At 42.4% G+C, this 72,089-nt stretch overlaps 2 protein-coding genes across 2 annotated transcripts in view; both read right to left on the bottom strand.

Annotated features, from left to right (window-relative positions):
* LOC138208348 (steroidogenic factor 1-like) overlaps nucleotides 1-9,327 on the bottom strand; it is a 16,448-nt gene extending 7,121 nt beyond the window's left edge. Inside the window, exons 1-4 of the mRNA XM_069166176.1 lie at nucleotides 9,278-9,327; nucleotides 7,450-7,568; nucleotides 6,891-7,032; nucleotides 5,598-6,259 (exon numbers count right to left, since the gene is read on the bottom strand). Coding sequence (XP_069022277.1) covers nucleotides 5,598-6,259; nucleotides 6,891-7,032; nucleotides 7,450-7,568; nucleotides 9,278-9,299 — 945 coding nt within the window. The 5' untranslated portion in view covers nucleotides 9,300-9,327. The remainder of the gene's footprint in view (nucleotides 1-5,597; nucleotides 6,260-6,890; nucleotides 7,033-7,449; nucleotides 7,569-9,277) is intronic.
* Nucleotides 9,328-32,597: 23,270 nt separating this feature from the next.
* Nucleotides 32,598-51,806, bottom strand: nr6a1a (nuclear receptor subfamily 6, group A, member 1a). The gene is given in 10 exon segments (XM_069166254.1): nucleotides 32,598-33,564; nucleotides 33,567-33,658; nucleotides 35,143-35,295; nucleotides 35,415-35,536; nucleotides 36,650-36,904; nucleotides 38,301-38,528; nucleotides 39,255-39,415; nucleotides 40,208-40,263; nucleotides 41,280-41,510; nucleotides 51,640-51,806. Coding segments are annotated over 10 exon segments (1,353 nt in total). The 5' UTR covers nucleotides 51,656-51,806; the 3' UTR covers nucleotides 32,598-33,525.
* Nucleotides 51,807-72,089: the final 20,283 nt, after the last annotated feature.

Here is a 72,089-nt window from a genome sequence, read left to right as displayed (position 1 = left end):
GGATTTGATGAGAGAAGTTGAATGGGAGTCTATGGAGCCGGAGGCTTTTTGGAGCCGACCTCTAGTGGCACTCGCTGGTATTGCAGTTCATGGCAACAAAGCTACGTCTACATACTTTTTACGTGTGCGCATTGTGGCTCCACCCGACATCTCCGATCAGCTGTTACATTGTGAACTGCTGAGATTCACGTTAGAACCGTTTTCTCATCGACCAAACAGTCCGTTGACGTCAAAAACGCGAGATACGACATGCAACAAAAAAAAAACATCCAGCAGCTCCGCAGCTTATCTGCTCGAATAATATCGAATAAATAACATGTAATATTCAGGCCGATTAAAGACGTCACACGGCGTTTCTGTAATTTGTAACCAAGAATAAATATGTTACAACTGTTTTAGACTCTCGTCGGACGCGTTGCTCGTCTCCATCACAGCAACTGTTCACGACGTTCAATATCTTCCACGCAGCAACAGGTTGAATGGAAGGTCAAGATGCGACAAAAGCCACCTCTGGGGGGGAGAGGTGTGAGGAGGGGGGGGGGCGACCACTCGCAATCAATAGCTTCAATTCTGCCAACAACTTAATAACAATGTCGACGAGCGGCGAGCTGCGGCGGAGAGCCGACATTCCCCCGTTATCGTCTGCGTGGAATGTAATTATCCGGCTCAGGGAAACCGCTCTTTCAGCCCGGGGAGGCTTTCTTAGGATAAAAAAAAAAAGAAAGAAAGAAATATGCACAGCTTTTGTTCTTACTGCCCATGTCGGCTGTCCGCCGGACAGAAAAAAAAAAGCAAAAAGAAATAAAACGGTCCGGCTGTCAACAGAAATGCATCAGACGTGTCTGAAAGAGCTCCGAGGAGGCAGAACGAGGCTCGGAGAGGAAACCTCACAAAACACAAACTGCTTTTCACATTTCGGTCCGCCGCCTACAAACGATGCTTAAAAAGAAACGGAAAATCCCTGCAGGAAAAAACTAAATGAAATTTGGTTTATAGAGATTTTAATTGTGCAACGAATGCAAAGAAATCGCTCGGTTACTATGACAACTGAAACGGCAATTTTAAATGTTATATTGTTGACTGGATCGATAGTTTAGTCCTCGAATTTACTAGAAATGACGTTACGTACAGTTATAAGACGACAGGATGGATTCTTGTCACGTTCAAAAGATTAAAAAAAACAAAAGATACCTTTTTCTTAAATCGTGGAGCCACGATAGTGTTTTTTTTTTCTTTATATTATTCTGAACCCACTCGCATCAAAATGTGTAAGAAGCTGATTAAGAAACTGTGAAATCTTTAAACCAATCAGCATCGAGCCCCTCCCCCGACGTGAGCAGCGTTCGACGCTCGGCTTCAAATTCCTCGATATTTGCTAGTGTCGCCGCAACATCCGGCTCGACCAATCAAAACACACGCACGACTTCGACTTCACTGCAAGTTAGCCACGCCCACAAGTCACCGATTGGCCCGCCCCCTTCAGAGCGGCTGAACAAACCAGTTTGCGTCAGTCAGAAAAGCAAAAATCAACGATGATTTATCCAAAGTAATGTTAAAAAAAAAAAAAAAATAGGTCAACTAAGGTCACGTGTTCAAGTTTCGTACGTAAAACTTACCGAGGATTAACAACATATCACAAATCACTACTTTAAATATTCAGCGTATTAATCATAACGTGTTATTAAAATGTGTGTCGGTTGATAATGAAAACAGCCTGCGTGCTTCTCTCCCACGTTTCAGCCAAGTAAAGATACCTTGTTGTGTTGGTGTGAGACGATGCGACGAATTTCACCGTCATCACAAAGAGATCTTTGTTTCTGAGAAAAGTACAAAAGTAACAAAACAAAACAAAAAAAACACAAAAAACACACAAAAAAAAAGAAGCAACACTGATTTTGAATATTATAAAAAAATCAGCTGCAAGTTCATTTTATTCAACAAACCGTGACGGCAGAATTCATCCATGTTTATTACAACATGTTATATATCAGAGCTAAATTTGTTTAAGTTTTTTGGTGATTGATTCAATTTTAATGCTAAAAAAAATTTTTGTGCAGCTATTTATAAATATCTGTGACGCAACAGGTGGAGTTTATGTAATTTTTTTGTGTTAAAAGTTTTTGGAATTGGCAAAAAATTGTGAGAACTTTTTTTTTTGAAGCACTAAGAGTCACAATAATATTAAACATGCTGCATATCACAGAAATGGCTGGAAATATTTCAGTTTTCATACATTTATTTTAAAATTCTATTTACACGAACATTTCTGAGTGATAGAAGTGAAATTCGCTTTTAGAAAACTGGGAATGGATTTTTATTACAACATTTTATGTTTCATAACTAAGTTTATTTAATTTTTTTTTTGTGATTGTTGCGATTTGAACGGAATTTTATTTAGCAGCTATTTATAAATGTCTGTGATGCAATTGGTGGAGTTTTATGTAATTTATTTGCGCACAAATTTTGGGGAATTGCAAAAAAAAAATGTAACTACTAGTTAATGAAGATAAGAGTCACATGCAACCAACTTCCTGTGATAATAAATATGCTGCATGTCACAAAAATGGCTGGAAATATTTCAGTTTTCATAAATGTCTTCAGCCTGATGCTCGTTGTAAATCCACATTTCTCATAAACTCCCTCACTTCCTGTTCCGTCCGTTTCTTTCCCATCAAATGACAAGCGGTTTGTTTTGATGATGAGACGTAGGAGAGATTTATATTTGTTGATGAATCAAAAGTTTTATTCAGAAAGGTTCTCTTTTGCACTTTCAGAACAGTTTTAGTTGAGCGAATTGATTGAGGACAAAATTGTGGGAATTTTGGCAAATTTTGCAGACTGGTTGAGTTTTCATTAATTCTACCAATAACATTCATAATGTGAGTTATCCAGAGAAACACCAGGGTGTGTGTGTTGTCTTAGTTGCATGTCATTAAAATGAGCATTGAACTCCTGAAACGTTGGTCAAGCAAGGTTGTTGTTTTTGTTGTTGTTTGTTTTTGTTGTTGTTTTGTTCTTTTTTTTTGTTTGTTTGTTTGGTGAACAAACCAAAAGAGGCTGAAAGTTTCTCCGAATCTGTTTCACTCTGTTGCACCTTTTCTTTTTCTTTTTTCTTTTCTTTTTTTTGGGGAATCCAAACATCAAGAAATCCAACGAAAGCTTCAGACGAGCAGGAATCTGAAACATCGACATGTCGTCCGGCTCTGACTAAATATGGGTCGAAGCTGATTCGGAGTAACTGTTGCAGCTCCCAGACCGACCGGGCCTGCATGCAGCGGTCCGGGATCGGGGGGGAGGACGAGGAAGGGAGGGGAGGGGGGGGGGGGGGGGGGTGATTTAGTGCGAGGCAGGAAAAAGGAGCCGCGCTGCTCCGACTGTATCGGAGGAAATAAAAGAACTTATTTGACGAGATGACACCGAGACAATCTCACCGAATCCAAACCGGTCCGGTCAGGTCCGACCGCGGCTCGCTGACACGCGCTTAGTTTGTCGGCCCAGATGGATCATATCAGGACTAGTTGAAAGAGGAAGAGGAGGAGGAGGAAGAGGAGGAGGAGGAAGATATCTCCCTGCTTGCTGCTTGTCGTCGTTTTTGATTTGTCAGGAGAGAATTACAATCCTCCATTTTCACGTGTTCGGCCATATTGTCAGCAGCACAGTTAAATCGCGACGAGTGTATTGATTTCAATTTGACTTTGTGTGTGTGTGTGTGTGTGTGTGTGTGTGTGTGTGTGTGTGTGTGTGTGTGTGTGTGTGTGTGTGTGCGTGCGTGCGCGCGCGTCTAACAGATCACAAAGACAATCACAGTGCCGGTGATGATTGATCGAGACACTGATGTATGTCCAATCATTATTCTTACAGTGTGTGTGTGTGTGTGTGTGTGTGTGTGTGTGTGTGTGTGTGTGTGTGTGTGTGTGTGTGTGTGTTCTTGTATTTCTATCCTGGTGGGGACTTTAGACCTGAACGCACACCACTGATGGGACTCCTGTCACCTTACAAAGTGAGGTCCCTGTAGGTCACTTCCTTGCCAGGTGTCCCCACGAGGTAGCAAAAACATGTGTGTGTGTGTGTGTGTGTGTGTGTGTGTGTGTGTGTGTGTGTGTGTGTGTGTGTGTGTGTGTGCTTGTATTTCTATCCTGGTGGGGACTTTAGACCTGAACGCCTTCGGAGCAATGGGAAATCGTGTCACCGCAGAAGGTGACCTCCTAGTCAGGTGTCCCCACGAGACAGCAAAAACATGTATGCGCGTGCGCGTGCGTGCGTGCGGTCTGATCAGCCCACACTCAGCTCAGAGGAAAGAATTCCCCTTACAAGGCTTTCAAATGTCACCACTGAAAGACTTCGTTTCCTCGTTCAGTTCCTGCGACTTTATTTATTTATTTTTTTCGATCCGTGACATTAAAGTTTCGGTCACAGTAAAAGATTATCGAGACCAGAAACAAGGCAGGAAGTACAAACATGTCTGCAGGAGTGTGTGTGTGTGTGTGTGTGTGTGTGTGTGTGTGTGTGTGTGTGTGTGTGTGTGTGTGTGTGTGTGCGTGAAATAGTTACGATGCAGCAGACTATGAAACAGTAATATTAATATAAGTATGGCTGTTTTTTACTCGAGAAAAATCACAATAAGTAGACCTTATCTCCCCCCCCCCCCCCCCCCCTTCACACACACACACACACACACACACACACACACACACAGTTATTACCATGATGTGTTGGATTAATCCATTATTTAAACACTTGATGAATATAAAATCATATTAATCATCGATATTAAGTGGCTGGAGTAGTTTCCAGCTGTGGTTGGAGCTCCTGATGTGGGCTGAAGTGAGTCATCACATCTGATTGCATTCATCTACTTCAAACTTTCAACAAAAAAAACAAAAAAATGTCACCTCATCATCAGAACAACTTCTTGTTCCTTTTTTCAACAAAAACCCATCTTACCTAACCAGCTTCTCGTTATTTTTATCTTTCTTAGGGGAAAAAAAAGTACAAAAGCACCTGTCCTTGTAAGAAGCTTTCAGCTATTAACGTTTTATTTCTTTTTTTATAAAATATTAGCTGCAGTCGATGACACATAACTTTTTTTTTTTTTAATAAAACAAGTCAACTTTTTAAAAAGTAGAGTGAAGTATGTTTGATTTGTACTTTTCTGAAAAGGAAAATAAAAAGGAGGAATTCAAGGAATAAATCGTGCTTTTAAATGATAAAAGATTGTTGTATAATCAGTGCGGAGGCACAGTCAGTGTTTTCTTAATAACGGCTGTTAATAATTCTTGTTTTTTTTCTTGGATGTGCAGCTCTGTGTGCAAGAACTTTGTTTTAATGCCACAACATCGTCCTGAAAAAGAGTCCGAAGTTTGTCAAGAGACTTTTTATAAACCAGAGGAAGAATATGTTTTCTTCATAACGGTTATCAATTATTGTTTTGGGTTTTATTTAGTGGATGTGCGGCTTTAGTTCACAAAAAGAGAATTTTTTTTTTTTTTTTGGTCCTAAAAACGTGCGAAATACTCCGAACACGTTTAGAAGTTGTTGTTGTTGTTGTTTGGAGCTCGTGCTCGTGCTCGTGTCGGGATGAAGGGTCGCCTACTCACCCTCAGCTCCTTGAAGAAGATGCAGCTCCGAGCCCACTCCACGATGGAGAACAGCGTCTGGTCGGCCATGCGGCACATGAGGCTGAAGGTGGTGCCGGGCTTATCGAGCCGCCCGCGGCCGCTCTGCTCCTGCTGCAGGTGGGCCACGATCTTGTTCTGCACCGCCAGCTCGTCCGGGTCGCAGCGCAGCAGCTCCAGCACCAGCGGCGGCAGGCTGGGCGGCTGCGGCGAGGCCGACGGGTACATGTCTGCGTATCGGGGGTATCCGCTCAGCGACTCCGGGGAGCTGGTGTAGTCGGGACACTCGGCCTTGATGGCCCGGCCGGGGAAGGCCGTGTACTGGTACTGGGCGGGGAGGGGCACGTGGGACTGCACGGCCATGCCCAGGGACGGGGGGCCGTACAGGTTGGCCTCGTAGTCCGTGGGGGTGATGGAGCTCGGCGTGGAGGGGAGCAGGCTTTTGGAGATGGCGGGCAGCGTGTGCAGCGTGCCGGTGAAGCCGTAGTCGCTCTGCAGCGGGGAGGTCGGCGGGGGGGCGGCGCTCTCCAGCTTGAAGCCGTTGGATCGTATCAAAGCCTTCTTCTGCTGCTTCAGGGCCCGGTCCCGCTTGTACATGGGGCCGAACTTGTTCCTCCCCCCACGCATGCGGTCCGCTCGCACCGCTGGTGAGACAAGAGAGGTGGAGAACAGATTTAACACCGTATATCACTCGTTTCTCTTCTAACGGGACACGTTGGAGCTTCTCTTTTTCTTTTCTTATTTTTTTTTTCCTCGGGGCTGAGAGGAGTCTTCTCTTCCTTCCCTCGGGAGGCTCCGGGGGTTTTATCAGCAAGTCAAGAATGTGTCCTCTCTACGGAAGCAGGTGCTTTCCTTTTTGCATTGCTGTCTGGGAATTAATCCCAACCCGAGTGTGTGTGTGTGTGTGTGTGTGTGTGTGTGTGTGTGTGTGTGTGTGTGTGTGTAAGGAAAACCACATGACAGCAGAGCAACAAATCAAAAGATATCTAAAGGGGCTTTTTAACTGAACATAATTATATATAAGGGAAATTCAAAAAGAAAACAAACTGGCAATTATAAAAAAAAAAAAAAATGATTGCTGGAACTTTAATATCATAAATAAACAAAAACAAATGGCAAAAAAAAAAATACAAATTTGTTTTGGTCTACTTCGAAAATAATGGCACAGAAAGTGAGAGTAATATTATTCTTGTTAATATTATCATTATCACTAATAATAGTTATAGAGAGTATGAACGGCTGCAGAGAGCGCGTGCGCGTGCGCGTGGACTGTACCTTCTAGCCGCATCCCGACGTTGAGGCACTTCTGGAAGCGGCAGAAGGGACACCTCTTCCTCTGCGTCTTGTCTATTTTGCACTCCTGGTTCTCCGCGCACGTGTACCTCTTGTTGTTCTGCACCGTCCTCTTGAAGAAGCCCTGAACACGCGCACGCGCGCGCACACACACACACACACACACAAACACACACAAACACGCACAAACACACACGGGACACCTTGTCGAGTCAGCGGAGAGGTCAAGATAAAAAAAAAATACAAAATAAAACCGTTTCAACACGCAAAGATGCGCCAATAACAATTAAATGTTGTGCATGCAGAATATTGCGCGAGATCAAATATAGTTAGAATAGAGGTAAATTTATGTTTAAATCAAACTTAAGTTTTATACTTAATTTTAAACAATTTGATGAGATAATTAATTATATCACAAATCAGTTTCCAGTGTTTGGAAAATCACTTGATTGACACTTGGATCAGTTTAAAGGTTCATTAACAGCAGCAGCGTGTGTGTGTGTGTGTGTGTGTGTGTGTGTGAGATGAGGTGTGACGTCACCTTGCAGCTCTCGCAGGTGAGCAGACCGTAGTGGTATCCGGACACTTTGTCTCCGCACACAGGACACAGCTCTTCCAGGTCATCGTCATACGTGTATTCCATAACCTTCAGAGTCACACCTGGCGCGCGCGCACACACACACACACACACACACGCACACACGCACACACACACGCACACGCACCCACCAGTAATGGCGCATTCAGTGCCTGAATATCGACTTGCAGAATTATTTTTGTCGTTATTGATGAAGAGGAAAATATATAAGAAAAAAAAAAAAAGCTGCCCATATTTGCAACGAAACGATGGAAATGTTCTTCTATTATAATAATAATAATAATAATATCACGTCGTTTTGTTTCTTAAAGTATAATTCTCTTTCATTTTAAAGCCCTTTAAAAAAACGATTTTTTTTTTTTTTTTTCAATTTGTTTTTTGTTTTGTTCGAGTTTCACATTTAATAATGAATAAAGAAAATAATACATTCGTTTAAAACTTCCACTTATAGCCTATTTATTTTAATATAGCTACCCATAGACCTTTCAGTAATAAAACATACTAGTTCATTTATCTACTTATTTGATCGAAATTATATCTTCTTTATTATTTATAGACTGTCATATATTTAATTGCATTATATGTATTGTGTAGCTATTTAAAATTAAAGGAATGCATTTTGCACAATTTAAAAGCCTGTTTCATAAAATAATAATGATAATAATATTGCGTGGCTCTAAATATTGTCTGAAATGGGCTTTATTCATCTGAATTGATAATACAGGTTATTATTATGTACACTGATGTGAAATATATATATTTTTTTCATATAACTTTTGAATTATTTGCACAGACCGTTAAAAAAACATGAAGCTGATACAGACATAAAGAATGTTATAGACATCTATAAAATAAAATAAAAAGGCAGCTGATATCGACAGGAATGTTGTTTTTTTCTGTCTTTTAACACTATGTAATGAAGAACCAACTGTTTCCCACCGTGAAATACATCCCATAATGTTCACTCATTCAACCTGACACGCTGACACGTGAATTACAACGAATGAATTACGACTCGGTGGATAAATCAGCCAGCGGCGCGTTTAGCAGATAGCGATTAAATATGATTTAAAAGCAGCTCCTTATTGTGTAGTTGAGTTCGGCTCGGCTCGGCTCGACTCGGCTCGACTCGTTTTAGTGTTTCGGTCCACGGAGATGAGAAATATTTTCAGTGCAGATATTCAATATTATCATGCAACACGTCATAATAAAAAATAAAAAGATTTCTTCTTCTTCTTCTTCTTCTTCTTCTTCTTCTTCTTATTATTATTATTATTATTATTATTATTATCTTAAATTGCCTTATTAACCTATTTATTTACTGCAATTCTTAGTTTTCAGGACATTCTGTTGCTACTATATAATTTTTTTTATCTTTTTTATTATTTTAGCCTATTTTTAATTTTCATCCCTAAAAATTCACCACTTTATAGCACGATAAGTTTTACATTTTATTTTATAAAAAAAAAAAAACTAGACCTGATTTTCTGAGTTTAAGTTTTGGATCATTTCATTCTAATTCGTTTTGCTCTTAAACATTTCTGTCATTTCTTTTTGGCCAATAATTGAATTTAAATAATACAAACCAACATGTGAAGGATCTCTGGGAGTGTTGTGCATGCAGTTTCTGCAGTTTCCATATTTTTCCTGGATGTATTGGGTTGAATTTGGTTTCTCGACTCGACAATAATTCATATCTACGAAGATCACGCGGGCTTGTGGAAAAGCCCACGAGCCGGTGTAAGAAAAAAAAAAGTGTCCGTGTCCTTACCGTGAGCTTTGTCTCCCAACATCTGAGCAGCAGCCAGCCGCCGGTCACCGATGATCGTCCAGAGAAGTCAAACCTGAGTGCAGGTGAGTGTTTGCAGCCGTTCATGGGCTGCCGAGGAGAACCGAATCAAAACGGGGGAGTAAAAAAAAAAAAAAAAAAAAAAAAAAAAAAAAAAAAAAAAAAAAAGAAGAAGAAAGGAAGAAGAGGGGTGCCCGATAGAAATCCGGAAGTATGCAATACAACACGGCTGCTTTTTTTTTTTTTTTTTTTTTTTTTTTTTTTTTTTTTTTTTTTTAAGGAGCCTGGATGGGGGGCCGCTGGTTCGGGACGTGTGTGCTGATGACCGTCAGAGAGCTCGGAGTGAAACTCCCGCAGCGCCGCTCCGCCCTTTACTGCGCTCCGCTTATCCACAGAAGTTAGGGCTGCCTCGCGGGGCCATTGGCCGGCGCGGAGTCACGTGACGTCGCTGCTCATCTTCGCTGCCTCCTCCCCGGGTGAGAGAGAAACGGATCGTGAAACGTGCACGGAAAACCGTGAAGGCGTCGTTCACCGACACCTCACACCGGCGAGGTCTCAGAGAGGAGGAAAAATGTGCTTTTTAATGAACTTTTACTTATTTATTCTAATGTTTTTATTTATTTATACTGTATGGTGAACATAGTTTTCTGTTTCGTTTTACTTGTCATGTCTCTGTCTTTATTTATAGCTAAAAAAAATAATTTTAAAAACCTTTTTACGACTGAATCCGGCTCCTCTAAAAGGATCAATAAAATATTTCTAAGTCTGATTCTGATTAATTCCGGAATAAAAGGCCGTGAAATCACCGGAAACACGGTCATAAAAACGGTCTCATCAGGAAGTTCTGTCAAATCAGCTGTACAATAATAATGATTATACAGTACATGTGCAATGCCAACACAAAAACAACAAATAATAATAAACATAACAACAATTATATATTTTGATTATTTAAACTAAATAATAATTATTTTTGACCTAGTTATCATTAATAATAACTAATAATAATACATTTTATTTATATTCTCAGGACACTCAGAGACGCTTTACAAGTAAAAATTGTTTTTTTATCAAAACAACATAATAAAAGTATAAATCACATGACAGTAGCCACACGTGTCAGTTGTTGTTTTTGTTGTTGTGTTGCTCGACATTAGATAAAACTGTATTTTTGAGCAGAATTATGAACCAAAGCTCATCAGTTCATTTCAGGAACAATGTGTGTTATTCATTCTGTATATTTTTCTATATTTATCCAGCTCCCACAGCTTCAGCAGAATGAAAATCCACCTGCATTAATAATCATCGCCTGTGACAGGGGCGGGTTATTTCTCTTTATTATTTTTTTGCTTGGTAAGCGCGATGAGGAGTCCGACCGCCTATTGTTAGCAGAGACAGGAAGCAGTGGGCGGCTGCTGAGGGTCGCCGAACAAAGCTGAGGGGGAGAGGTGGTGGTGGTGGTGGAGGAGGTGGTGGAGAGGAGGTGGTGGAGGGGAGGGAGGGGGGGTCCCCCCGTTTTCTGGCCCGTTCAGGTTCTCCTCTTCCTCGTCGGGATCACCTCCTGCGAACATTTCCCAGACCTCTGGCTGTCCTTGAGGAGGAACGGGGGTCTCCTGGAGATGTTCATTTCGTGTCCCTGTAGTTCAGGACAGACGGAGGACTGCTGCGATTTATTTCTTTTTAAAGCCACAAAACAAACCTTATTGGATAAATACAACTTCCTGAAATGCCTCCAGTGACGCGCTGAATAAAACCTCAGGTAGAAGCCCGTTTAATAAATCTGTAATTTAACAGACCGAAGCAGAAAGAAATTTCCCCACAAATTCATCACACTAAAAAGATCATCTGGAATTTCCAGCCTGACTTTTCAGTGAAGTTCAGGATGTGACACTGAAGGAAAACTTCATGTACTTCCTGTCCTGTTGTCGGCTTTTCATCAAATCTTCGGTCTGAATTGATTTATTTATTGTTTTTAGATTTTATTTTTTTTAAAGCCACTAAACAAACCTTATTGGATAAATACAACTTCCTGAAATGCCTCGTGACGCGCTGAATAAGACCTCAGGTTGAGGATCGGCCCGTTTTCAGTCAGACCTTCTAAGTTCAGGATGTGACACCGAAGGAAAAAAACCTACTTCCTGTCGTGTTCACGTGATGAAAGGTTTTACAAGTTGTTGTTGTTTTTACTTCCTGTCAATTCTCCATATTTGGTCTCTGGACAGGCTTCTGCATCATTTCATCAATCAAGAAACTAAATTGATTCAAACTTACTTTATGACATGTTTGTGAGGATGAAGATGTGAGGATGAAGATGTGATGAAGATGTGATGTAGCTGTGAGGATGAAGATGTGAGGATGAAGATGTGAGGATGAAGATGTGATGTAGCGGTGAGGATGAAGATGTGAGGATGATGATGTGAGGATGAAGATGTGATGAAGATGTGATGTAGCTGTGAGGATGAAGATGTGAGGATGAAGATGTGAGGATGAAGATGTGATGTAGCGGTGAGGATGAAGATGTGAGGATGATGATGTGAGGATGAAGATGTGATGAAGATGTGAGGATGAAAATGTGAGGATGAGGATGTGAGGATGAAGATGTGAGGATGAAAATGTGAGGATGATGATGTGAGGATGAAGATGTGATGAAGATGTGAGGATGAAGATGTGAGGATGATGATGTGAGGATGAAGATGTGATGTAGCAGTGAGGATGAAGATGTGATGAAGATGTGAGGATGAAAATGTGAGGATGAGGATGTGAGGATGAAGATGTGAGGATGAAAATGTGAGGATGATGATGTGAGGATGAAGATGTGATGAAGATGTGAGGATGAAAATGTGAGGATGAAGATGTGATGAAGATGTGAGGATGAAGATGTGAGGATGACGATGTCCTCTTTGGTGTTTTCTGACAACAAGCAGTAGAGCAACATGTTGCCTTTACGTTTGATATTAAAAGCAAAAAATTAAAATAATCTCTGGATGATATTTTAAAGCAACACTGTAGAGCTGTAAAGTGTCTGGACTTGGCGCCCCCTAGTGGTGACCTGAGGACACGGAGGAGAGATATTCTACACTTTAAACAGATAAATATTCAGTTTTATTGACTCATTTGAATATTAGTAGTTTCCAGGTTAGACCCCAAAATAATTGTATTTTTATTTTCTACAATCTTTCTCTGTAACTGCTCACGAAGACCTTCAGGTGTCGTTGTCATTTTTAATTCATCATAACTTTTGTTTTTCTTGCTTTGATTTTAACAGCCATAATTTATTCTAATGAAGTTTTGCAGCACTTTGGTCAACGTGCATGTGCTCTATAAATAAATACATGCGATTGACTTGACTTGATATATGTTTAAAAAAAAAAAATCAATAAATCCAAATTATTTTCTATTAATTTTCTGCAACAAATATCTTTAGCTGCATTCTTACTAATAATGATGTTTCAGCAAAAAAACAAGTAACAGCAGTTAAATTAATCTTTAAGAAAATATAAATAAGACACGACATTATCCTCTCAGTCATCAAACTTTTCCCGCCAGTTCATAATATTTTAATTGTAATTGATAGTATGTGAACTTTATAAGAGTTTAACATCATTAAGACTGAGACTTGCTTGACTCAGCAGAAGGTGCAAACACACACACACACACACACACATCTATCAGTGTGTTTGACCTCTGACCTCTCAGAGTCACTGCAAGGGGGGAGGGAGGAGAGGGGGGTAGAAATATGGCCTATCTGGTGTTTTTGTTTAGCGAGCGTGCTGTGGCTACAGGTCGGCTCCATCTCTGTCTCCCAGAGATATTTGTACAATAAATAAAGGGGAGGAGCTTCGGCTGCTGTTTTGACTTCATCATTTATATTTTGTTCATTTTAATACCTCCCCTCTCCCCCCTTTAACTGATAGTGCAGTGTAGACAGGAAGTCCTAAAGGAAGACAGGCCTTTGCTAATATTCTCAGTGGTATAAGGCGATTTGTACAGAAGCCTGTTAGTGTCATGCGTTTTTTAAGACGTAAAAATAAGCACTTAATCAGTTCAGTCGTGATTCGAGGGACGTATCTGGATTTCTGCGAGCTTTTTTTCGACATGTTTTACAGAAAACACTTTTAACAGTGATCGAAATAAAACATTTGTGAGAATGTGAACTATTCAATTATTTTTGTCTGAACAGAAATGTCATCTGACTGCTTCATAAAACATTTTTCGCAAATTTTACGGGCCACACGGACAAATCCTGAAACTGAAAAAATATCTCCATCGCCTCCTGGTGGCCGGTTGCCTTATAGGTCATTAAACCCCCTGAAAGAGGGATGAGGACGACTCTGTTTGTGTTCAGAACTGATGATAATTTGTAAGATTTCAGATTGGAAGCTTTTTTTTGCCTTTATTTTGATAGTGCAGTGTAGACAGGAAGTCCTAACCAGTCACCGCTTTCAGATTCTTCTCTTCTGTGCAGAATTCAGAAGCATTCAGGAGTTGGTGTGAAAGTAAAAAAATTAAAAAATTGAAAACGTTTAACAATCTCAGCCTCGTGAATATTACACTTTACCCAGAATCATTTCTTCCCAAAAAAAAAAAAAAAAAAATTAAAAGTGAAATGAGTTCAGTTCATAAAAAAATGTCTCAAAGCCCGGGACGTATTCTCGTGTTACTTTGTCATCATAAATGTGACTTTTTTTTCCCGACTGATATGACGGCCTTGTGTGATGTAGGGAAAAAAAAGGTTTCTTCTGCGGCTCTGTGGAGCCTTTCAGCCTCTTTTAGCTCGCTGCTTTCGGCTCTCCTTCCATCTTCATTGATTCCAGTCAAACATATTCTGGTGAATCCTGTGATCGTTACGGTTTCGGGTCTTCTTCTGTCCACAAAGTGTCTTTTTTTTTGGTTTGAAACATGACAGATGATAAATCATACAGTTCAGAAAAAGGAAGAGTTCTTCCATGTTTTCAAGTGCAGGTCTCTAACAGAGGTCTGTATGGAAGTCGTTTTTTTTATTTATTTTTTAACGTGAGTATAAAAGTCCGTTTTGAAATCAAATTTCTCGCACATCAAACAAAACAGTTCCAAGAATTAAATTAATAGGATTTCAAATAAATTGTCCTTTACTCTTTTTGTTGGTTTTGCTCACAGACTTCCGAATCACGAAACCAGCTTCTTTATTGTGTCACAAATAGTTTTGATTGACCTTAAATTTGACTTTTGAATGTAGTGAGAGATTTTCTTTTGAAAAAAAATTCTTTTTATACTTCCATAAAACAAGACATGGAAATTTCACCAAATCTATATTTGGGAAAAGTTTATTTGATGTTGATATTGTAGTTTAGCTCATGACCTTTAACATAAAGTTGGGGGCGGGGGGGCAGGCTTAATGACCAATACAGCAACCAGCCACCGGGGGGCGATGGAGATAATTTTGCAGTTATCCTTGTGGCCCGTTAAATTTGCAAAAAATGTTTTATGAAGCAGTCAGATGACATTTCTTTCTCAAACTACGACTTAAAAAAAAAAAATTGAATAGTTCGCATTCTCACAAATGTTTTATTTCGATCACTGTTAAAAGTGTTTCTGTAAAACATGTCGAACAAAGCACGCAGAAATCCAGATGCGTCCCTCGAATCGCGACCGAACTGAATAAGTGCTTATTTTTACGTCTCAAAATTTATGACACTAACAGTGTAACAGCCTTCCGTACAAATCGCCTGACACCACTGAGAATATTAGCAAATACCGCTGATCCCGTCGTTGGCATTAAAGATTGGTAAAAAAAGGCCACGTCTTCCTGCACAGTTGCAATCTTTACATTTAACTAATTGGTTAATCCATCCTGGAGATGAGCGCTGTGTGAGCAGGTGAGAGCGTCACGGCTTCCAGCTCCACGGCGACAAAAGGGAGATAGTGAGATTTTTTTTTTTGTGTTTTTTTTTTTGTTTCGCTAAACAGCCACACATTCAATGTCCTCATGTTTGTCCTTGACCAAGCCGGGGGCACAACCACAACAAACCACTTAGAAAAGGGAAATTAAATAGAATGACTACAATAGCGGGGTAGAGAAAGCAAACTTGGCAGGGTTTTTCCTGAGTGTCGTCCTGCAAGGTCAGAACAAAAAACAAAACAAAAAACCCAGATGTATCTCTCTGATCCCGATAACACAACGGCTTCTAAGAAACCGGCTCAACGCTGACCTGCATTAGCATCGCGCTGAATGGTGGATTTGTTGAAGTGGAGAATAAATCACTGCTATTAACTCGCCTGATTGACTCCTGCCTCCCTGTTGGTGTATTTATTTTAAAAAAAATCAGGCAATGTACATGTTTGCAAACCAAGGACGGGCACATTTAAAAAAATGTATTCACTTAATTGTCCGACTGAGACCTGGATGTCACATAATGAACAGCAATACCACACAATGGAAACACGGACTCACACTGGAACTGCAAAACCGTCTGAACATTATCACGACAGATGTGTATGTTTGATGCCTGAAATTAAAATCCACTTTGACAAAATAAGTGTCCTCATGTAACATTTATTGACGTAGCTGTGCTCCACCCAAACCAGCTGAATCAGCTTCTTTTATGAGAACAATAATTAATAGATACTCAACACGCACATTTGTGTCTGTATATACAATTAAACAGAAATGAAATGAGATTTATCCAAATAAATTGTTCTAATATTAGATTTAATTGATTGAATCCAGTGTTTGAAAGAAACATATGTCTAAGTATAAACTGAGTATACTGTATGACTGGACCCTGTGTGGGCTTTTAATTTGAAAAGTCTTCTGTGCAACTTCAAACTTTCACTCCATCAGTGACCGACTCTCTTTATAGCTCCGCCCCCTGCTGTTTACAGTCCAGCTGATAAACATTGTATTCATGTTACCGACCTAATTTCTGAGCACCGTCGGCCTCGCGGCAGGTCTCTGCTGTGTTTCTGTCCTCTGATCTCTGTGTGTCTCACTGTGGGCGGAGCCTGAACCTCTGCTGCAGACACAGGTGGTGACGATGCTCCTCAGCTGTCTATAAGGTAAATCTACGGACGTTTAGGGATCGTTCGAGTCCACCTTACATACGTGATGAGTGTGTCAAAGCCGTGAGATTCCTTATAGCTCCAAAGGAAGCTTCAGGATTAAATGTTGGACTTTATTTATTCATCTATCTGTCCGTCCGTCCATCTATCTATCTATCAACAATCATTTCCAACTAAAGTGCACAAAGCTTCCATTCGCATAGATTATTTCCAATTTACTGCAACAAGATGTTTTTTCTTTCTTTTATGTGGCCATTTAATCAGACTTTGTTTTGCATTTCTTTTATTTTTTTTGAGTGTTTTCTTTTCAACAGTGTTTCTAATTGCTCCTGCAGATGATAAAAACGCTGGCGTGTTTTTCAATCGAGCAAAGCGATCTTTCAGATCATTCAAACTGCTATTAGAGAGCGATTTTTTTAAATGTGAAAGGAGAAACCTGTGAAGATTTGTTCAGAAATGGAAAAATAAACCAAGCCCCTCTGAAAGAACCGTGAATACCGCCGAAGGCCGCTAGAGCTCGGCTGCAATAAAAAAAAAATCACTGGCTCTAATTGCCTTCCATTCAAAAAGCACTAACTTCTCTCTCGAAATGCAAAAGTACAAAGTCATTAATTTCTTCCAGTAGGTCATTTTGATCTCAGTCTCTAAATTATCCCTTTTAATAAGTGTGCCGGCGTTCATTTAGCCTAAAAAGGCTCACAGAGGGCTGTGATGTCTGCAGTTAGATAACTGATTGACAGCCGTGATTAAACCAAGCGGTAACCAACGGCGATGTCATCTGTCGGTGTGTGAATGTCACCATCTTTGCTAGTTGCACCACAGGCCTGTCAATCAAACAGACACGCCCCCAAAAACAGGTCTTCTTGAATCTTCTTTTCTAATGAATGAGGGATTATTTTCAGATGGACCTCCAGAAAACTAGTAAGAAGGAGTGACTTTAGCTAACAACACCGAGATAACTGATGGACACATTTTATTCACTTTGGATTTGATGAGAGAAGTTGAATGGGAGTCTATGGAGCCGGAGGCTTCTAACAGTTTTATATATAGCCAATGGATGGAACTCATCTTGTCAGCGGGTTATGGAGCCTCTTTTTAAGGAATAAACCACGATTTTTTTTTACTGTGGGAGTTTGTGGTTTCGGAGAAACACTAACAAGACCCTCAGAAGACACCTGACCTGTTAGCATAATGGAGCTAAAGTCGCTAACATCAGCAAATCATGTGGACGAGACAAAAAGCTCTGGTCCATGAAACGGTAAACTGGCGCTTGAAATTTAAATTAGATCAGCAGATCGGTAGATACATAAGTATAATGATATGTTCAAAAAAAATTATAATTTTAAAACATGTTTATTAAGGAAAGACATTAATGCCGTGACATTCTACCAGTGGCAAAGATTTCACTCTAATTTGAATGTGATGTTTTTACAGAGATGATTGTGAACCTAAAAATGTCCTTTTTTTTTTTTAAAGATAAAGATATTTTCCAGTATTTTGGTGATAAATCGTTATCAGGACACTGAATCTCACCCGTTCATCTCAACCATCATCTTCAGCAGCGAACAAAGTGGGGTTCTTGTAAGAGCTGTGCAGCAGTGGATGCAGATGGTGAAGGGATAGCACTGTGTGTTTGTGTGTTTGTGTGTTTGTGTGTTTGTGTTTGGTTGTGGGGTATACACAATAAATCACCGCTACCTCTTGCCCTTGACAAAGTTCCAGATTTTGAACAGCTCCTATTCTTGACACTGCTACTTTGAGAACTTGGCTTTTGTGTTCAGTTAACAATAGGAAAACGCTGTTAGTTAAGGCTGAACTTAATTGTAACCTTGCTCGCTCTTAAATTTATCTCTCTGACAGTAATTCATCACGGTTGGGAAGCAGCTCTTGAATGAACCACTTGGTTTGCATGAATTCACATGTGAAACAGTAAAATCAGTGCTCAGAAAATATATCGACTGAGCCAACTAATGAATGAATGTTAAACTCACACAGACACTGTAAGACAAGTCTTCGGTTATATTCTGCTCAGAAACAACTAAAATCTATAATGTTTGAGTATCTTGGTATTTTTCCGACTTCCAGACTTTGTCTTTGGCTCCCAGTCGGTTTATTTCCATTGACATCTATTGACTTTGATACTGATTCTGTCAGTTTCTGAGTTTTATGCACTGTTTTTATAAAAAAAAAAAAAATATATATATATATATATATATGTATATTTATATATATGTACATATGTGTATATATATGTATATATATGTGTGTGTGTGTATGCAAGCCATAAAATAATTTCTAATTTGTTTTTGGAGCCGACCTCTAGTGGCACTCGCTGGTATTGCATCTTAAGACACTTCTGCATCGCTAGGAACACTTTTATATTCAGTCTACGGCTTCAACGAGGATTAACATATATCAGACTTTGATAAACAACCACGAAACATTAGATTCATTGACCGTAAGAAGAAAATGATCAAACTCGTCTTTTGAACAGAATAAATCATCTCAATCAGAGAGGGTGTCATTGAGTAAGTTACACAGCTGTACGACTGGAGTGAACACACGCTATCTTCTACACACACTTCTTTCAGCACCTCGCTATAAAAATGTTTACAGTCTGTAAAAAAAACTGCAAGTTTGCAGACATCTCACAGAGCAAATATTGCTATAAACTATGCCAAACACTATCCAAACCTCCTTCAAATAATCCTTGACCCCCACTCCCCTTTGACTGCTTGGAGAGAGATCTTAAAAGCTTTTGCATATATTTCATAACAACTGAAAATTGGACTCCTTTTGATTTCTTCAAATCTCTTCTCCTCACCAGATAATTGCCAGTCTTATCAAGTCGAACATGATTTTTTATTTTATTATTATTTATTTTTTTATTGCTTTATGAGTGTGCTGAGAATTTTTTTTATTTTTTTATTATCTGGACACCAGATGTTCAAGTGCAGATTTATGCCAGAATCACATTCATTTCCAAGGCCGCTGCGGGCTGGTTGGTAATTAGCTGTCATGAAAGAGGCCTTTACAAAACCGTGGACATCAGGCCGAAGAACGAGCAAAACACTGAGGAGAGAGAAAGGCCATTCTGAATGCATTCACTCACAAAACACAGTGACAAAATATGAACTCAATTAAAATCAATTGAGTCTCTTTCCTCATATTTTCCAATCAAGATTTACTTGTCGGACTATGCAAATAAACCTCGGTGCAGTCCAGGGGCACGCGTCGGTCCAGTCCCCCCCCCCCCCACCTCCCCTCCCTTTAAACGGCTTTTAAAGGATCGGTGTACAGTAAAGTACGGCAAAGCGTGAAATAGACACGCCCTGTCCACGACAGCGAAATGAGATATAGGCAATACTACGTTTTCCTTACGAATTACTGAATTGTGTGGACTTTCACTTTTTATACTTTAAGTAAATTTTGCTGGTAATACAGACTTTTACTTTTTAAAATGTATTAAGTGCTAATCTAGTTTTTATTTTAATCTTTTTGAATAAGTAAAGGTATATTTAAATTCACAATCCAGACTCCATTCCAGTCGGTGGCGGTGATGCATTGCAAGTTTTCCAAATGCCATTAAAAGAAGAAGAAGAAGAAGAAGAAGAAGAAGAAAGGCTTCCTGTATAGGTCACGTGGGTGGAGCCACAGGAAGCAGCAGGACCAGGTGAGGGAATTAAAGAATGAGAGGAGATCTTTCTACAAATTGTCTGAATTCCAGTTAAGGAGAAAGTCAACCCAGAAATAAGTGACGCACTCAGCGAGGAACATAAAAAAAAAAACCGGTGTGTGAAAACAGGAAGTCAAAAGAAGATTCAGCCACGAACCACAACAGCAGAAGCATGTTCCTGCTCTGAGAGACCGGACCTCCATCGGTGAGTCGAGGACGACACCCTTCCTTCCTTTTACTTCCGTTTGTGTGGAAGTTACTGCCACAGTTTACCTGGTTGATAAAGTCAACAGTCACCTGTGTGTACGTGGAGCCTCCGGCTGCAGCGAAGCGACTTCTGTTTGTGTATAATGACAACATGAACATGTTTGCTGTTTTCTCGGCCCTGCTGGTATCGTCTTAAATGTCTAAGATACTTTTATAGTAAAAAAAAAAAAAAAAAACAAGAAGAAGCTGCAGCCAACTTCAGTGTCAAATCTGAAGCCGACTTCAGCGTCGTCCTGAACTGGGCAGCAGAGGGATTTTGTCGAAGCCTTAACTTCTGTTTCTAATTTGTGAAACCTTTAGTCTGCTTGTGAAAATGCAAATGTCTGACTAACTTCCCACATTGGTTGCACTGGTGCGCTTTCCTTTTTCATTCAGGTGGATCAACACGTCATTCAGGTGCAGTAAAGCATTTTCCATCTACGTCTTTTGGCTCTGCAATAATAACCATTACCTTTTTTTCATTTTTTTTTTTTCATCAGTTTCCACACACATTTGTAATTTCTGTCTGTCTCTCCATAGCAACGGCGTCCCCAAAGGCTCATGGGTAGTGCAGCGTTTTGCAGTAGTGGTATTGTCCAAGAGATATTCCAGTGTTTTCTGTGTTTGGTAACAGTAAAGTCATTATAGAAAATTAAAATTAAAAAAAATGAAGTGTGAAAGCGGTTGAAGTCAAGAATACCGGACCGGAGTTAATAAGGAAGCCATGTGTTGAAGAAGATGGGAATATTTTTCAAGAAACTTGTTTGTGGCATTTTAGGCACCGTATCATGCAGATGAGATCAACACTGTGAACGCAAGAACCATCATCTGATTTTATGATGCAGATACTATGTTTTAATCAGGTGTTTTGTGGGTACTTTGTATAAGATAAGTATATTTGTTTTCTCTCCCTCGTCTCGAGTGGATGAAATTGATAATGCCACTCCTCGTTCCCCTTCATACATTTGAGTGCTGTTCTGTTCCTAAACTTAACACCCATCTTCAGGGTTTTTTTTTTTCTTTCTAAACAGGTTAGCCTCGTACCTCCTTATAATTGTGCACCAAGGGGGAAAAAAAGGTAAATAGCAGGTTTTTTTTATGAGCTGCTTCCCTGTTGTGTGATATGAACTGGTCCTGATAGAAAAAAAAAAAGAAGAAAGAAAAGGAGACATTTATTTGTACAGCTTTGTCATGAACTGGTCATTTAAAAAAAAACGAGACAAAAAAGGGGCTTGAAGGGAGAAGAGAGCGCTTTCAGGAGCGTGGAGCGGAGTCATCGCAGAAATGTGAGGGAACAAGGTTACCCCCCCCCTTTCTCTCTCCCCCCTAACTCCCCCCCCCCCCCCCCTGGAAGCGTGTCAGTTGGCGAGGGGTTTGAGGAATGGCGGAGCTGTTGAGAACCGTTATCGGAGTCTAGGTCGCGGCGAGTCAGGGTCAAGGGGAACGAGATGAGAGGGACAGGGGAAGGGGGGTGGGGGGTGATGAGGAGGAGGATGATGATGAGGAGGAGGAGGAGGAGGAGGAGGAGGAGGAAGAGGAGGAGGAGGAGGAGGAGGACCACACCTGGTGAAGGCACGCTTCAGGAGCGTGGTGGAGCGTGTGCACGGTCCGCTAAACTCCAGCCAGCAGAAGCCAAATGAAGGGAGAGTTTATGGCAGAGCTGCACAGCCAGTTCCGGCCTTGACAATGTGTCCTGACTGACGTAAATACAGTAGGCCCAAAACCAAACGGAGGTGTGTGGGGGGGGGGGGCTGTAGCAAGGAACGTTGTGAGATGAAGTTTTCAAACAGTTTTAATACAACATTTGATTGAATTTGATTAAGTTGGGGAAACGTTTGATTGCTGTGAGTGGTGGAAAATAAAATGAGGAACTACTGAAGATGTTCAATATCCTGTTATTCACCGCCTCAACGTAACGCGAGCTGCGATCAAAACGTTGAGAGACTGCTCCTGTCCTTTTCTGCAAATGTTTAGTACACTCCTCTTACGCGGGTTTCTATTTACTTTCTTTAAAAAGATTTAAGATGAGACTGATAAAACTTTTTCGGAGAATCCGCTGTTGTTGTTCGGATTAAACGATCTGAAGCACAAAAAAAATGTGTAACATCAGCTCAAGACCGTAAACTATCTGAAATATACGCGCAAGTCACAAAATCAATATAAAAGTGTTCGTAGCTTCTGGATCTGAAAAACGGTTCTGATCCAGAAGTGTCTTCAGCAGCAATACCAGCGAGTGCCACTAGAGGTCGGCTCCAAAAAGCCTCCGGCTCCATAGACTCCCATTCAACTTCTCTCATCAAATCCAAAGTGAATAAAATGTGTCCATCAGTTCTCTCGGTGTTGTTAGCTAAAGTCACTCCTTCTTATTAGTTTTCTGGAGGTCCATCTGAAAATAATCCCTCATTCATTAGAAAAGAAGATTCAAGAAGACCTGTTTTTGGGGGCGTGTCTGTTTGATTGACAGGCCTGTGGTGCAGTCAGGTTACAGTTATCGGTGGGCGGGACGTAGTATCGTCAGGTTTCCGATCAGATCGGTCAGATCCACCGCTGGCTCCTCCCCCAGCTCGTCCAAATATGGTCACTTCCTGCTCCAAACCGCTCCGAACTAGCAAAGATGGTGACGGACAGAATCTGAACTGGAGGATTCATAACGTTCATGAACCGACGGGGGATGTCACCGTTGGATCAAGTCATGTTTTATGAATTTTGCAGAATGATGATATACTTTTAAAACTGGAGATAGAAAAAATAAAAACGACAGCTTCATTGAGTGCTTATTCCATTATTGCTAAATTAATGTTCAATGAAAAGCCTCAGGAATGATTATGTTGGATTTTGAATGTGCAGACCTTCAACATCACGCACCAATTAAACCAAACATAAAGGCCGGGCCTCTTCCACGGCTTAATGTCAGTCATTCAAAAAGAACGCTGGCGTATTTTTATCACTCGATGCAAAATATTTAAGAAAAAGAAACAAATCCGCCGGGATGAGTCAGCTCTTTATGTTTATAGACAAGTCACAGATTTGATGTCAGAGCTGTTCTGTTAGTGGGACGCAAGCGACGCAATTCACTTCAAGGTTATTCTTATTTATTGAAATAGCAAGCGTCGGTAATGGCACCGAGGTTCTGAGAGGACACGAACGAACACAAAACATGATGCTTTCAGCAGCACGCGCTCACGTTCTGCTTCTCAGATACGCTGCAGCCGCGCCGTCTGCCATATTTAGAAATGGCTGCACGGTGTCAGCCACGTATGAACAATCTGACACGTGTCCTCCCAGTCATGTGGAAATGTGAAAATGTTCCTCGGTGGAGCGTTCAATGTACATTTGTTCATTTCTGGCTTTGAAACATATTTCTATCTGAAGCCGACCTTGAAATCTTCTCATTTGTTATTGATATATATATATATTTTTTTGTTGTTGTTTTTTTTCATATTTTGAGTGTTAACCAGTCAGTTGTTTTCTTTTCACAGAAGAATACGGAGGACACGAACTCAGCGTGACAAACACTCTCAGCTCAGCTCAGGTTGAAATCTGATCCGTCGCACATTTAAAAGAAAGTCAGCTGCAACACTGCTGCCAAGTTTCATCCTGTCTCTGTTTAATATGTCAGAACAGCTCCGTTACCAAAGCAGTCCCTCCAGATTTATGCTGCAATTTTTTTGGGTGATTCCTGCGATCAAAATTCTTTTATTTTGTGGTCAATTTTTGCAAAAATGTAATTTGTGGAGTTTTAAGGGTGTTATTTTTTTTTTTTTTTTTAAATTTTTGCAGTAAAATTGCAAGTCGATCTGACAAAGAGTCAAATATAATCACTTCCTATGATAATAAGCATCAATAAATACTTTAGTTTTCATCTTTTTTTATGTATTTATTGAACCGTAGGAATCAAAAGTTACAAAATGTTTCTAAAAGTGACGTTGGCGACATCTGATGTCACAATAAGAGCTTTTAAATCATTTCTAAATCAATAAATAATTTAACAGTTGGGCCTAATGTATGCACAAAACAAAGTTCAGTCTGTTACAGCTGGAAGTTTGTATAAAACTAATTCAACATATTCCTCATCCCCATCATAAAACCACATTTCACAAAAAACGGTCACTTCCAGTTTTTCCGGTCAGCGAGCAGCAGTTTGTTTTGATGGTGAGAGGAGAGGGGGCGGAGCCTCGCTGGTTGGAAACGACCAGTTATTTTTGGTTTATAAAGCGCGTTTTATTTGGAAAAGCTACTTCGCGCCGTCAGTTGTGTCGTGGCGGCAAAATAACCGCGAGCTTAGCTGGACCGTTTGGTGAAGAGTTAAATAAATAATCTGCACGTTTTGATATTTTACTTTAGATTTATTACTACAAATGAACATTTCCTCAGTTTGATTGTAGAATACAGAATCCCTGAAAGTTTTTTTTATTTTACTACTGCTAATCAGTTGTTAGTTGGACGTTTCACCTTTTAAAAAGCATTCGTGTCCACTAACCGTCGCAGCTTTAGACGAACCGAGCCGGTCGCCGTGTTACTCGGATGTTTGTGTCTCTCGGCTTTAACGACTCGGCGTCCCGACTTGAGCCGACGCCGTAAGACCTCCGTAAATCAGGCGGCCTTGAACGCAGCCGGTCCTTCGGCGTGAATCCGTTTGTCCCGGCCGCATTATTACACAACAATAATGCAGCGTTGACAACAAAGCGAGATGGATCACGCGTCGCGGGCGACGTACGTCCGTCTGCCGGCTGATTGTCACGGCGAGCCGAGATGATCTGAACCCGCCGACGCTCCAGATCGCGGTGAAATCAGACACCGCAGATTTGCAGTAATTGTTTGCATTTTGGAATGATGAGAGCCAAGAGAGTCAATCATAACTACGGTGTGGGAATTTTACCAAAAGTTTGCGATCCCGGTATCGATACTGGTTCCTGAGCAGTTTTGACAAAATTTAAAAAAAAAAGTCTAAATTAAGTTTAAGTCTAAAATCCATCTTAAGAAAAATTTATTTACATTACGGTAAAAAATCTTTAGTTTTCATGCAGTTTAGAGGGGGAGAGCGTAAATCGAGTTATTTAACCGATGTTCCCCAAACACCTCACGTGGCAGCTCTCACTGATGTCCTAAACACGCCTCACATGCTATCTGTAGATGCTAACTAGCCGAACAGCACAACTTCAACATGTTTTTTGCCAAATATTAGTTTTGAAACCGTGAAATGAGGCGTCCTGCTGTGAGATTCACCTCAGTTGAACCCAGGTGATTTTATTTAAGCGTGCAGGCCACCAAGCATTTGAAACGTGTTCATGTGGATGTAGCCGAGCTAACAAAATTTGGAACCAAATAAAAAGGAATTTTTAGGTACTAAATAAAATGAGATAAAACTTTATGAATTCTGCGGTGTGAAGATTTGGACGTCACAGCAGCTTAAGAAAAAAAAAGGAGGAAGGACAGAAAAAAAAATTGCAAATGCTCATTAAATAAAAATACAATTGAATAAAAAATGAAGACAAGGTAAAAAAAAAAAAAGTAAAGTAGAAAGTGAAAAGTAAATTTGTCGGGACCATAAAAATATAAGTTTATCATTTAAAACAGTAAAATTGTTAACTTTAAAAACCACAATAATGAAGTGAAAGATGCTAATAGTTTTCTACATTTTCTGTTGATCCTTTATAAATATGAATATTGAACAGTGCAGCTCTGAATGAGAAGAGAAGGTGTCTGATCAAAGTCTGGGTTCTGCTGAGTTTTGAGGTCCCGGCCAGGAATCTTATCGCTGTGTAAAACATCTCCAGTTTTTTTTTTATCAAAGAGAAAAAAAAGAGGATGTTGGACTTTTTGGTACAGATAACACAATCGCGGTGGTTTTGGCATTTGTGAAGGGCAGCGTGTAATGCCGCGTGCCAAGGTGAGACCGCAAACACCAACACGTCGGACAAACAAGCCCGCACACACCGACATCATGTTCGGTGAGATGGTTATCTCCGTGGCAGATAGTGAAGCTCGGGTCCGGCACTCCTTATATAATCCCCCCCCCCCTCCGGGGCCAGTGTTGTTGTGCCCAGGGGGATCAGCAGCCTTGACTGGCGATCTGATTAGAGGCCTCGTATGGGAGGGGGGGGAGAGGGGGGGGTGTTAGGACGGCCTGTCAAAAGCCACTCAGTCCAGCCTTGAGGAGATAAAGCGATGCCTCCTGGACCTCCGGCCTGCTCGCGCACTTGTGATGCAATCAGCAGCCCTGCCGACAAACCATCATTCACCCGGCTGATAACCTGTGAGCCGGAGGTGTGCGTGGTCCGTCCGGCCGTCCATCCGGCCGGGGGAGGAGGGAGGTGGAGGGGGGGGGGGGGGGTTCGGTATTTGAGCGATTCGGACACACACGGTGAGTGATACCGGCGTTTTATACGTCTGAGGATGCAGTCCAACGTTTATGTACTCTTCATATAGCACTCTCACTGCAGCCGTGGGCGGAACCACGGCCTCTTATGGAGGGTTGTTGTCCCCCAATACTGAGAAAATACCCCCCCCCCCTCTGCCCCCCACCACCACCAATATGGACCACATTTCTATGACATTTTGGATACCATAGATAATATACATGTTCATAATATTTTGGAAAACATACTATACTGACTTTTTATTTATATTTTGGACGACATGCTGCAGAAGGACTTTTGTCATGTTTTGGATTACAAATTATAGTATGAAGTTTTTTTCATATTTCAGATGACATTTTATAATATGACTTTTTTATGAAATTTTAGACGACATGTATAGTTTAGTGTGACTTTTTTTTTTATATTTCAGATGACATGATAGTGTGACTTTTTTTTTTAATCACATTTCGGACTAAATGTTCTGGGTTCCGTAGGGGTCTGGACCTTAGTGTGGAGGATTGCATGTTCTTGCTCGTAGTGTGACTTTTATGGACAACATATTTTACTTTTAGGTTATTACTTATGCAGGAACATGTAAATTCCACATAGAAAGTCCCAGGCGGGAATCAAACCCGGGACCTTTAGACTGAGCTGACAACTGCACCACTGTGCTGGCTTCCATAACATGAAGGAAAGTCATATTTATAGCATGTCGTCAAAAATATTTTAAAAAAAAAGTCATATTCACGAGACAAGTTGCCCAATTTCTTTTGATGATTTGAAATAATTTTACTTCCGTCCCCATCACGAGCACAAGTACTTTTCTATTTAAACAAGGTGGGCGCTGGACGTAAAAATGACAAAACTGAAAGTAGTGAAGACATTTTCCACGCGCTTTGCGCCGCTTTACAACACGTAACGTGTTCGTCTTTGAGGATGGACAAACTTCCTTCTTTATAAAACACTTGCAAAGCTCCTTTTCCCTTTAATGTTTGACTCTAACCTTGTTTACAGAGGAGGTAATCTTCTTCCTGCCTTTACTGGCGCATTTCTGGCAGCATGACCACCACCTGTTGAATGCTGGATGTCTGTTCTCGATGGTGTATTGTGGTGTATCACTCAGAAAAACTGCCTGCTAGAGGTGAAAATAAACTCAAACCTGTGAAAACTGCTCACAAATATAGATTCATTTTTTTTATATATTTTTTTTTAAAGTAATAATAATCAAGTAATTTCCAAAACCAGCTAGAATTTATCCAATGTTATCCAAACAGGAAGAAATCGCACTTCTCATCAAGGACTATTTTCAGCAGCGGATTAATCCACATTTGTGGCAGCAGGATGGTTAAAAGTGGGATCTTTATCTTTATTGGTGTTCAATAATAGTGATCAAAATTAAAAGATATAATGCTTAAAAATATTTGTTATTAAAGGAAAACAGCTGCGGATTTTCTCCAGTCATCATCTTATTGTCGTTCAGTTTGAAATATATTAGAAATTATTCGTGTACCGTTTGTATTTTATGCAAATATTAAATTGAAATGTTTACGTTTATACGACCGGTTCGGTTCGTTCACTGGAAGCTTGTTCACTTTGCCGTAAATGAGCGTCGTGTTTGAAACGGATGATTCCCAACAGGCTGAAACACACTTCTCTGTTTACCTTTTAATGACGCTATCTCCCGGTGAATAACTCGGCGGAGCGTGCCGAGCCGGCGGGTCAGGGACGAACCCGTCTGCACGCGGCGTCGCAAAGACAACACAAGACACCGGAGGACGAGCCGTGGACACTTGCATAACGTTCACATTTATTTGGCTTCAAGTCCTAACACATTCTAAACATGCTTTTAACACGTAATGGATCACATTCTTCACAGGTAGTTAAAGTAACAAGAGCAGACAAGAGATTTCTGGAGAGAGAAAAATAAGAAAGGCGTTTCAGTTGTCTGATGACAGGCATGTAAATCCATTTCTTCCCTGAGATAAGTCACCATTTTTATACTTTTTTTTTTTTTTTTTTGTCTCGACCCCCCCTCCTCTCGTTTTGTGCTCCGGTTCAACAAGGTGGGACGTGTTTTCTGGCTTTGCACTGGCCTTTTTTTCAGTTTTTTTTTGAGGAACTAAGTGTCTGGTGTTTTTTGTTTTTTTTTGTTTTTTTAACTACAGCTGCAAAGAACTTTGCAAAACCTCCATTTCCTTTAAAGGAAAATCCAATTATTCCTACTGGTTCTGGATGCCATTTTCTATCAGTTCTCGTCAGAGATCTGGGGAGGACCACAACATTAGCAGATAGGAAATAAATGTACTTTTTTGTTGTTGTTTTGGGGGGAAATGGGACTCCAAAGCACCATAAACGTCCACTATACGAGTAAAACCGCACATCTGCATAAAGTCCCGACGACCACGAAGTCTTTCTGCAGGATTAAAAAAGTGAACGTTTTGGATCTGAACCAGCGGTGTACGTTGGTTAAAGTGTTTCTGCGCCCCCAGACGTCTGCAACGAGGTATCAGAAGTGAAAGGAGACTAAAACCACAGGATGTAACTTTTAAAATATCGAGAAACCCGGCTGTTATCACGTTTGTGTGAGTTCAACCCCCCCCCCCCCGCCCTCGCCCCCCTCCTCTCCTCTCCCCTGCCCTCCTCTCCCCCCTCCACTACGATAAAACCCTGCGGCGGTCTGTCTGCGGTCGCGTGCCGCAGCGTCAGGGTCGCACCGAGGAACATGTCAGCTCGACCGCGAGTTACGATCTCCGATTGATAAATCGATCACGAGCGGCATCGACAGTCGGACATGATGGCAGCCGTTACCTTGAACAACAATGGTGGAACACAATGTGGGTGGAGGGGGACACACACACACACAACACAAACACACACACATACAAACACAAACACACATACAAACACACACACACACACACACACACACACACTGGTGTAATCGTGATGTGGTGAAAAACAGTGCACACGGCAAACAGCCAATTCACGAGATAACAAGGCGTTTTCCGATAAGGTAAAATAAAAAATAAAAAAGCATCTGGTTAACGGCATCACGTGAACGCCTAATCAGCACTCTGACACTGTCATTGACATTCTTTTCATCTTTGGTATTGGATTCCCGATAACAGGGCAGCAGTGAAATATAAAGATGACTCTAACTTAGCATGAAGCAACCCAAAAAAAATAAAAGAAGAGGAGGAGGAGGATCCCTGAAAACGAGAGGTGAGGAGGAGTATTTGGTTTTTCAGCTAGCAGGAACGTCTGAGGTAGATGAGCAGTATGAGGAAACAAGAGCTATAGTGATATAAATCTGCGAGGCTGGAGAGGTCACCGAGTGAAACAAGAGACACAAAATTAAAGAGAACATTGGTGCCATGAAACCAATAAATAAGACCAAAAAAAAAAAAAATTAGTAAAGCAACAGGATGACAAATAAAGAGGTAGTTTAAGTACAGAAATTCATAAATGACATAATCCCTTGTCTGCGCACAAAATACAAAAAATACAAAAAAATAACAGGAAATTAATAAAATGAACACGTGTGTGTGAAAGCATCCGAGCGGTGGCAGTGTAAGGTGAGCGCGCTGAGCTTTCTTTTAAGCAGATAATATTTGTTGCAACACTAAAAGGAAGGAAAAATCTTCAGATCTTCTTCCACGGTCAGATCTGGGCAGCGTTGGGATGTTCAGCACATTCCTGGAGACGACTTTGTTGTCGGCCACCCTGAACCTCCGCGTTCGTGCTCCGAGAGTTAAACGTCTTCTCTGCAGCAATTTAGCATCGAATTCAAGAGGGATTTTATTTAACTGATCATTTTCCTTTAAAAAGTCACAGCACATCGCCACCAACACCCTGAGATTATGTGGTTTTAAAGGGTCAGTTCAACAGAAAAACACTGTCCAGATTTTTCTCTTTCCACACAAACACAACAGAGACGAATGGAAATGTAAAAAAAAAAAATACACCTGCATAATCGTTCCAATCTATATTCAACTTTTTTTTTATAACAATAATGTGACCTCAACGAGTTAAATTTTGTTCACCTGCATGGTTTTGGGGGAAAGTGGGTCAAAATCTTAACAGAAAGAACAAATAAAACTTAAAACTATCAACGTGGTTTAACACGTGACGTGTTTTTCTTCCAATAGGTGAAATAACCCTTTAAAACCCCGTCCTGAGGCTGCTCACCTGATATATATATATGTATGTGATGGTAACAAAAACAATTCGGAGAATTCATTAAAAAAAAAGCTCCGTATTGTCCGCATAAAAGATGTCTGATGTTGCCGGAGTTTATTACTTTCTTTGATAAATCACACACTGTGGACGAGGGAGTGAGTTATGTCCCCCCATAAAACAATTCATTTAAAGTTTAGGGAAAAAAAATGATAGCGGTTGTCTTCACTCCAAAAAAAATAGAATAAGGAATAATGTGAAGAAAAAGAAAAAAAAAAGCCCAAAAAACATTCACAATAACTACAAAAGGTAACATGAAAAATGTATTAAAAAATCCCCAAAAATATGAAAAGAGGCTAACTGAGGCGTTTTGAATGAAAGAGGAACGCGGCGGCGTTGATAAGGCTGCACATTAAAGAGGGCGGATGATGGAAACCGAGGAGAGAGAAGCCGTGACATTCTCGGGATGCCGCCGCCTCCCGCTTCGTCCATCACCAATGTCAAGAGAAGAAAAAAAATCAACACAAAAAACCCAGCTCTGTGTGCCTCACCTTCAAACTACATCCACTTTCACTGAATGGAGGGGGAGAGGGAGGAGGGGGGGGAGGGGAGGGGGAGGGCCTTGAGGGAAATAAAGTGAAAAAAAAAAAGCAACACTTTTTTCTACAAGAGGACCTACGATGTCCTGGAAACTACATCTACTAACACTACAAAGTCCATCAGGCATGTTCGCAGAGGAACTCCTGAATGCAATACAATAACACTCACTTTACCCTGTTTAGATCCAGGCCAGCAGGGACCTGAGAGGAGGAGGAACTACACTGTGGTGGGCAGTGGCCGAGGTCAAGGGTCAAGGTCGCCTAAAAACCAAACAAAATTTCAAAAGAAATTTGTATGTCGCTGAAAACGGCTAAAAAAAAAAAACAAACCTGAAGGGAACCCAAGAAGAAGACACGTACTTCAAAAATAAACACCTTTTTTTTTTTCTTTTTTATGGCAATTTTTTTTTTTTTTTTTAAATTTTTTTTAAACAATGTGCATATCTGTCACAGAGGGTATGCGGAGCCAGAGGGAAGTCACCTAAAGCCTCTAAACACTACAGTCTGGACCGGATCCATCGCACCGAGTCCTCTCTTCGCCGGGTTAAAGTGATAATCCTAAATAAAGCACATTCTGGTTCTTGGTGTTTGGGGCCAACATCGCCCACTAAAACCACCCCGAGGACCAGACCTGAACCAGGTCTTTCTAGGGGCCCCTTAGATCTGGGTGAGGTCTGACATAAACTGCAACCGGTCTTGGGTCTGTGCAAAAATGATTGGACCTGAACAAGACCTGAAAGCAGCCTAAGTTCCTCCACAACCGGCATGAACCGTTAAAAGTAGATTTTTTTTTCTCCGATGGAACTTTTGAATGGAGCGAGCGCTAACGGATGGTAGCTCGCTACGCCGCCTCCAATCGCCCTGTAACGGCGACTTTTAACGGTTCATTTCAGTTTCGGTTCCAGTAAGGTCGGGCGTGTTTTTGATCCGAACCCACGAAGTAAGTGCATTTCACCGAAGAACGCAGGATTTCACAGACCGCCGCTTTAAAACCACACGTAGCCACGTTTCCCTGGCAACGTGGCACAGAGGAAAAGTAAAAAGAAAAAAGAAAAAAGAAAGAAAGCCCTCCGACGAGAAGTCTGCTCAATGCATATATGTGTGCAGGAGAATGCGCACGTTTAGCAGCATTTAGGATGAAACCCGGTGACATACTTGTGTCCAGCAGAGGGCCCGCCCCCCCACCACCACCCTCCCTCCCGCTCTGACACAGATTGATTAAATGTTCTTATCCTGATCCTTCATTGATAAGAAAGATTCTTTTTTTTTTTTTTTCCTTTTTCATCGAGCTGTCAAGCTGTTTGAAAAAAAAAATAAAAAAAAAATCATTGCATAACACTTTGGTCGAGAAAGAAGAAAACAAAAAAAAACAACAACAGCAAACCTACCGATCCTCCCCTTCCCCTGCAATAATAAAGCCTTACATCCCCACTCTATGATTGTAAAAAATACCCGTATGCTCCATTTTTTCAATGATCCCACAGATCCATCAACTGTCACCTGAACTCATGGAATGTTAAATTGACAAGACCGCCTCCCAGAAGCAGGACATCTGAGTCCACGCAGATTAAAGTGGCTCCCATTTTTTTGCCAATTCATTTTTTTTTTTTTTTTTTCGGTGTGACGAAAACAACTCGGATTTTACGCAGCTCCGTTGAACATTCAGTCTCTTGATTGAGGTGCCTTAAAAAATGTTTTTTTAAAAAGTATCCGCAGGTGATTTCGGTTTTAGACCGGGCAAACTCTTCATTTTCACAGCGAGAAAAAAAAGGTACCTGAAAAAATAGCAACAACGTCTTCCTGAGGTAGTCTCGAAACGCTCGTCACGTGTGTCCAGCCGCCCCCGTCCGAATAAAATAAACTCTTAAAAGTCTAGCTCTAACAATGGCAACACCGACACATCGAGCAAACTGGATACACACTTGTAAACTCCAAAGACCAATGCATCTACGAGCATTTGTTTTGTACAGAAGCATGTGCACAGTGTAAATCAGCATACATTCAGCTCTGTCGTGTAATAAATATATCAAGAAAACAAAAACAAACTAGCTGCTTGTCACATTCACGAGAGGGGGGGGGACCAGTCCCTCGACTCGGGCGGCCGTGGTGGGAGGGGTGGGGGAAGGGGGGCGGGGTTTAGTTTCCGGACGAGGCGGTCACGCAGGGTGACCAGTTTCGTTCCTGGGGCTGGTCAGGCTGGATTTGCAGGAGTGCAAGACTGCTTTGAACATAAGGGGGAGCTGCTCCAGAGGGACGTTCACCAGCTTCCCTACGAAGACAACGGGGAAAAAAACACGCAGAAGAAGAGAGTTTACGGTTGCGTTCATAAGCAACTGGGAGTAAGTGGGAAACTTTGTCGGTGTTACTTAATGGCCGTTACTTTGTCGGTGTTACTTTGTGGCCGTTACTTTGTCGGTGTTACTTAATGGCCGTTACTTTGTCGGTGTTACTTTGTCGGCGTTACTTTGTGGCCGTTACTTTGTCGGTGTTACTTTGTCGTTACATTGTCGTTGTTACTTTGTGGCCGTTACTTTGTCGGCGTTACTTTGTGGCCGTTACTTTGTCGGTGTTACTTTGTGGCCGTTACTTTGTCGGTGTTACTTTGTCGGCGTTACTTTGTGGCCGTTACTTTGTCGGTGTTACTTTGTGGCCGTTACTTTGTCGGCGTTACTTTGTCGGCGTTACTTTGTGGCCGTTACTTTGTCGGCGTTACTTTGTCGGTGTTACTTTGTGGCCGTTACTTTGTCGGTGTTACTTTGTCGTTACATTGTCGTTGTTACTTTGTGGCCGTTACTTTGTCGGCGTTACTTTGTGGCCGTTACTTTGTCGGTGTTACTTTGTCGGCGTTACTTTGTGGCCGTTACTTTGTCGGTGTTACTTTGTGGCCGTTACTTTGTCGGTGTTACTTTGTGGCCGTTACTTTGTCGGTGTTACTTTGTGGCCGTTACTTTGTCGGCGTTACTTTGTCGGCGTTACTTTGTGGCCGTTACTTTGTCGGCGTTACTTTGTGGCCGTTACTTTGTCGGCGTTACTTTGTCGGTGTTACTTTGTCGGTGTTACTTTGTCGGCGTTACTTTGTGGCCGTTACTTTGTCGGTGTTACTTTGTCGGCGTTACTTTGTGGCCGTTACTTTGTCGGTGTTACTTTGTCGGTGTTACTTTGTGGCCGTTACTTTGTCGGTGTTACTTTGTCGGCGTTACTTTGTGGCCGTTACTTTGTCGGTGTTACTTTGTCGGCGTTACTTTGTGGCCGTTACTTTGTCGGTGTTACTTTGTCGTTAGATTGTCGTTGTTACTTTGTGGCCGTTACTTTGTCGGTGTTACTTTGTCGGCGTTACTTTGTGGATGTTACTTTGTCATTGTTACTTTGTGGCCGTTAGTTTCCTGGCTGTTTTAAATGTTATCTGCTAAAACCAACAGTGAACAAATAATAATGACTCCATCTCGTCCCTGTGATGGTTTATGGGTGATGACAACTTTGTTTGTCACTCTTTTGTATTCAGACAGCGACAAGGGGGTAAATAAAGGTTGTAAGATTGTGAACACAAAACCACAGTTGAAAATTTTACTACCTGGTGGGGCCTAATAGCTGCCCCTTTTTTTTATGCCTGAGTAAAAGTGAACAAAAAGCTCTGTAAAAAAATCTAAAGATTAGCATTTTGACTACCATCTGAAACACAAAATACTTTTTCTACACTTACCAGCAGGCTGAAGGCAGCTGTGTCAGACATGATCAACCTCTAGGAGGCCTTACCTGCAATGCAGCGGATCTCTGGCAGACACATCATGATCTCGGGGAAGCGTTTCGGGTGGTGCGGGTACTTGTACTCGGTGAAGTCCTGGCACACGTACCAGTAGCGCTTGTTCAGCTGCTCGAGCTGGGAGATGTTGGACAGTCCTCTGATATCTTGTGGGGAAGCAGGGAAAGAAAAAAAAAAGAGGTGGGGGGGCAGCCGGGAAAGTAAGGGTGGGGGAAGACATGCTGGGATTTTTTTTTTTAAATGCCGGAGAGTTTATCGTGGTTACCTTGGTTGAGGAAGTTGATGGCTTTCATGCAGGCGTACTCCTCGCTGCTGACCTTCAACTGGTGGAACTTGTGAAACATATAGATCAACCTCTCCATCACCTCCATCCCGTCCTCACTGAAGCTGAGGGAAACACGCACACGCAGAGGAATTCTTAGAAAGTAAAGTAACAAAACAAAAAAAAGAAGAGTTGAGCAGGTTTCGTTGTCCACTTTATAATCCGCTGTGAAATGGAGCAGCACGTCATAAAAAAAGAAGCAAAATCCCCTTCAGCACCATTATCTTAAGCTTCCACGCTTCAATGAACAAGGCAGAAACGAGAGGAGGAGGGATGTGTCAGATCTACCGAAAGCTCTTCAAAAAAAACACCACACATCCTCCTGATCCCACAGCTTTCTTTTTATCCATAAACTTTAATTGCACTCGTCAAAAACCTCAATTCTTCCGGCTCTCACGCTTCTAATCTAAAACTTGCAGCGTAAATCAAACACTCCACCTCTTCAACTACGGGCAAATTGAGCGAAGCGGCGCCGTATATTAGGAGGATGTGTGTCGCGGGGTCAGACCGTTCGCGCTCTGAATTACGGTATGTTTTACGTGGGCCAGACGGTGCTAGCCACAGATGCGTCCTGAAGGAGGGCCGCTCCGCTGGCCGGCGCCCAACCACAACACTCGTCCCTGCCGAGCGCCGAACCCGCAGAGGAAACCTCTCGTCTTTCCTTTCTCTGTGAAATATGGACTCGGTGGTAAATCTAACATTTAATATCTCGTGCGGGCTAATGTGAGATAGCGCCGTAAAAAAGAGACGCGGGAGGCAGTTTTAGTGGGCGAGATTGTTATCGTCGCTAATGAATGAGGGTCATTTCTCTCTGACGTAAACGTTGATGGCTGACGTGACGTTGCAGCCCGGCTGACTTATTGTCCTGCAGAGTGAGGCAGACGATGCTCGTGAAAGTTGCTCTTTGTTAGCTGGTTGAAAACTTCTGTCTGGTTGTTTATTAGCAGAATTAGCTGGTAGTTAGCTGGTTTGTTAGCTGGTATAAACTGGTGAAAGATGCTTTTTTTTTTACCGAACTAATGTTATTTTAAAAGATAATGTCAGCATATGATTTTAAACATTTCTTTGCTAAAGTTCTTTTCACAATCTCAATAACGAGGAACCAAGTTAAAATAGACTTCGGTTGAAACCACCGACGGACGGAGGTTCTGAACGATCTCGTTTCCGTTCCCGTTCACCTCTGCAGCTCTTCGTCGCACGGCGTGTACTTGGAGGTGACGTCGGCGAGGTCTCCGAAGATCTGGGCGCTGTAGATGGTGAGGCAGGACAGCAGGATGAGCTCCTGCCAGGTGGAGCTGAGCAGGCAGGTGTAGTCCTCGATGGAGAGCTCGCAGAAGAACGGCAGCTTCTTGATCCAGGAGATCTGGCGGAACAGCAGCTCGTCGGCCAGGCGACAGAGAAGGGCAAAGAGCTCCACCTGGGTCACCTTGTACCTGCAACACACACACAACACAGCACAACACACACACACACACACACACACACACACACACACACACACACACACACAACACACACACAACACACACACACACAACACAGCACAACACACACACACACACACACACACACACACACACACACACACACACACACACACAACACACACACACACAACACAGCACAACACACACACACACACACACAACACAGCACAACACACACACACACACACACACACAACACAGCACAACACACACACACACAACACACACACACACACACAACACACACACACACACACACAACACACACAACACACACACACACAACACACACACACACACACAACACACACACACACACACACACAACACACACACACACAACACACACACACACACACAACACACACACACACACACACACACACACAACACAACACACACACACACACACACACACATATATATATACACATACACACACACACACACACACAACACATATATACACATACACACACACACACACACACACAACACAACACACACACACACACACACACACACACACATATATATATATGCACATACACTGACAGCTGGTCAGGAGGAGACACATCTGGTAGATATATATTTATAGATATTTGTGGCTTGTTGAGTACAAATTTAATGCTGACAAGCTGCTGCAGAGTTTCTGACTCTCCCACTAAAAGCTGGTAAAAAAATAAAGAAACAGCAGCACCCACAATTCTCATTTTAATATTTTTCTAATTGGAGGCAGCGACTTTAAATCTGGTTCATTTCAGAGAAACATGATTTATCTTTGTTGGAAACTCAACTGGCTCAGATCCAATGTTTGATTCTCTGCATTTTTCTACATATACGAGGAAAATGTTCCAGTCTGCTTGTCTGTTCATCCTTCAGATCAATTTGTCAAAAGTCTCCAAACCAACACAGACCGAGCAGCAGCAGACAAAAGGTCAAATATTTAATAAAGTACTTTGTAAATTTAGCTGAGATTTAATGTATTTTTGTAAAATGAAATAAACACAGCAGATTTATTTGAAATATGACTAAAACTTCAGCTCCTTCACACAATTTAGAGGCAAATAAGCTTTTTACACCACTTCATATATTTGATAACCAGATTAATAGCACAAATATGACGGATGGATTATTGTAGGTTTTAAAATACGACTTTTACAGATCAAAACTACCCGGTAAACATACAAATAACAGTGAAAATGATCATCAATAGTTGAAATTAATAATTAAAATAAGAATATTTTTCCAAAATTAGCCACATTTCTGCTTAATGACTTCACATGAAGTCAAATTGAAATTGACAAAGCATGCTCTCCTTTCTCTTTCATCATCGACTCACCCATCCTCGACGAGCATGGGGGTTTTGAGGGCGGTGAGGTCCTCAGCGGCCACCAGCTGCTGCACCAGCGGGTGGGACTGCGAGTAGAGGGTGCAGGTCTGCGGGGTCAGCAGGCCCGACTGGGCGGTGCAACTGAACAGGTGAGGGAGCAGCTGGTAGTGTGTGGACATGGAAGTGTTGATGTACTGATCCCTGAGGGCCACCGTGTAGTTCACCTCCACGGAGCGGCTGGAGGAGGATCGGGGGGTGGGTGGGGTGGGGGGTGGGGGCGCACGCAGAGGTCAAAGGTCACGTGATGCAATCATATAAGGAGGTTTGTTGCTCAAAACTAAACCTCTGCACAGGACTTCTTTAACCTTTAAAACGCTTCTCGTTCTTATTTTTCCTTCAGCAATCCTTGCATTTTTTTTTTCTTCCGTGGAAACCAGCGGACAAAACGTCGCATTTCTTTCTACCTGCGTGTTCTCTCCGATCGCTGTTCATTTTTCTGCAGATTTAATCTTGATAAAAAAAAAAAAAAAATTAAAAAACAAACGCAAAGTATTCCACTGAAATATGAGAGATAAAAAAAAAACACGACGTTCACGACCCAACGAGACTGAAATAAAACGCCATCATAGACAATATTCGTCCTTGATGAGTGCAGATAAACAATGAATGCGCTTCTTCTCTCCGCAGCGAGAACAGCAGATAGCGAGTTTTCTTCTTTTGTGTGTGTGTGTGTGCGTGTGTGTGTGTGTGTGTGTGCGTGCGTGCGTGTGTGTGTGTGTGTGTGTGTGTGCGTGCGCACGCTATCATCGGCGAGGACCGAGGAGCTGCAATATATTCAAGGCATTCTCTTTTTCGGGCCGATGAATGCCTGAAACTAAAGTCTGGAAGGGCGTGGGGGGGGGGGGGTGGGGGGGGGGGGGGGGTTAAGACTGTCAGGGCCGGCTCATTATCTCAGCGACTCACTTGGATGACAGCGTGGAGGCGGGCGACGGCTGGTTGCCCTCCGACGCTCCGTTGCTGGGCGAGCTGTGGTCGCTGTCGCCGTTGTTCCCCCAGGTGTGCTCCGGGGCGTCCTCCTTGAACTCCTGTCCCGACATGATCCGCTCGATCTCCTCCTCTGTGATCTAAAAAAAAATAAAATAATAAATCACAAAAGATAACGCACACAAAAAGCGGTTGCTTTTTTTTTTCCTGCATCTTCATGCAACATGCGTCTCCTTTGCTTTGATGAAGCGTTGACGAGCAACTGTGCTGCTTTTCACAAAGAAATACAAAAATTCAAGAATTTAAAAAAAAAAATAAATGTTGAGGAGCAAGGACGCAACCGCACAATGAGACGGGGAAGGTAAAGCGGGGACAAGAAAGAAAAGGAAAGAGTGTGTGTGTGTGTGTGTGTGTGTGTGTGTGTGGACGAGTATAAAACATAATAATAATAATAGGCAGGTCAGTGCAGGGAGAGAAAAACACACACGAAAGCCTTTTATTTTATTTTAAAGGCTTTAAGCGTGCCGGTGAAAAACGGATCTGCGGCTTCAGGTCAATTTTTTTTTCTCTCCATCAATTCAGCACTGAAACAGGCAATTCATCTCATCATCTCATATTAACAACAAGAGAGGTCCCTCCTTTTTAAAAGACGCCTTTTAAACGGAGGCGGATGTTTTCTGTGTTTTGGACTCGTTGAGTGGAGCCTCGGCGGTACTTATCCTCGTGTCACGGGGTTTTTTCTTTTTCTTTTCCCCGACCGTTTGTGTGCGCGTGTTCAATAATGAAGCCGGCGCTGAATAGTGGAAATAATCAACGATTATACCGATGATGTAACGAAAGGTCAGAGCTCAACTCTCGTGTGGGTGAGCGGTTATTCGCGCTGGCGGCTCGGTGTTATTTAACGTGAATGACAGCGAGGTCAGGTAACTTACCTGCACGGGCCCGATGCTTTTGTTCCTCCCTCCCGGCATGCCGTCCTCCCTGATTGCTGAAAGAAAAGAAAAGAGAAAGAAAAACAGAAAAGAAATCAACATCTGGTGCTTTTAACATGATCAGTATCACAGCTCTACCTAGTGGCTGAAATTCTTGGCAAGCGGACATGTTTTTCTTTTTCCTCCCCTGAAGATGGTTGATTAAAGTAAAATGTATTTCATGCATCAAGACAAGCTTGCTTCAATTTGAAGGATTTGGAGAATAAATCTTTTTTTTTTTTTTTAATGAACTGAAGGAGCGGTCACTTCCTGCTTCCTCCCACTAGGGGGCAGCGTGTGCACATAGAAAACAAAAGTGTTTTGAGGACATGCTGCAGCTCCGGTCTGCTGTGTGTGTGTGTGTGTGTGCGCGTGTGCGTGTGTGCGCGTGTGCGCGTGTGCGTGTGTGCGTGTGTGCGCGCGCATTCCAGAAGTGAGTATGTGCAAAGGTTTATGGGTAGAACTGATGTGTTTCAGCCTTGTGTAGGACGCTGAGATCAGGTTGAAGCCTGGAAAACCGAGGCAGCTGTTTTTATTAACCTCTTCAGTGGTCTCACTCGTCTGTGTGTGTGGGGGGGGTGGGACATCTGGAAGGGGGGGGAGGGACATATGGAAGAGGGGGGCGGACATCTGGAAGCCCGGTTAAAGTGACTTCCTGTCAGGTAAATCCTTCTCTGCACGTCAAGTTTGAATATTTCAGAACTGAAAGTAACTTTTTAGTTTGTTGTTTCGTCTTGAATTTTTAATTTTTTTTTAAGGAGCCCTCAAAGTTCTTTTCTATAAAGATTTTCCACGTGTCGGCCATTAGGGGGCGCTATAATAAAGGTCAACCTGTTCTTGTTGAATAACTCCTGAATGCTTTATATGGATGTGTTCCTTTCATACAGCTGCATCTGCTGGTATAAGCCCCGCCCATGTCCACCTTTCTTCTTTCTTTTTTTTTTATAAAGGTACGAAATCGTCTGCAGGTAGACTTCACGATGTTCGGCTGTTTTAAAAGCACTTTTTTTTTTTATAGTGCCTTTGGTGTTACCTTTGCGGTTCATCCCCATCTGCAGACACTTGAGCAGGCGGCAGTACTGGCAACGGTTGCGCTGCTTGCGCGACATCTCGCAGTTCTTGTCACGGCTGCAGCGGTACACGCGCTTGTTGCAGATGCTGCGCTTGAAGAAGCCCTTGCAGCCCTCGCAGGAGATGATGCCATAGTGCAGGCCCGTGGCGCGATCCCCGCAGATGAGGCAAGTACGCTGGTCAGCTGGATCATCTGCAAGGTCGGGGGGGGGGGGGGGGGAGAGAAAAGAAACAGATGAGGATTTAAGAAGCATTTCCACCCACTTTCACTGATTCATCCAGAAAAAAAAAAAAAAAAAAAAGTGTGTGCAGGAAGCTCGCTGAAGGCGCTCGATTTTAATTGAGATCACGGGGGCGGTCGGGGCTTAAGAGCTCGTCGGGCGCCGGATAATCCGGAAGCACTCTTTTAAGCTCTAACTCTCACTTTGTGAAAGTGGAGGTGGAACCAGAGGCGGCCGGACGTCTTTTTTTTTCTTTCCGCGGGGATGTTTTATTCAGCGGCTCCGACGACGCGAACGCTTCGTTTACGGTCTCTCGTTTCTCTCCTCGGTGTCGCGTGGAGAGAGAGAGCAACCTAAAGTGTTGCACTACACCAAAAATCTCCGGCATCCCAGGTCGCACCTTAAAGACCCCCCCCCCTCACCCCCCTCCCCCCGTTGGATGTTCCCACTCATTATCCGTCACCTTCATTTCCTAAAGGAGCTTTTTCTTTTTTTTTGCTGATCTGTCAAAACTGTGAGAAGTCGTCGTGGACAGGAACGAGGCAGGGCGGTAAATGGGGAACACATGTGATGGGGGGGGGGGGGGGGGTATTTAAGGAAGTGGTGCAGGAACAGGATGTCCTGAACAAAGTACATTAAAAACGGTGTCGATTGCGGCTTCATGAGTCGTCGGTTCGGCGGAGGGAATTAACTTCACTATGTCAGCCAATTCCCAGTTGCATCATGGGAAATGTAGGCAGCAGGTTTTGACAAGTGGATTTTAAAAGATGATATTTTTCTGGATCTGCTGCGTCAACTATCCGACTCGAGTGAGGTTTTTTTTTTAATTTTTTTATGTGACTTCTCGCACACGTATTTCGACTCATTGGATCGTTTGAAGTCTTTAGGCAACAAAAACTGATTTAAACGAGACAAATAAAAGAAAGAAAAGTAACTCGGTTGAAGTTTTATTCTTTGAGTCTCTTTTGTTTTCAGGGTTGTTTGTTTTTTTTTTCTTGAGGAGTTGTGAATCACCTGTTGCTTTGATTGACATCTGATTTTGGCTTCCCTTAAAATCACTTCCTGTGATGACATCACAGTCAGCCCTCTCTGTTCTTCTTCAGGTGAGCTAACGAATCTCTGCACAGATAAATATAAATTAAATAATTGTCATTATTTTTGTTGCCATAGCAACAAGTGTCATGAAACCCTCTTTGGGCACGTTTGAGCTCCTGAAGCTTCTGCTGTCGAGTGGGCAGCCGATGAAGAAGGTTGAAGAGGAAGATGGATGAAGAGGGGGGGAGAGAGAGAGAGAGAGAGAGAGAGAGAGAGAGAGAGAGAGACCTTTACCCTCCTCTGGGATGATGTGGTTGAAAGCCGATAATGGAGACAGACTAACAGGCTTCCTGAGACCGACTCGGTTGGAGACTCACCGACTGATACAAACAGTTCACAGGTCACATTCACACAAACAAACAAACAACCTGCAAACATTCATAAACATCCTCTGATGTTGAGGATTGACGTCACGCTGCCCTTTTTAATTCTGTGACATTTTACTGCAAGTTAACTTTTATTCCATTAAACTAAGATTACTGTACGTTCGTTTTAATAATTATCATTATTATTATTATAATATTATTATTATGTAACGTGTCAAAAAGTTCCACTTCCTTAAGTCAGAAAGACAAAGTCAAAGCTGTTGTCTTGATGGTTTTTTTTGTGTGATTATATCATATTTAAATTGAAATTTTGGTGCATTTTACTTTAAAATATATCATTATTTGCGGGTCGCTTCTAAACACAAGAGAAGTCCCTCTTCTACAGTCTGTTTGTGGTTTTGTCCCTTCTGGGCTCCAGTAGAAACACGGCAGACTTCACTCACTGTGCAGATATGAAGGAATTATTTTAAGGTTCTGAAAAAAACACAAATGATTCTTAAGTTTCCGGTGATTATACACAAATAAACACGTTAATTATGAATATTCCATTCCCAAATCTGGATTTTTCTGGTGGGAATACGTTAAAGAAAAGAAAAAAAAAGAAAAGAAAAGTGGATGGATGGCCATCAGGTTGTCCACCTTCAGTATGTCTTACAACAATCCAACTAATGTTAAAGAAATGAGCCTGTTTACACCGAGTGAGTAAATAAACTCACATCCAGAAACGGTCATTTACAACGTGAACCGTCAGACTCGACCGGTTCAGGCTCACATTATTGAATTATTGCAGCGGGTTTGAGAGAAGGTCGGGCCCTGCGCTGCGGTGCCTTAATGAACAGTGCGAAGGGGGGCGGGGCCTCTTCCACAGCTGTGGGTCGGATGAGTGTAAGAAATTACAGATGAGGTCATCAACAACAACAACAACAGCAACAGCAACAACAACAACAAAAAAGAGTAAACCCAGAAGAAGTGAAACGAGCATGACGTCACACCGCAACAGACGCTGAATCTCTGAAAATAAATAAAATATGAAGCAGCTTGAGATCTTAAGGTGCACAAAGTACGAAAACCTGCTGGTAACGTGACGCTAAAACACGAGCTGCACTCGGTGTATTTGAATTGCTTATTTAAAGGATGTCAGCCGAGTAGGTGGACCTTTAATGTGGGACCTTTAAATGTGGCCCCGGGATGTGTTTCCCCGTTCTCCAAAATAACGAGGCCGCCCACTTGCGATCCGATCAAACGGATGTGAACGCGGCTCATTTGTGACTCTTGAACCCATTTTTGTGTGTTTGGATGAAGCAGCAGAGGAGAAACACACACACACACACACACACACACACACACACACACACACACGCTTGTTTACCCTCGTGGGAAGCGGCTCGAGGAAACCCGACCCGGCGGCTGCTGTAAACGCTCGACCCCGCCAACCCTCGCTGATTAGACGGCACAATATTGTGCCAATAAACAGGCCGGAGTAACATAATCATTAATATTCAAATGAGCAGGATTAAGGGCTCGTGTGTGTGTGTGTGTGTGTGTGTGTGTGTGTGTGTGTGTGTGTGTGTGTGTGTGTGTGATTTAAAGGGGCAGCTCATCAGAGGCATGTGACTGAGCTGAGTTAAGCCTCCCAGAGACAGGAGGAAAGGAGGTGGGGGGGGGGGGGGGGGGTTCAGGGTTCGTGTAATTAGAAGGAGGTGGAGGGTGGAGGGTGGGTGGAGGGGTTTGTGAGGGCATATGGCATAAAGCCTCTCCCAGATAATGAATGGTGAATGGAGGACTTCTAAAGCCTGGAGACAGATTACCATTTAAATGGTGTGAGGTTTAAATTTGAGGACCTGCAGGGGCAGAAATACTGTACAGAGACAAAGGGGGTGTCACGCCGGGGGCCCGTCCGGGATTACAATTTAACTATTCTGATGATTAACTCTATACTGATGGCGCTGAGGTTAAGTCGACTCCGAGAGAGAGATATTTTTTTTTTAATTTTTCTATTAATAAATCCCGTTAGTTTCTTAAACAGCTGATTATCGCCGTTCTCACAGCGACGTAACAAAGTTATCGTCGAGCCATCGACAACGTTTCCAAAAGATGAAAGTTAAGATGAACGCCAAAGAAAAAAAGTCACAAAAAAACATCTGAATGAAGGCTCATTAATTAAAAGAATGAACTTTGTAAAGGGACATGAAGTTACATGTGATGTTTATATTTGTCTTTAAAGATGAATTTAAGTCGGGTTAGATATTTAATCATCTTTGAATGGTTTGATTTTTTTAAAAGTTTTTCACCTTGAAAGTTGAAACGAGTTGACAACATTCACTATATGATAGTAAATATATTCATTTTTCAGCTCTTTTTAACCCTTTAAAGGATGTCGTCCACCTGCACTATAAAACTTTAGAAACTATTTTAGATCATTAGACATGATTTGTAGGAACGTGGTTTTTTTAAGCATCATTACACCGCTAGATTAAAAAAACTCCCTCGAAGACACCTGATATTATTGTTTTTGTTGTAATTTGTTGTCGGGGCCAAAATGACAACCTCACTATCATTTCAGTGAATATTTGTTGGCCCAGAAACCAACCAGACTCTTAAGGGTGAGTTAAAACTCACATGTTTGGATAAAATTTGGAAAACGTTTTCAGGGGGAAAAAAAAAAAATCTCTTAATTAACCAATTAGTGTAGAAAATAAGCGTCAGATTTAAAGGACCTGCTGAGGTTCATGAATTTAACGCCCCACTGAAATAAAAGTGGGGAAAGTCCTCTGAATTAATTTTCCTTCTGCAGCGAGTGCGACAGAAATATTCTGGGATGCGAGTTGAGGGACAGTTCAGTTTCGGCTCTGAATACATAAAGAGCTTTAGGAGCTGATGAGCTTTAGAATAAAGCAGAGCGACACCTCCATGAAAGAATCAAAGACCCAACAAACTTTTCCACTTCCAGCTGAAAGTTTTAAAAACGACACTGAATACCGATCGCCTCATTAAAACACGCGGCAGATCAAATGATTGACATCTGTCGTCCCGTTTCGGACAACAACGTTTAAAACTGTATACTTCCTTCAAAAAAAAAAAAATTTTTAAAAAAAAACAAACACAAAAAGCTATCAGCCTGATTTGCCAAATCTATCACCCGTCTTTCAAGTGCATGGCCGCCATATAAAACGGGGCCGATTCACACCTCCAGCACACTTGATCTCAGCGTGTCACGTCCTCTGACTCCTCCCCCTCTTCCTCCTCATCCTGACAGTTAAATATTCATGAAGTTTCCCCGACTCCCAGCAACCAGGTGGCATTTCTAACATGTGGCGGAGGCTCCTCCCACCGCTTGTCCCACTCTGATATGAAGGAACAAATATCAGCCTTTCAAAATAAAAGCACGGCGGACCAAAATACTCTGGACATAATCAGCCTCGGCCTCGAACACCAATATAATAGAACAGGATGTGTTTTTTTTTTTTTTTTACTTGTGGTTCTCCCAGTGACGCCTAAGAGTCCTAATGTTCTGGTTAGACTGGAAAATCTACAAAATAAAAGGGGCCATTTCCTCATGTGGAAGTAGAAAAAGCATTCAAGGTATTTGTAGTTTAAAATGAAGCAACTTTGGTGCTAAAGACAAAATAAAAGAGGTATTTCAACACGGTGCTTCGACAGGATAATCAGCTGTTATCTTACGATATCAAACTATTAAAGTATTGTTTTGCACAGGTGAGTGTAATTCATGTTAGTAGATATTATTCTAACCGACAGATGCAGTCAGGGAGGATTTAAAAAGAGACATTTTCTTTTGATTTACTTTTTAAATTTACTTCTTTTATTATTATTCCTTTATTTATTCTATTCACATTTTCATACCTTATTCCATCATTCTTTTATTTCCTTTAACATATTCTTATTCTAACCTTTTATCCCAGCTCCTATTTAACTCATTTACTTTTTAATATTACAGCTTTTATCTCTTTAATGCATTTCACTGTCTTCATTTTTTATTCTTTTATCTATTTTTTTTAGTTATTATTTCACTTTATTTTGCTTCTCTTACTGTTATTTTAGCTTTTAACCTATCGGCTACATTTTCATCATGCATCTTTCATCGATCTCAAATTGTTGTTTGAAATTTTTTAAATTTAATTTAACTGTCCGTCTTATTATTGGCCCATCAATCATCTGTTCAGCACTTTGAACTGCACCGAAACTGTATGAAAAGCTCTTTATGAATAAAGTTTGATTGATTGATACACATGAAGATGAGTTTACTGGTCATTCACACTCAGCCCGTGGAAGCTACACGATGCCTTCAGGGTCTCTGCAGAAAAACAGAAAAAGTGTGTTTACAAGCTGTTACAAGTGGATGGAGGCAGATGCATCGTGGGAAATGTAGGATTTTACCATTTTAAAATCTCCCAAACTATAAAACTCCCTTAAAATACACAGAAGAGCGCAACAAAAGCTTGAATTTAAACATTTAGAGACGAACGGGTGAATCCGGAAGAACGTTCCCACGTTTCAGGTGGAATTCTTACACAAATATTTCTCATTGACACGACGAGCCGTTTGAGCTGCATTCAGAAATATTCGAGCTGCGAATCACAAGGTCGTAAAAAGGAGACGTGACGATAAATTCCCCCCCGAGGTGACGATGAAGAGTCATAAAAAAGAAGCTCTGCTTCATCTTGAACTCCACCCTCTCTCTCAGGAACCCCCGATGCTCTGTGTGTGTGTGTGTGTGTGTGTGTGTGTGTAGGGGTGACACACACACACACACACCGTCAACCCCCCCCCCCCCCCTCTCCTAAAGGCTCATTAAAGGCTGCATTGTTTCCCAGAGGTCATCCCGGGTTTCATTCCAAACTTCTAACACAAACCAGGAGATACAAGTGAAGCGCCTCTTGTTTCCTTCCCAGCTCACAAGTAGGTCCCTAAAAGATATTCACTGTAACCCCCGGCGACCGAGTGACATCTTCATCACTTGTCATGAAGGAAACCTGTTATTCAATTTTTTTTTTTTTTTTTTTTAAATCCCTCCGAACGCCGTAATATTTGCGTGAAACGAAGAATTTAAAAAAAAAAATTAATTAATTCCCAAAATTTTGACGCAAAAAAATTCGGCAGCAGAAGCTGTGCTGAAAGAGTCAAAGTAAAGTATTGTTAAAAAAATTAAAAAAAATAAATCTCTGAACAAGAAGAACTCCTCATTTACAAACAGCACACTTCTTCTCTCATCACCAAAATAAAGAAACCGAACTGGAAAATAAACAGAAGTAGCAGCGTTTTTGGCGGAAAATGTGTCCTTCACAATAAAAGTTTCTAATTAAATGCTTATTATCAAAGGAAATGATTACATATTACTGTATATTTAAATTAGAGACTTCACTTTGTTTTTGTGCATCCAGTCGGTCTGTGTTGAATGAACATGAATTAAACAGCATCGAAAGCTCATATTTTGACAGCTGATGTCGTCGTTGTTTCTATATTCCAGTCTAGTTTTTACTTTTCAATAAAAAAAATTAAAAAGATCATAATTAAAATATTTCTGTGATGTTGCAGCATGATTATTATCACAGTAAGTGATTAAACATTTATTCTTTTATCAGGTAGCACTTTAAAAAAATTGTAATTCCCACCAAAATGTTTTTTTGTTTTTAAAGAAAATCCGCTGCAAACAAAACACCCCCCCCCCCCGCCCCCCCGATCACACAAAAGGTCGGTGTATGGTGTAAAGCAGCCCCCCCCCCCCCGCCCCCTTTTGAGTGGCCCACAGAAGACAGGGTTTCTTCTCCTTAGGTTTTTTTTTTTGTGTGTCTCAGGCTTTCCATCACAATCATGCCCAGCTGAGATGGTGGAGGAGGGTGGGGGGGGGGAGTGGGGGCGGGGAGTGGGGGTTGCAGGAATCTGCTGTACTTTTCCGCTCCACCCTCCTCCTCCTTTTCTTCAACTCCTCCTCATATCTTTTTCTCCTCCTCTGAAACTTATCCCCACCTGGGGGTAAAAGGACTCCAGCACCCCCTCCCCCTCCCACACACACACACACACACACACACACACACACACACACACACACACACACACACACACACACACAGCCCGATACTATGACTGGTATGTTACATGGACCTCCATCAGCAGAGGTTAAAGGCATCTTGAGGAAGCCTCCAGCATTCCCTGCAGGCCTCACTGTGATGGTAATCTTTGAAAAAGTTTAACATGCATGCAGTTGCAAGATCAGTGGGGGGGGGGGAGGGAGGGAGAGAGAGAGGGGAGTGGGGGAGGGGTTAGTGGTTGGGGGTGTCAACAGACAAAGGCGACCTGTTGACATCTCCATTCCTGATAAACAATCCAAACCCCGGCTCTTACAGCCCCCCCCATTAGCTTTGAGTAATAATAATAATAATAGCGCGCACAACAAAATAAAGATACACGCTACATGCTACATGCTACTGGAGCCACTTTGTGAGAATAATGTGAGGAAGTCCGTCTTTGTTTTTTTAACTGGATGTAAATTCTAAATCAAATATCTCCATGAAACACTGAAATTAGTTGGTCTGGACTCTTAAATGTTACAGCTGCTGATTTTGGTTATTTACTATAAATCGCAAAACTAAAAGTGAACTTTGGTGTTAAACTCTGCGATTTCTTCTCATTTCCTGCCTTTAAAATTTGCCTGACTGCAGAAATGAAGCACGTTGAACGTCAGAAACTCCTTTAACTCTTTTTTTTTTTTTTTTCCTGCGTGGGGAGTTTTTACGGCCCGTGCTTTGTGATACAAGCTAGTATAAAAGAGCTGTTAATGAATGTTGAGTCTCCCTCTGTGATAAAGGGGAGGAGAAGGAAGGGAGGGAGGTTACGGGGAGGTTTCTCGAAACAACAGAGGAAACCAGCAGGATATAAAAAAAAAAAAAACTCTTAACTGATAATGTGACATTCACAAAATATTCTGGAAAAAGGTGCAAAATGAAACGTTTTTCTTTGTGGAGAAAAAAAAAAAAAAAGCATGAAAACAAAAGAAATGCCGGCTCTTTAACAAATGCATCAGATAAGACAGGCCTGTGTGTGTTTGAGTGTGTGTGTTTGTGTGAGTGTGTTTGTGCTGCTGCTGCTGGGGGAGGGGGGAAGAAGGGGGGGGGGTGCAGAAAGGGCCAGTTGAAATAACACACCCTTGAAAGACAAAGATGCAGAACATGCCGGACCTGCTGGTTCGGTCGGACCGCCCGGACGATCCGTTTCAGCCAAGACAAGGAAGGAGGTTCTGATAGGAGGTGGTGTGAGGACATAGTCATGTTGGCTATTTATAGTGGAGCGTTACCAGAGTCACAGGAGCCCCTGACCTCCTCCTCCTCCTCCTCCTCCTCCCCCCACCACTGGCTTTACTATTGATCCCCCACAGGGCCGCTGCATTCACATCCAACGAGCTCTGGCGCTTTTTTCTCTCCTTCTTACGCTTTTTTTTTTTTTTTTTTAATTCTTTTGGGACTTAAAACATTCTGCATGTTGTTTTCTTTCTCTTTTTTTTTTTTTTTGCATGTGTGCAATCAGCTGGAGCACAAAACCAACAAGGCTGCTGCAGGCTGAAGGGTTGGGGGGGTGGGGGGGTGAGGGGGTTAACATGAAGCTTCTTCTTCAGGAGGAGGAGAGGGGGGGAGGGGGTGAATACAGTAAACATGGTTCCTTTCCACATCACAACACGGAAGAAGTCCTTCAAAGGAAAAAAAACATCCAATTGAAGGACACCCAAAAAAAAAAAAAATAAATAAATAAATAAATAAAAAATAAAAAAATAAAAATAAAAAAACAACCCCCCCAGAGACACTCGGTGGCTTTTAAACGCAACATTTAAAAAAATACAAAATAAAACTCTGGAACCAATAAAGAGGGAAGCTGGGATAAAGTTCGGCCATATGGGGATTATCTAAAGAGCGAGAAAGGATCGCATTCCTGCAATACAAGAGGAAGGAGGGGGGAGGGGGATCGAAGGAGATGTGGGGGGGGGGAGCAGTTTGGTGGGTGGGATTGTGGTGTGAAAAACTGACTCAAAAAAAAAAGCTTATTCTTTTTGTTTATTTTGATTTCCTTATTGTTGCACTTTGAATAATTTTGCTAATGAAGAGACAAAAAAAAACAACAACAACAAAAAAAAAAAGCAAAAGTTAAAAAGAAAAATCTCAAAACGTAAATACAAAACTGACATGAAAGAAGTCGTTGGGAGGTTTTTGATCGGAGGACGCCAACGATCAACACCTACGTCGTCAACGTAAACAAAACACTCGAAACGCAGAAATTTCTCTTCAAAATCATGACCTAGCGTTAAAAGGCTAATCCCCTCATTCACGTAAAAAGCCTCACGTATATTTATATATTTATTTATATATACAAATATATATCTGGATAGAATTAGTATTTCATCAAATAATTACAACTGAAGAAAAACTGGTTGGATTATGAAGCTACAAACCAAACTGAAGGACAGAAATCAGCTTCAACCAAACCAGTGAAAGCACACACACACACACACACACACACACACACACACACACACACACACACACACACACACACACACACACACATACACATACACTCCTCCCTCCTCCCTCCTCCCTCCTCCCTCCTCTCCCCCTCCCTCCTCCCTCCATTCACATGTAATAATGCTGTTAGCTGTCCTCGGCTGTCGTCTTACCTTCCCATGTTTCCATCTCATGCTTCTCCCCGTTCAAGCAGCCGGCTGGCCCGGTCTCCTCATGACTTGTCCTTCCTGTCTGTCTCTCTGTCTCTGTCTCTGTCTCTTGTCTCTTGTCTCTTGTCTCCTCTCCGCCTGCTGCCTCTTTCCTCGACAGCCTGCCCCTTTCTGACCACCAGCAGCACCGCTGGTCACTTTACTGCCTCTCCGGTCACATGACCGAGGCAGAGTTCAAGCCCCCGGGGTCAGGCCAGCTCCAATGACAGCCAGCGGGGAGGAGGGGAGGGAGGGAGGGGAGGGAAGGAGGAGGGTTATCTGAGTGGAACTGATAGTCCACAATACTGCCCCCCACCCCCACACTCCTCCTCACCCAAATTAGCCTCCCCACCCTCCTCCTTTTCAAGCCTCTGGCACTTCTGAAGGAGGCGACCAAAGTGTGTGCGCGCACACACACACACACACACACACACACACACACACACACACACTTTAAAATGCCAAAACACACACAATATTAACTAATTGAAGCACTCAGTGGAAACAGGTTAAATAAAAAAGATGGAAGTTTCCACAACAAGCAAAGTGGATCGTCCAGAGGGACACACACGCACACATGCATGCGCGCGCGCACACACACACACACACACACACACACACACACACACACACACACAGTCTCTCTGGGTCCGTTATTGGACCGATGCTGCAGAACAAGTCTCAAAGTTTGATTCCTCCCAACATTAAAATCCTCGTCGTCCGCGTGACACTTTCCCTCCAGAGTTCGTACTTTCGTCGGATCTCTTAAAGGACGTCCTCCGAAGTAAAATGCTAACATCCATGTTAGAAGACATATCAGCTGTTTGAATGCAGGTTTCATACGTCTCATACGTCACACCCCCCCCCCCGCCCTCCCCAACAAAAACAAACCATACAACTTTGCAGGGTGCGGTTTTCCATATCATCACGCTTGCAAGCAACTAGCAGTGAGGTGGGCGGAGCCTATTTGCATATGCATAGCATCATATCTACTTAATAAAGGTAAAGGTGTTGAGTTATGTCCGAGTCACTGTAAGGCCTTCGAAAGGGGGATTCGTTTCTTTTAAATATCGAATTTTGATGAACAGAAATTCGTTTTTAAGGTTTTAATTTAATACCAGGAGAAGAATTTGAACCATTCCAGTAATCAGAGGAGTTCAACGGATGTAATGCAACGTGGAAATTGAGCCGATTTATTTCACAAGGCTGCAGATAATGTGCTAATAAATCATTTTGGAAACTTAATTCAGCTTTCTACCGAGTCTAAATCCCATCCCATCCGACCACAACGTTCCCTGCTGTCGCCCCCCCTCTGTTTACATGTCTTACGTCCACTTTTTTCCTCAATAAAGTCTTAAAAGAAAAAAGTCTCATTGATGTGTTTTATGTCAAAAATCAAGAGTAACTTTCAAGCTACAAAGAGACAGAAAGAAACTAACTGCTGGTTAGAGACAGTAAAAGAGAATAAGAAGCAGTTTCACTTCAATCAGGCCTCGGAAACCAAAAATGAAAAATGCAAATGTAAAAGAGATGAGTCTTTGCCTCTTCAGTAAAACGTAGACTGGGTACTGAAACCAAAATGTCTTTTTGTCAGAGGCGCTGCAGAAAAACTGGACAAAATGATTCAGCAAAAAGAAGCTAAAAACTGTATTTTAGATGTCGTCCAAACACAAGAAGTTTGTCTTAAGAGGAATTCGGTCTAAAATCGACCAATTTTTTAATGGACCCTGGAACTACCGATTCAAAGTAGAAGTCAAGTTTTTGAGATGTTGTGCTGCAGTGCCTCACAACATATAAAACAACTATGAAATATCGATGTCTGTCATCTTTGATTCGGTAGTTCCAGAGTCCATTAAAAAAATTGGTGAATTTTAGACCGAAGTACAAACTTCCGGCGCTTGGACGACATCTAAAACCGTTTTTAAGCTTCTTTTTGTAGAATCATATTGTTCAGTTTTGTGCAAACAGGTAAGAAAACAAATACGGATTTGTTTTTTGTGATGAAACACTACAAAAGAAAACAGTTCTAGAAACCTTTTATTTTGTATTATTTTACTTTGAACTCGTTCACCCTTTACAGTAAAAAAACAAGAAAAAAAAAGCTGCATTTCAGGTTTTAAAACCGCCCCCCCCCCCCCGCCCTCCGGGCGCCGTGGTAACCGACCTCAGAAATTCTTTTGCAAAATAAAAGCGCTGCAGAAGACGTGTTCTTACCATCCAGTGGGCTCTCTTCCTTCATCCCCTCCAGCGGCCGGCTGAGGGGACCACAGTGAGAACCATCCAGTGTTTCACCAGCGTTTCCCACTTTTAGCTGCTGCTGCTCTACCTGCTCCTGACTGACCTCAAACTGCCGAGGACCAGCCCCGATCACCCAACCACCACCACCACCACCACCTCCTCCACCTCATCCTCCTCCTCCTCCTATCTCCCTGCAGCTCCACCCTGCTTAATAACACTTGTTCACTCCCCCCACCCCCACCCACCCACCACCCTAGGGTCCCCCTGCCCCCTATGTGAATGCTAATGACCGCCGGGCTCCCGCCACTAAGTCACATATATAAGGAGCTTTTCACATTCAAAAGACATCACAGAGAGAGATTTATATTGTGAATGAATAGAAGCGGGAGGAAAACAAATTAAAAAATAGAACATTTTTTAAAGTTTTGGGGATTTTTTTTTTTTTTTAGGCCGCGGCGAGAAACTCGGAGACACGCCGTCGATGTTTCAGGTAGAAGTATGAGAGTGTAACCACGCCTGCGTTGATCAAAGGCGGTCTCACCCCCCTCCTCCCCCCCCCCCCCCCCACACCCCTCCTTTTACACTAATACCATAAGAGACTGCTGCCATATGTCACTGTGTCAAAGGCAAAAGGGTGGGGTGGGGTGGGGAGCTTAGGTGTTGTAATCGGATACGTCTTTAACATCGCAGATTTGAGCGCGTGAATCATTCTGACCGGTTTTGTGTTTAAACAGTCGGGAGAGAGAAATAAATCCTGAATGTTCACCGTAACTAACGGGATTTTTTTTTTTTTTTTCCCATTCGCTATGTCGATGCTAAATAGGAAATCAAACCAGTGGCGTGCAGAAGACGGAGGGGGGGGGGGGCACACGTATGTTACCCATGACCTTAAGCGAAGATGAACGGCATAATCAGCTTCACGTAGCCTTTAACCTTGAAGTCGACGGGACGGCGGCGAGGCTGCTGGTCCGATAGCTACCGTTAACCATGTTTCTTCTTCTTGCAAAAAACTACACTTTTTTTTAACTAATTCTTCCATAATTCATACATTGTAATATATTTTAAGTCAAAAATATTGCCATTCTTATTCTTATCATCAATATATAAACTTAAAAAAAACAAAATGTAAAATTTTCTGCTTTTTTTTTTTTTTTTTTTTTTAAATGCAAAAACCCAAATACAAAGCAGAGGTCTCCAACCAGAAGCTCTGGAGCTACCTGGCAGCTACTGGTTGAGTGTGTGTGTTGAGTATGAGGTTGTTATTGTTCACATAAAAGATGCTTAATCAGCTGGATTGGGTGGAGCTCAGCCATGTGAATAAATGTTACAGCGGAGCTCTTGGACACTTGGTTTCTAGTGTTTGCTGGTTGAAATGAGATCCAACATATTCGGTATGTTTTAGGTCATTTAGATCTGTTGAGAAATGTCGGTCATAATGTTTAACAACTAACTCTAAAGGGACGGTTATCAGAAATTTCAGCTGTTATATTGATATTGATGATATTTGTGAACGTTATGAATCCTCCAGTTCAGATTCTGTCCGTCACCATCTTTGCTAGTTCGGAGCGGTTTGGAGCAGGAAGTGACCATATTTGGACGAGCTGGGGGAGGAGCCAGCGGTGGATCTGACCGATCTGATTGGAAACCTGACGATACTACGTCCCGCCCACCGATAGCTGTAACCTGACTGCACCACAGACCTGTCAATCAAACAGACACGCCCCCAAAAACAGGTCTTCTTGAATCTTCTTTTCTAATGAATGAGGGATTATTTTCAGATGGACCTCCAGAAAACTAATAAGAAGGAGTGACTTTAGCTAACAACACCGAGATAACTGATGGACACATTTTATTCACTTTGGATTTGATGAGAGAAGTTGAATGGGAGTCTATGGAGCCGGAGGCTTTTTGGAGCCGACCTCTAGTGGCACTCGCTGGTATTGCAGCTTAAGACACTTCTGGATCAGAACCATTTTAAGACCTGAAGCTACGTACACTTTTATATCCAGTTGATGGTGAAAACTGCAGAACTGTTTACGCTCTGATTTGCAGCTTTCCCTCAATAACTGAACAGAAACACGAAGGTTTCCTGTGATTTCACACAAAATGAGATCAGATGAAATCATCCCAAACGTGGAGAGCTTACATAAAACTCCTAAAAGTATTTTATCGTCTCTCCCGACGTAAAAAGTGTATTTAAAAGATGAAACCGTGACCTGACACCTTTAAAAAAACAAAAATAAAAAATAAAACAGGCCGGAGCTGTTAGCCAAAATGCTAATTCAGGATTCAATGCGGGCGGTTTTGTGGCTTGTTTTTCTGCATTTCCCTCAACATTAGAGTAACAAAGGGCATTTTTCTTTTGTTTGAGCTACCCACCCAACCCCTCCTCATCTGCACACGTCACAAACTCTTCACACAAAGAGCTTCAAGAAAAACAGGAATAGGAGCCGCACCGCATTCACTCCCTGAAGCGAGCTGCATCACCATTATTGTATTTAGAACAATTCAGCGTTTAATTGAGAACGACGACGCTGCGTTCGAGGTCCAGATTTGTTTTGTTTTTTTAACTTAAAAAATGTTCAGGAACTTAAAGGCGCCCAAGCTCTGATACGACTCTTCTTTTCTTTTTCCTTCAGAAGTTTTTAGGAGTGTCGCTCTGAAGGCTAAAAGTAAGCCGCCGCCGCCGCCGCCGCCGCCGCCCCCGCCTGAAGGCCGGCTGCCGACGACCTTCAGGAATTTCTCTGAACAGAAAAAGTTGCTCTCAAAGACGAGTCCTTCAACGACCGACAGAAGTTCTTTCTTCGCTAAAACATCTGTCTGGTTTCAGACCGCATCAAACGAGGGGATTTTCTGACGCATGTAGTTTGTATTTTGTCGCCCACGCAGACAAACAGAAAGACTCTTGGAAATATTGGAAAAAATAGAAAAAAAAAAGTGTTAATGATCCAGAGAAAAACTGCTGAAATCTTAATTCTTTCATTTATTAGTTACATTTTTATTTTCTATTTTTATTTATAATCATATATACGCTTAAAAAAAAAAAAAAAAAAGCAGCTTCAAGTAAAACCTGTCGTGGTATTTCTAACTCATAAAGGACTTCAATGATTAATCAATTATCAAAACAACCAGCATAGAATCCCCTTTGTCAGTCAATTGATTGACTAATTCCATGGTGGCCAACGTGGGGGATGGGGCCCCACAAGTGGTCCCGAGATAAATCCGAAGGGTCAAAAGAGGATTTAAAAGATAAAAGAAGGTTTGTCTTTACTTTTTAGGGTCTTTAAGCTTCAGAAAAATGTAAAAAAAAAATCGAACTAATTACGATCTAAACTCTTAAGCGGACATTGATTGGCTGTCGGTGGTCACACGGCTAAAAAAAAAAAAAAAAAAAAAAAAAAAAGGCTCATTTGTGCGTGTTGCTTCGTATCACCAGCACGTCCCACCAGCACGTCCCACCAGCACGTCCCACACCGTCTTTCCACTGGAAGTTGCGACAGGACTCTGGTGTGTTTGTTCGAGGCGGTTCGCGGCTGCACGGCAGCTGACCTCGGTGCGTCCGGGTCGCGTCCACTCCTGCAGATTAGCTCCACAATGATCTGCGGCCGCATTCCCCGGATGCATGTTGCTTCTTTCTTTTTTCTTTTTTTTTTGATGAGTAAACTGCCAATCAATGCTGCCTTTCTTCTGCTGAACTTCCAAAGGGCAAATAAAAAAAAAAAAGGAGCTGACCTCGCCGAGTTAATGACCACTAAAAAAGAAGCCAATCGTTACGCTTTTTTTTTTTTTTTTTTTTTTTTTAAATCTCTTTCGGGGGAGGAGTTACCGATATGTTAATTCAGTGTGATAAATACAAGTGTGACGAGGAGGTTAAAGACGTTTTCTGTCATCATCATTTGTTACTACGGCTGCTAGAGGGCGCTGTCACTTCTATGAAATGATATAATAGGGATGGGACACGATTTTCAAATTGTTACGTATAGTCATCTTTTTTTTCTTTTTGTATATGATAACGACTATCGTTCCTCCTTATTTCCCAGTTTTCCCGGCGCCTGGTTTTTAACGTGTTAGTCCCGTCAGAAAGTCGAGCTAATGTCACATTTTAATTAGCTCTGTCAGCTGGTAGTTAACTTGAGTTTAACTGGGTTTCTTTTCGCAAAAATATCTCTTTGTTTGCTTTGTTGCTGATTGTTGACTTGAGTTCAACTGTTGTTGAGCAAAATGAGCTCTTTGTTTGCTTTGTAAGCTGTAGAATTAAGTTGAGCTGTTTTTTTGGGTTTTTTTTGGTGGCTTTGTTAGCTGGTTGTTTGACTGTCAACACTAAGTTCTACTGGGACCTGCAATCAGACTCACCTCCGGCCATCATTAACACCGTTGCACCGGTTTTTAATTTAATTTAATTACATTTTGTATTTAATTCTATTTTATTTGTACATACTGTGCATTTTAAATGTTTTTATATTTATACTTTTACTACCTGTATTTTTATGCTGTCAGTTTTATTGCTCTTGCTGTATCTTCCATGCTGCTGTAACCCCCGAGGGATCAATAAAGCATATCTATCCGTCCATCTGAGGCGCCTGAGGGGGAAACATTGGCCGCAAACCACCTGAACTGTGGCGCCATGGCAACGGGCTTCTCCGACACGACAAGAAAGGACAACTGCATTGATGCTGATGAGACTAAAGTGCTGAACTGAGCACACGTTTAAGTGTATTTTTGACATGCCGACATGAAACTGCACTATCGGCATAAAATAAATATTACGTTTAACAAAAAAACAAAAAGGTAAAAAGAACGTGACAACATATTAAAGGAAAAATGCTCATTTTATCCATAAGATTGTATCTCACCCCCCCCACCCCACCCCCTTCACCCGAACCGGCCGAGACAGACAGCCGCCCACCTCCCGATCTGCTTCCTGTTAAAAGGGACTTTTTCCTCCCCAGAGCAGCTCGAGGGGAAACTGTTGGCTTCGTCTCGATAACACCGTGACGTCCTGGACCACAGAAAGTGCCCTGACACGACTTGGGACATTTTTTTTTTTTTTTTTGAGTAAAGAGACCCTGACGGCGGGGCTTCAAACTGCTCAGATAATCTTTAATAATTCATGATAAACGATCAATCGATAAAGTCGTTCCTGCACTTTGATCTCGTCTCAGAAAACGTATAGATAAACTGAAACAAATACGACTTTCCTGGACTTGAGTCTTGACTCTTGATTGCGGGAAAACAGTGGGCTGAGTCAGCACGAGGGGGTCGGGGTGAAGGGGGGTCAAAGGTCAAACCGTGCCTTAGTCACAAGACTGAGGAGAAGCGGAGAGGGACCTCCCCCCCCTTCCCGTTCTCACCGTGTGCTTTTCACAGATGCTTTCAAAGCATTTCTCAGCACTGACTTCACGGTTTGAGACGGACGGCGGCGACGTGGAGAGTCCGATCCACGACCTCCGACTGAACCGCTCGGCGACGTGGAAACACGGCAAACTCAAGAATAACGGCGACAAACGCACACGAACACTTTATGTCACACTTTACAGTAATATATCAAAAGGAGAAATGACATCTAATATGTTGTCAAACAGCTGATGTGGATTAACCAGCTGGCTTAAAAGTCAAATCCCCCCCCCCTCCTCCTCCTCATCCCCACTGTGTGTATTAGTGTGTAATTAGTTTGTGGTGATTTAACCACGCAATAAAAAAAAAATCTAGTTAAGAATATAAACATGAAAATATGCTTTAACTCTTCTGGCTGAGGCCTCAAGATCAGTTAATAACATCCTGTAATGAACCCTGAAGCAGTTTTTTTTATTTTTTTATAGTTGATAATGACGATTATTGTCACAGAATATCAAAATGATAAAGAGTTAAGCGCAGCTGGAAAACGGCGTGAAGTCATTGAGCAGCTTAACGTCTGTTATGGAACTGATTAAGTTGTCATGCAGCAGGAGGAACAATTAGAAGAAAGTTTCTTTGCTGGATTTAAAGACCGTCATCAAAACCCCGAAGCTGTTCAGCGTCGCTACAGAAAAGTTATCAAGAGGTCAAATAATCTTTTACAGACGAGGCCCTCGAAGTTGGAAAATTTGAAATCCAACGTGACGTTTTAGTCTAAATAATCGTCTTTGTAAGGCTGCGAGTATTATTTGTATACAACACGGATACAAACCAATCAATCAATCAATCAATCAATCAATCTTTGATTTTGATGCTGCATTTAAGTTCGGAGGGGAAAGTACAAATTATTATCGTCACTGAAGCGTTGAGGACATTTTTGTCACTTAAGCTGATAAAAAAAAATAGAAAGTAGAATTTTATATTAATATAATTTTTTTTAAAAACACTTTCTTACATACAAGCGCACCAGAAAATAATATTTAAGACCTTCATGCCTTGTTTTTGTTTGTTTTACTTGCATTTGTTATTCGTGTTGTCACTGCACCACTTTGATCTGTTTTTAAGTTAAATGTCTTATTGTTAACAACTGTACTTAAAAATAATAATTTAATTTAATCACACAAAAAAAAAGAAAAAAAAAAAAGTTTTGAATTTATGACTTCCTTGTCCCCTTCACATCATCACATTCTGGAGCGCCACAGCAGCGCCCCACTCCACCACCAGAGGGCGGTGTCACACAGACACACGGAGCTCCCGCCCCTCCCCCTCCCCCTCCCCCTCCAGCTCTGCTCCAGAGACAAAGAGCCGGAGAAAGTCGGAGAGCGTGAGCCGACTTGTTTGGCTTCTTCCCCCAAATACCAACAGGCCCGATCAAAGCGGAGCAGCGTGCGACCCGAGAGGAGGCTGTAATCTATAGATGTGGGCCAGCAGCTTTTAATGAAGGGGGGGAGGGAGGGGGGGGGGAGGGGGGTCTCTCTCTGATCTGCTGCCAAACAAACCAACACCACCTTCTTTTTTGATGTTGTGTTGTTGCGTTAACACGAGCAGGTTTCGTCTCCGTCTCGTCTTCCAGCGGACGACCGGATCGTCAGAACCACGAACTCTCCGAAGACACAAAGTCTCCGAAGACACAAAGTCTCCGAAGACAACAAACTCTCCGAAGACACAAAGTCTCCGAAGACAACAAACTCTCCGAAGACACAAAGTCTCCGAAGACAACAAACTCTCCGAAGACACAAACCTGTTTCGAGACATTACAAAAAAAACCATCCCACAACACAGGCAGGCCTGAACAACAAAACCACGACACAAGTCAGGTTTTGAGAGGTGGAGGAACACCACCCACCCCCCCCCCCCCACACACCTCCCCCCTCTCCCGAAACCTCATGAACCCAAACTGTCAACCAAGGTTTCGTCAGCCTTCTTGGACGGAGTACAAACTAGCTTGACGATGCCAGACGTAATAAAAACATGTATTATTTTGTAAAAAGGTATAAAACTTCTACAAAGTACGCGGCGGAAGCGGAGGTTTTGTTTTGTTTTGGTTTTTTTTAAAGACGACGAGACGCAGCATCTCCGAGTCTTTTCTGCCGCGTCGCTAATGACAGGTTAGGTTGTCAGCGGGGCGTCTGCTGCTGCGCCTCCTCCCCTTCAAAAGGAAGACGGTGGGGGGGGGGGGGGGAGATATGGGGGGGCTGGAGCCTGTCAAATTATAGTGGGATCCCACCTCAACTTCCCTTCCATCTGTCTGCCATCTCTCTCCGCCGCTCCTCCTCCATCTTTTTTGTCTGTCTGTCAGGTTTTTATTTATTTATTTGGTTTTTTTTAAGTAGTTCAACTCATTTTAGGGAAGAAAAAAAAAAGAAGCGAGTCTCGTACCGACGTGGACCGGACTCTGCCCCCCCCCCCCGCCTCAAAAACAAAAAAAATCTCGCAGAAAATTGTTTTCTGGAATTCCCTCAAAAGGGGGCGAGATTTTAAAATTTTATTTTTTGTTTCCAAAATGGCGGCCGTCAGTGCAAAAAACAACAAAAACAACAAAAAAAAACGTCCCGCCGCGCAAAAGTGTGTGTGTGTGTGTGTGTGGTGGAGGGGGCGGAGTCTGGAACGTGCTCCCACTCTGATGGGTATTTGACGGAGACGTCTTCAGACTATAAAAAAACAAAAAGATCGGCGACCTCCAGGAGCGAGTGAGACGGCGTCGAGAAGAAACGACACAAAAAAAATACAAATCAAAAAAAAAAAAGACTATTTGGGACTTTTGTCTTCGACGCGTCACCGATCGAAGGCGACGGCTCTCCGAGGTAACAATGGACGTCCCGACGGCGTCGCCTCTTCAGCCCCCGTCCCCTCCCGCATCCCGGTGCTTTTTTTTTTTTTTTGCTTTGTCCACATCTAGCTCATCCCCTCTATATTTCTCTCCCTCATCCAACCCCCCCCACCACCACCACCCCTTCTATCTCTTAACGCCCCCCCCCCACCCCCCCCACCACCACCGCTCTCTCCTCCTTTTTCTGTCCAGCCCTCCTCTTCTTGCTCCAGAACTGTCAGATGGCATTAGCTCCCTTCACGCTCACGGCCTGTAGGAATAACAGCCGTGAACCTCGCCGAGCAGCGCGCCGTTCTCCTGCTCCAGTTAGCTCGCTCTCTGCTCGGGCACAGGCTGTTGCGCAAAAAAAAATAAAAAATACCAGCGTTACTCACGTTGTGTTGCTCCCCCCCCCCCCCCACCACCACCACCACCCCCCACCACCACCCTCCCCTTTCGCTTACACAACACGCCCCGGTAAAAAAAAAAAAAAAAAAAAAAAGGGCAAAAGTTAGGCGGCGAACGCAAATCTCAAGCGGAGAAGGTCACGTTAAAAAAAAAAAATAGAAAAGAACAAGACAAGCGCGGGGTTGTATAACACGGTCACACTCGCAATCATCATCACCCCCCCCGCCTCCTTTCTCCAACATCCTCCCCACCCCCCCCCCCAACTGACTCAAGGATCGACCCACAGCTTCTTCTTCTTCTTCTTCTTCTTCTTTTGCTCAGATCTGGCTCACGTGGATCAAAAAAAAAAAAAAAAAAAAAACCCCAGATCCACTTCTTATCTACTTATAGGAGCCCACAGGCCTGAAAAAAAATGGTTAAATATATCAGCTTATTTCCCCGTGAAGTGTTCCCGCTGCAGGGCGAGTCGCGGCTGGTATTAAGAGCCCACTGTGACCAATAAGCTGTAAAATGTGCAGAAGTTTTTTTTATTGTACGGAGAAACGTGTTGGATGTGATTCCCGACGTGCAAACGCAGATTTTTTTTTATGTTTTGTGTTTTTTTTAAAGCCCGTCCGGTCGTTGACGTGTACTTCGCTGTCTTTAAGAGCTTTGTATTGTCGTGTAATCACAAACAGACGCGTTTGCAGTGTTTTTTTTTTGTTGTTGTTGTTGTTTTTTTTAACCGAGGCTAGCAACCTCCTTCGGGGCGGGAGGGAGAAAAAACAACAACAACAACAACAACAACAACAACAACAACAACAACAACAAAAAACCCACCTGAAACTAATCGAGCCCCGTCGGAGAGGAGGGTTTCTATTTGTAGCCGTTCGGTCGCCGATTATCTGAACATTTGATCTGACGGCGTTTACACTGAAATAATTGATTCGTCCGCTGCGACGTCACACAAACACGCGTGTGAAGGAATGTTTAAAAAAAACAACAACAACAACAACAACAACATCTCTGAAGGATGATCTGAACGATGGGCAATTATCAGTTTGACAAGTGAGCGCGGACAGATTAATACAAAATTCGGAGGAGAGCGTAATTTCTCATCACTCGGCGCTCGACAAGCCGAGCATGGAGGGACGGCTTAGAGGCTAATAATCACAGCAGATTAGCCCCCGGCTCTCCAGAAGATGCCGTACGCCGCTTTAATCGCCCGAGTGATAACCGTGAATCATCCGATCACCAGTCGGGAAAATGAGCAATGAGCGTGTGTGTGTGTGTGTGTGTGTGTGTGTGATGATGATGATGATGATGATGATGATGGAACGATGTCGGTATCGGCGACCGATCGTTTGACTTCCACTCGCCGCAATAATTCCTCTCTGCATGTTAATGCAGCAAATGTGTGCATGTTAAGCGCAGTGGGGGGGGGGGGGGTAAAAAACAACAGCACCGGAGCGATCTATGACTCCCCCCCTCCCCCCCCCCAACATGCCTGCCCTGTGATTTAGCCTGGAAATGACAGACCTGCCCCTCATCGGGGGCGGGGGGCGCTAATGACACGCCGCGTGGGCTAACGTGACTATTAGCTTACTCGTAGCAGCAGGAACCGACAGCAACACAATTCTGTCATTAACCCCCCCCCCCCCCCCCCCCCCCCACCACCACCACCTCCCCTCCCTCCCCCGAGGAGAACCTCTAATCAGGGAGGCGGGGGCCGCCGGGAGGCCGAGCCGAGCGGAGGGGAAGACAAAGAGGTAACGGACTCTGAACCTTCACCTCCAAACCGTCAGGGAGTCTCAGGTGACTTCTTTTGTACGGGAAAAAAAATAATAAATAAATAAATAAAACACCCCTCAGCTGTTTTCTACAAATGTTTCCAAACCGCTACGTGTTAATTAAACGTAATGAGCGCGGCGGTGAAACCGACTCTTCGGTTTAATTGGTTCAGATGTTTTTGTCCATAAAGATTTATGACGTTGAAGCTTTAAAAGAAACGTTGGCCGTAAATTTTGAAGGGCTGCAAACCAACTCTCACTGTCGGTTAAATCTTTGTGGATCTTCTTCTTTTCTTTTTCTTTTTTTTTGGCAATTTTTTTGAAAAAAAAAAAAAGAAACGAACACAGTCTTTTAAATAGAACCGGATAGCGTTCAGATATTTATAATACCGAAACCCATTTGATCATATCCAGTCAAATTAAATCACAAATTTCAGTTTTCATGCAGTTTAGAGGGGGAGAGTGTAACCGAGGTTATTTTACAGACGTTCCCTAAACAAATGAAATGCTGTGGAAAGACGCTCGAACCACCTGCTCACAGAGGAACCTGAAGGTGGTCAAGAATGAGTTTAAAAAGCTTAAAAATAAGACGAGCTAAAGTACGATTTAAGTTGAATCCCCGTGATGACGGGTAGTGTTCAGAAATTTATAATACCAGCACTGATACTTTGATTTTTTTTTATGAAATCCAGTTGAAGAAAAAGAAAATGACATCACGCATTAGGGTACGAATCTCTAGTTTTCATGCCGTTTAGAGGGAGAGCGCAAAAAAGAGGTTAAAATACGGGAAATAAATGTTGCAGTGTCAGCTTTAACTAGAAAAAAATATATATTTCAGTCTGAAATTTGTCACGATTTTGTGGATTTTGTCTTAAATATACCTTCAACAATTGATCAAGTATCAAAAACAATATGTAAAAATTCACTGCTGCTGATTTCTTTTGGAGAATTGAAAGCTGCTTCTTCATCTTCTCCCTCCTTTCGCAGGAGGAGGCCTAAAGTGACCCTCTTAAGATTAAAATAGAGACTTCCACTGTAGCTGCTCCTCTGAAAGCCCCTCCCCTCCTCCCTCCCCTCCTCCCCCCACACACACCTCCTCCCCCTCGACCGCCACGCGTTATACAACGTTCATGTTTTATGGATTTGAGCTGCCGACGTCGTGGATTTGCAGCCCTGGACATCCCATTTCCTCCTTCTGATTACTGGCGGGACGTCCCGGTGGCGAGACGCCGCGGGCGTGTTTAACAGTAAATCCCGTCACGCCGAGCGCTCGTTACACGCCACTATATGAAAAATCAATACGGCCTCATAAGAAACAGCCCCAATTAGGAGAATCAAAATAATAAAACAAAAAATGCACTTCCATTAGAGCCTTTTTAAAAGTCGGCACTACAGAGTAAACCCCCTCACCCCCCCCTCTCCCCCCTCCCTTTAACACACTGTACATGAGCTGGAGTATAATTTCCAACACATACCTGACACTGTGTGAAATGTCCTAATGCAGTAAAACCCACTCATCTCACACTTCAAGCGGATTAAAAGCGAGCGCCGAGATTTACGAGGAACCGAGGCAGGTTTTTTTTTTTTTTTTTTTTTTGCATCGGGAAACATTCCTCGCTGCAGAAGGTGGAACGCAGGAATGTGACAAGGCTGCCGCCGCCGCCCACAGCCGGCACCTTCGCCCGCGTTAATCGTACGTTATCATCGGGACAGGCGCATACCTACCTGTCTGGATATCGGGCTAGCGATGACGCAGAAAACAAAAAGAAAAAAGAAAAAAGAAAAGGCCTCCTCGCTCTGCTCTGGTAGAGGATGGACTTCATCCTGCGTATTTTCATGAGGATAAACATGTTTTCATGGCTCCGATAGTACGAGTGGTCTGATATAAAATTTATTTATTATATTTGCTAAAGTACTGCACTTCTTTTAAGTGCATGGACTTTCATTTTCTTCTTCAATAAAAGAAAAGATTTAAGTCCCCGGGTCTGAAAAGCACTTGGTGTGTAATACCACCGAGGGCCACTAGAGGGCTGACTCCAATAATAAAAAGAAAAAAACTCCAATAGACTCCCATTGAAAAAAAACATCAACTTCTTCCCGAAACACAAAGTCAGTAAACGTTTTCCACAAGTCGTCATTAGATAAATTCTGATCCATTTTCTGGTGGTTCTTCTGAAAATAATCCCATTATTGATTAGATAACCGAGCTATGTTTGGAGGCGTGTCTTTGTTTGATTGACGTGCCTTGGGGTGTCGTATAAGTAGGCGGGGCATTTGATTGCTTTATGTGACATGAAAGTACAGGTCAAACATGGTCGAAATGCAAACTACTAAATTATACTCCTTAGAAATAAACAATATATATATAAAAAAAAAAAATTATATATAGTGGTCAGGATGCAAGACAAACAAACAAGTGACAGGAATCTGCATAGATGTGGGGGAGTTGTGTGTGTGTGGGGGGGGGGGAGGGGGTGGGGTGGTGGTGGGTTGCCAGGAAAATGCCAACAAGCTTGAAAAAGCTGCAGAGAGCAGGTGGGTGAGTCAGCAAGTCTGAAGCGAGCTAATGCCACAAAGTGTCACCGGCGAAGTTAAAGGAGGCGAAGGAGTATGATCCGGTAAATGTGTCACCGGGCAGATAACGACGCCACGGGGGGAGGGGGGAGGGGGGGGGGGTGAACTACACGTTTGTAAACAACTTTATAGAAGAATTATTGTTTAGCAAGGTAACCTGCAGGGTCCATCAACACGCCGGTTAACGTTTAACTAACCCGGTTGGCACGACGATAACACAGCAGGAGCTCCAACGCTAGCAGCACGGGATTGATTGCATCTGTAAAACAACAACAAAAAATATACAGACATTCTTTACCCCCCCCCCCCTCCCCCCTCCACCGGGGATGTTATGTCTGAGTGAAGCCACTCGGCCCGACGTGCCGAAGCCCGCAGAGCTTCACCGCGGTGAGGACCAAGTAACCGTCGCCGTAGGTGCCGTCTAGTAAAGCAATGTCAGAAATTCAGACATATATATTTTCATGGTGTCCGATTGTTTCGTACACTGGAGTAATCCACTGTCAAATTATTATTATTATTATTTTTTAAACGTAAAACCTCTTCGGCCTCGCTTCATTTTATCATATTTACTTTTAAAGCTACGATTTATCTCTTTTTTTGTTTATTTCTTTCTTTCCTTCACACTTTCATACCTTTCATCGTCCTTTTAGTTACCGTTATTGCTCTATTCTATCCATGTTTTACCCTATTTTCTGTTTAACTTTGATCTTTTTAATGCATTTCCTCTTTTTCATTTTGTTTTATAGTTTCTAGTTCTTATTTCACTCTATTTAAACTCTCGTTGCCATTTTAGCTTTTAATCTGTCACCTACATTTCTGTTATGTGCATTGGTCACAGTGTTTTAAATTGTCTTTTTTTTTTCTTCCCTTTTTAAAAACTTAAAAGACCTTCTCCAGAGCCAGAGGTTGGTTTGTCCCTTCTAGGCTGCTGTAGAAACATGGCTAAGGGGTTCATTCGGAGGTAATGAAAACACAATTGTGAATATTTAATCCTACACACTTGAGCTTTAAATAAACTGTACGTAATGAGAAATATGACTTTCAATTTTGCAAAAAATTATACACATTACACTTCTCTCGTCTCCACCTTTCAACGCTAAATGCTCTAAAATGTTGTAAATAAAATGAAATGAACTTGACTCTTTACGTTACACTTTCCAAAGCTTTCAACCACATCTCACTTTCTTCCTCAGCAGATCGAGTGAGCTTTTTTTTTTTTCCATCATCTTTTGGTGTCATTTTGAATAATTCTGGTTTGTCGTGTCCACGTTTTTTGGCCCGTTTCTCGGAGATGTCGACGTCCGTGCCGATTAAATAGGAGTCGTAAGTCTGTCGCTCACAGCACTGAAAATTAGCATGAAAAACTTGAACAGCAACCTCTTTTTTTTCTTCTGTTTTTTCCAGCAGCAAAGTCCCCGTTACTCAAACCAACCTGAAATCATCTGCCTGGCTAGATACCTCCAAGACATTTGATTTCCGTAATCTGGGTCGACCTGCCTTTTAAAAGACTTTGTAATTCGCAGGGCGACGAAACTGATGGCAATTCTTCTACAGTTAAGACAAAGCGGTAACTACCCCCCACCCCCTCCCCCAAATCATCACATCAAAATGCCCCTTAAAGCATTATTCATGATATGAAAAAAAAACCAGTCATGTTAAATACAGCAACGGGGCATGTGTGAATATCTAACACTGGTTAATAGATGTCTTAAAAAAACAAAAACAAAAACTGCACGTAAACTGCCTCGGTTGACTTATCAGATTAATCTGAAGGCGATACGACCCCGTTGCCCCGCTCGTCAGCAGCTCGGCGAAATGCTCCTGACATCCTCCCACCGAGCGCCGAGAGCGAAGGCCTGCCTTACGAGGCAGAAACGGTGACATCACCCCGACAACAGCTAAACAAAATAGGCCACAGCTGTTTGGTTCTTTAGGCTACAAATTAGACTCAATATGTCACAGGGCATCACATCACGGAGGAGGACGACGAAAAAGGGAAAAATAAAACGAGTCCGACCGGGCCGCTATCTCTTCCTGGCTTTGCTTTACTTTCTGCGGTCGTTTTTTTTTTTTTTTTTTTTTTCCCCAACACATACAGATACAGAGATAATTTGCGCTAAGATGACGAGCAGGAAGGGTGTATTGGTGGTGGGGTGGGGTGGGGTGGGGATGAATTATGGAGGGATTTAAATAATAAATGGGCCCTCTTCAACCAGGCGAGAGAGTCTTGAAAGAGGCGGGTACTCAGGGAGGTAGTGGGACACTTTGTGGAAAGCCATAGTCTCCGCAAAGATCTGGGGCATATGAATTATACCTTACCGGGTCCATTATCGCTTATCAAAGCATCAAATGAATTATTGCGTGCATGGAGACGGAAAGCGGCGGGAGGAGGGCAGGCGGAGGTGTGTGTGTGTGAGGGGGGGGGAGGGGGGGGGTTGCGTACAGCGTCGCTATAGTTCCACTTCAACAAGAAAACAGACGGACCATATGTGGTGCGTATGGAAGCGGAGACGGAAACACCTGGGAGGAATCAGTCAGCTGTCGGCGTGGAGACGTGAAGCCTTCATGTATGAAACAGTTCATGAAGCCGTTAATGATGCAGACGCTGTATTTACACCACGCAGCCTAAACACCGATCTCAACATTTATCCTCGCAGATAAACTTCCGGCGGCCCTCAAAGGGATCGGACGAAGACGGATGAAGCAAAAGAGGAAGAGAAATGTGGGGGCGGGGGCTCGCGAGTGTGTTTCTCAGACCTCCACTTGGTCTAAAAATACCCACCGGCACGCTGGGTGGGAAGGCTCCCTTCCCCAACCCCCCCCCCCCAAAAAAAAAAAAAAAAAAACCTCAATAATTTCACCAGCCGGATGGAGGGAGCATCCGGCTCTCGTCGGGGGTTTTCAATTCGTGCCACGTAATGCAAAAGACGACTCGCAGAAACTCCTTAAAATCCAACCACTTGAACTCTGAATTGTAATTAACGACATACAACCGATGTTGTTCTCTAACAACTGAAGGTCTTGCTGGGAAATTCAGAATTCCCCAAAACTGTCAAAATTGCAGTTATTCTAAACCCAGAATGCGTCCGCTAACCATTCGAGCTGTAGTTTACATGTACGACTCTCCAAACACACATGGATATTGAACTTTTGACTAGTTGAACCTTTGACCTCCAGAATCTAAACAGTTCTTTCCTGAGTCAAAGTGAACATTTGTGACAAATTAAGAAGAAATTCCCTCGAGGTCGTTCCTGAAGGATTGCGTTCACGGGCACGGGTTAACGTCGGGTGACAGTGACCTTGACCTTTGACCTTGAAACAACAAAATCTTATCAAGTCACCGTTGGTCCGAAGGGAATGGTTTTTTTTTTGTCACTTTTGAACAAATTCCCTCGAGACGTTCCAGATATATTGCATCCACAAGAACGGGACCGGATAGACGGGAGGAACTGGGAGGTCACGGTGACTTTGAACTTTGACCTTTCACCGCAAAACTCGAATCAGTTCATCCTTGAGGTCAAGCGCACGACTGTGCCGCTTTTGAAGAAATTCCATCCAGGCGTTTCCGAGATATCATGTTCGAGTGAACGTGTCGAAATGAGGTCACAGTGACCTTTGACCTTTGGCCACCAAAATCGAATCAGTTAATCAGTGGTATCGAGTGAACGCTTTTGCCCAGTTTGACCAAATTCCACCAAAGTGTTCTCGAGTATCGCGTTCGCTAGAAAGAGAAACGAGCGTTCACCAGCGAGTTCAAAAACATGGATTTTCACGGTCGAAGAAACATTTAAAAAAACAAAACATCAACATCTGACCGTTAGATATCGTAGACAGAAATATGCCCTCGCAGTTATCTGAACTTTTTTTTGATTAACTGCCAAAATAAAGAGGAAACTTAAGTGTTAACATGAACTTGGTGTGAAACTCAGCAAAGCACCAAGTGATGCAGAAAGTCGTTTATTTACTATCAGATCAGAAGAGAACAGAAATTTAAGAAAATAAAATATATTAAAAAAAAATTTTTAAATTTGGATGATTACCATTTAATCAATGATTTATTCAGCACTTTTGGCATCGCAAAAAAAACAACATAAAAAAAATTGTGAATAAAAGTGTCAAAATACAGAAGAAGTCCCTTAATGCAAATAATGTCTTTCACAAGCGCTGAACTAAGAGCATCCAACCATCGGCACCAATGTTGAAAAAGACGACAACAACAAGCGTTTCCTAAGCAAGACACGAAGCGTCGTATCGACGTGCAACTATCAGATCAGAAGAGAACGGAAATTTAAGAAAATAAAATATATTAAAAAAAAAAATTTAAATTTGGATGATTACCATTTAATCAATGATTTATTCAGCACTTTTGGCACCGCAAAAAAAAACAACATAAAATACTCCCCCCCTGCTGCTGCTTACCTTCACATTACCCCCCCGTCCCGACACCCAAACCCCGACCTGATCAAAATCAGGAAACCTGAACCGGCTGGAAGTTGAATCTCCAAAACTCTGTTCTCCGTTTTTTTTTGGACAATTGACAGATCTTTTGTTTTTTTTAAAAACCAACATTTTGCATCATATGTTCAGATTTCTATTAAGCTGAGAATTTGACGACCCTAAAACGAGGCAAACCGCTTCAGAATAAATTATAAATGGTGCTAATTGAGAGAGAAATTTTTTTTTAAAAAAAAGTCTATTTACGGGCCAATAAATGCTTCTTTATAACGCGGTTTAATCTACAGTGCTCTTATTTTGACATATTTATCCAACTGCACCTTGTTATTTGTGGGCTTTTTTTTTTTCTCTCTCTGAATGACAGTGCTGAAATGAATGTGGTGGTGGTGGTGGGGGGTGGGAGGGGGATATATTTTTTTTATTTTATTTTTTTTCCCATTTAGCAGGAGTTTGGGAGTGTTTCATCTTCATTGCTCAAATGACGGCTTTTTAATGCCGCAGCATTCATAAACCCGTGCCTTCTTATCGCGGCTCCCCCTCCAACACTTGATGGAATTTGCCGTCGCACAATGGTCGGAAAATACACTTCAAAGGCAAGAAAGACGCATCTAATCTCCTCCACTCTGCACACTGCAAATTTGCTGTGATAATAAGATCCTGCCTTCCCAAGCGTTCTTAGGGATCTGAACCAAGGATGAGAATTTCATCTCTCTCTCTCTACCCCCCCCCCCCCCCGTCTGTTTCCCCCCCTCTATCTCACTCTCTCC

This window comes from Embiotoca jacksoni, unplaced genomic scaffold, assembly GCF_022577435.1.
Source record: "Embiotoca jacksoni isolate LCO1_2020_lvr unplaced genomic scaffold, fEmbJac1.0.p SCAF_37, whole genome shotgun sequence".
Lineage (NCBI taxonomy): Eukaryota > Metazoa > Chordata > Actinopteri > Embiotocidae > Embiotoca > Embiotoca jacksoni.
Note: the sequence above shows the minus strand (reverse complement) of the source record. Positions and strands in the feature narration are given on the sequence as shown.